Source organism: Mauremys mutica, chromosome 4, assembly GCF_020497125.1.
Source record: "Mauremys mutica isolate MM-2020 ecotype Southern chromosome 4, ASM2049712v1, whole genome shotgun sequence".
In the NCBI taxonomy this organism is placed as follows: Eukaryota; Metazoa; Chordata; order Testudines; family Geoemydidae; genus Mauremys; species Mauremys mutica.
Genome location: NC_059075.1, coordinates 21845579 through 21917667, shown reverse-complemented (window position 1 = coordinate 21917667; position 72089 = coordinate 21845579). Strand labels below are relative to the sequence as shown.

General features: G+C 45.9%; 1 long non-coding RNA gene across 3 annotated transcripts; it reads left to right on the top strand.

Moving 5' to 3' along the window:
• The first annotated feature begins 26201 nt into the window (after window positions 1–26201).
• LOC123370246 lies at window positions 26202–69476 on the top strand. Of its 3 annotated transcripts, none has more exons than XR_006579323.1 (5): window positions 26202–26334; window positions 62578–62660; window positions 65516–65601; window positions 67571–67702; window positions 68725–69476. It is a non-coding gene; the product is annotated as an uncharacterized LOC123370246 (long non-coding RNA). The 3 variants fall into 3 exon arrangements; XR_006579322.1 differs by lacking the exon at window positions 26202–26334 and adding an exon at window positions 29354–29488 and having other exon boundaries at window positions 65519–65601; XR_006579321.1 differs by lacking the exon at window positions 26202–26334 and adding an exon at window positions 29355–29488.
• The last annotated feature ends 2613 nt before the right edge of the window (window positions 69477–72089 follow it).

Below are 72089 nucleotides of genomic sequence, written 5' to 3'. Positions count from 1 at the left end.
TGAAGTCGAATTTGTGTATCCATACTAAATACACTAATTCGAATTTCTGAGTCCACATTCACGGGGCCAGCGTCGACTTTGGAAGCGGTGCACTGTGGGAAGCTATCCCACAGTTCCCGCACTCCCCGCTGCCCATTGGAATGCTGGGTAGAGCTCGCAATGCCTGCTGGGGGAAAAATGTGTCGAGGGTGGTTTTGGGTAACTGTCATCATTCAACCGTCACTCACAAACGCCCTCCCTCCCTGAAAGCGCCGGCGGGAAATCTGTTCGCGCACTTTTCTGGTCGGTTACAGCGCGGACGCCACAGCACTGCGAGCATGGAGCCCACTGCGATCATCGCTGCACTTATGGCCGTTGTCAACTCCTCGCACCTTATCGTCCACCTGTGCAACAGTCAGCTACTGAGAAATCGGGCGAGGAGGCTCCGGCAGCGCGGTGAGGAGAGTGGCGCAGACCTCTCAGAAAGCAGGGTACGCCGGGCAGTGGAGATCATGGTGGCAATGGGTCAAGTTCATGCTGTGGAACGGCGATTCTGGGCCCGGGAAACAAGCACGGACTGGTGGGACCGCATAGTGCTGCAGGTCTGGGATGACACAGAGTGGCTGCGAAACTTCAGGATGCGTAAGGGCACTTTCCTTGAACTCTGTGACTTGCTGGCCCCTGCCCTGAAGCGCCAGGACACCCGGATGCGAGCAGCCCTGAGTGTGCAGAAGCGAGTGGCCATAGCCCTCTGGAAACTTGCCACGCCAGACAGCTACCGGTCAGTAGCGAACCACTTTGGCGTGGGCAAATCTACCGTGGGGGTTGCTGTGATGCAAGTAGCCCACGCAATCGTTGAGCAACTGCTCTCAAAGGTAGTGAACCTGGGAAACGTTCAGGTCATCATAGACGGCTTCGCCGCGATGGGATTCCCAAACTGCGCTGGGGCTATAGATGGGACTCACATCCCTATCCTGGCACCGGCCCACCAGGCCAGCGAGTACATTAACCGAAAGGGCTACTTTTCCATGGTGCTGCAAGGACTAGTGGACCATAGGGGACGTTTTACCAACATCAACGTCGGGTGGGCGGGCAAGGTTCATGACGCGCGTGTGTTCAGGAGCTCTGGTCTCTTTAGACTCCTCCAGGCAGGTACTTTCTTCCCGGACCACAAAATAACGGTTGGGGATGTGCAGATGCCTACAGTGATCCTCGGGGACCCAGCCTACCCGCTAATGCCCTGGCTCATGAAGCCCTATACAGGCGCCCTGGACAGTGAGAAGGAACTCTTCAACTACCGGCTAAGCAAGTGCAGAATGGTGGTGGAGTGTGCTTTCGGACGTCTCAAGGGGAGATGGCGGAGCTTACTCACTCGCTCGGACATCAGCGAAAAGAATATCCCCGTAGTTATTGCTGCTTGCTGTGTGCTGCACAATCTGTGTGAGAGCAAGGGCGAGGCCTTTTTGTCCGGATGGGAGGTTGAGGCAAATCGCCTGGCTGCAGTTTACGCTCAGCCAGACACCCGTGCCGAGAGAATATCCCAGCGGGAAGCGCTCTGTATCCGGGAGGCTTTGAAAGCAAGTTTCCTCGGAGATCAGGGTAACCTATGACTCTCCACTTGCTTTCAAGAGAAACTGACCCTGGGCCTGTGTCAGTTTGTGTCGATTTGGATCTGCGGCTACATGCCTTGTTCTCCAAGTTTCCCCCACTTCCAAAGCACGTTTTTAAGCAAAGTAATTGTTACACTCATTATTAATAAATCTTTCTTTTACTTTGCATTTCTGTTCTGGTGTTGAGACATGGACGCATACTGTGCTGGGCACGGTGTGCACTGACGTACAGAGCGCTTCCTCCATAGAGGACTGACATCCTCCTGCTCCTACATAGGTCTCTGGGGTGGGGGACGGATGACAGTGGTTCTGCATGAAGGGGAGGGTTTGCAGGAAGGGGCGAGTGGTGCCTTCTTTGCATAGGGGTTTGGATGACGGCAGTGGGCTGCGGGTTTCTGCGTGGGAAGGGGTGATGGGTGTGGGAGAAGGGTGACTATCTGTCCATGGATGAGGGCTCTTGTTGGGGCTCAGGGCAGCGGATAGGCTCGTGGATCCGTTGCAAGTGCATCGTAAGGGCAGCCTGCCTTCACAGTAATGGCGTGACAGGCGCTAGGACCCTGGACAATTATACACATTACGAAATGAACAGGGGCAGCATACACAACACAGAATGACCCTGGTGCCTACTGACTGCAGTGTGTGTGTGCCCCGCAGTTGATCCTTTCCCCAAGTCTGTACCCTGGTACTGTAGGCTATACCGTGCAAGTATGAAACCCCTGTCCACCCCATACACCGAAAAATCCTCTGACAGGAAAGACATGACGGAAACAGTGATTAACAGCAAACAGCTTTTATTAATCTAATAAACAGTGGGGGGATGAACCTTGGATTTGGGACTGGCTGAGCCTATAAGGGAAGCACTTCTACAAATTTCTAACGTGAGAAGTGCGGGGTACACGGCCGCTCTGCTCTGGTTCAGTGACAGTTCTCACGTCCTCTACCACCCCTCCGTCTTGTACTTTTGGGTGAGGGGGGGCCAGGACTTCTTGGCTGGTGAGGGCGATTGCAGAGACACTGCAGGGGGGCCCTGTCCTCCAGCCTGCGGTCCTGCAGGACATCAACAAGGCGACGAAGCGTGTCCGTTTGTTCCTTCATGAGACCAAGTAGCGTTTGGGTGGTCTGCTGGTCTTCCTGCCGCCACCTATCCTCACGTTCCATGAGTGTGCGATGCTGCTCACATAGGGTCTCCCTCCAGTGTTTCTGCTCTGCAGCCTCTGCTCGGGAGCAGACCATCAGTTCAGCGAACATGTCATCCCTAGTCTTCTTCTTTCGCCGTCTAATCATTGCCAGTCTCTGCGAGGGGGATGCCGGGGCAGTCCGGGAAGGACCCGAAGCTGTGTGATGGGGAAAGTTAGTGATTTCCTTGTACAGATACATTTTCGCGAACAGTGAACACCGTCTAGTCAATTTCCATGAAGAAGACCGTACCGGACAACAAGTGTCACGTGGTCTCCAGAGAAGCACAACATTTTGGCCTACGCTCTGATTGGCTGCGCCATTGCACAGGAGAGCGGAGAAGTCGGGAGAGAGAGCAGAATCCCTCTAGCAGAGAGTCCTGGTAAGCCTTACAGTACATTATGCTTATCAGTTAACGGATAGCTGTGCCGTCGTGCTAACGGCAATCTGGAAATCAGATACTATGACCCTTTTGCAGCCACTCCCGACACTGCAGGGGAAAGATCAATGTATGCTTTTCCTGTGTGGCCTACAGCACGTGGCTGCTAAGCGCGGGGCTTTGTTATGCAAAGTATAAGTAAACCATTAAGAACAGTAACTATTCGCTAATTGCCCTAATTAGATGCAGCACTTCAGTAACGAGATTACCCTGAGGCGTGTCTCTCGAGTGCAGAAAGAAAGGATGTTAAGGGAAGCACTTCACCGACCGGGACCCTACGCGGCCATGCTGGTAGAGGCGATGGTTCCCCTGTATCTGAGGATGTCGTGGCGTGGAAGAGTGAGCTTCACCGGAGGACCAAATAGGGCACCTCTTCCTCGAAACCTCCTGCGGAGGGTATTTGAGGAACTGTTTGAAGCATTTGTGGAATTGTCCATGGAGGACTATTGTTCCATCCCAATCTGTGTAGACCTACTGTTCGTTTAGTTTCCCTTTAAAAACTTTTAGATATAGTATTTATAGATAGAATTTATATTTTTGGTATACATGTTTTCGAGCAAATAAATATTTTCTTGTTTATACGACTTACCGCCTGATCCTTCCCCTGACTCTGAGTCCGGGTTCACGGCCGGTGAGGGTTGGTAGGGGATCTCTGTGAGGGTGAGGAACAGATCCTGGCTGTCAGGGAAAGCGGCATTGTGTTCGCTGTCGCCTGCGCCTTCCTCCACGGACCCTTCGTCGTCTTGCCCATCGGCGAACATCGAGTAGGAACTGTCCTGGCTCACTATGCCATCCACTGAGTCCACGGTCAGTGGTGGGACAGTGGTGGCAGACCCACCGAGAATGGCATGCAGTGCCTCGTAGAAGCGGCATGTCTGGGGCTGTGCTCCGGAGCGTCCGTTTGCCGCTCTGACTTTTTGATAGCCTTGCCTCAGGTCCTTGACTTTCACGCGGCACTGCATCGCATCCCGGCTGTATCCTTTCTGTGTCATGGCTTGGGAGACCTTCTCGAAGGTCTTTGCATTACGCTTGTTGGAGCGCAGCTCCGACAGCACAGACTCCTCGCCCCACACAGCGATCAGATCCTGGACTTCCCGGTCTGTCCATGCTGGGGATCTCTTTCTATTCTTGCATTGGGCTGACTCCTCTGCTGGAGAGCTCTGCATCGTTGCAGGTGCCGCGGAGCTCGCCCCGATGTCAAAGCAAGAAATGAGATTCTAACTGTCCAGACAGGAAAAGGATTTCAAATTTTCCCGGGTCATTTCCTCTGTGGATGCCAGAACATCCAAGCTCGGACTGCTGTCCAGAGCGTCAACAGAGTGGTGCACTGTGGGATAGCTCCCGGAGCTACTAAGTTCGATTTGCATCCACACCTAGCCTAATTCGAGCTAGCAAGTGCGAATTTAGCGTTACTCCACCTGTCGGGGTGGAGTACCAAATTCGAACTAAGGAGCCCCCTAGTTCGAATTAAATGGCTTCCTGGTGTGGACGGTTGAGCGATTAGTTCGAATTAACGCTGCTAAATTCGATTTAAGATCCTAGTGTAGACCAGGCCTAAGTGAAATAAGGTTCTGTCAATATTTCAGAAGCTCTAACTTGGCACAAATAGAATGCATATAAAATTTGTCATTAGTAATAGTAAAAACCAGTATTTTGTGATTTTCACAGATAAAACACATTTAAAACCAAAAAGTCTTTCAAAATAGCTTCTTTTCTCAATTTATGAGGCTGGTAAATATCTTGATGATGATTATTACTAGTAAGGTTTTGGAAGGGACTACACTACACTTCGATAGTGCCTTTCATTTGATATCCAGGTGTTTCATGGACATACTAATAAAAGCTGTCATAACTGTTTTTTGAGGTAGGATATACAGTGGACTTTTCACTCCTCTCTGAAGTGCAGATAACTACCTCTTGGGTGGAGCATTGTTTCCTGTTAGTCATTTACCTTCTGCTTTCTTCCAAACTTAGATTTTCCCATATGACAACACACATACTGTTGCTAGACTCCTAGCCTTTCTACACAGACTCTTATTTTAATGAGCCATCTTTGCACCTATGACCTTTCATCTCAAGGTCTCAAAGCACTTAAAGGTGAATATTATATCCCTACCTTATAATTAGCAAAACTTTGGCACAGAGCAACGAAGTAAGTTATTTATTATTTGTATTATGGTAGTACCTAGTACCACTGTGCTTGATACTGCACAAACACGGAACAACTCCAGCCTCTGTGCCAAAGAGGTGACAATCTGGGTAATCTGCACAGTTAACTCTTGCCATTTTTTTATAGCGAATCTCACAATAAATACTTGGTGTTTTACTTAAAGCCTCAGCTCCTGGATTCATGTGAATATGTGAGACTCTCAGCTTTCATTTTTAAAACAAGTGTGTTTCTATTCTTCTGTCTGCAGAGAAAAGTTTGAAAATATGACCTGAGTGTACTCTAAAGTTTTAAAAAGACCCAAAAGGCACATAAAAATAACCCAAAATGTATTTTCAAGACAGTCTCGTGATTTTTGAACATTTGGGATTGACAATACTGTTAAATGTATGCTGCCATTTTTAGCTAAAATCGTGACTTTCATCTGAGACCACAGCTTCGTTCTTGATGCATCAATTAGCAATAATAGATCTGTGGCAGACTGAGATCATATTTCTAGGACTAGTGTTCCTGGATGTGCAGTTGTGGTAACTATAGTAGTACCCTACCCTGAATTCTAAAGAACATTCTGTTGGGGGGGTGTCAAAGTAACTCTGTAGGCATAATACAAAATGTGACCAGTTCATTGTTGTCTAGTGGGACTGCAGCTCCATTCTTTCCTATGGGGAGAAGGGAAAGAGACCAGGTGACAGATGTGTCCGTATCAGCAGAGATGCTGGAGAGAAGTAGAGATGGATCCTGAGTTCCAAAGCTCAGAGGGTTTGGCTCCAGGGGCTTGGCTCAGGTCCCATTTATAAAAAGGAAACAGACTAGCAACATGGGATCAGGTGACCAGGCTTTTTACAATAACTTACCCTCCTCTAGGTGATATAGCCAGAGGTACCAGTACTGAAGAGATCAAGGTGGACTGAGGATAGAACAATACCCAAATCAGCCAATCATTCTCTGGAAAGGAAAGGCAAGTGTGAAGTTAGTTCGTTAGTTTAGTTAGTTGGTACCCATTACATCTCTGGCATTTAGGGCAGTGACAAAGCTCCTCCATTCCTGTCTGTTTCTGGCAAATCTTTCAATGGTTCCCCAGCTGTGCCCCAGGTTTTTCAGCTCAGCTTCCACAGTTCTTCGCCATGTTGTTTTTGGGCGGCCTTGTTCTTGCTTGCCTTCAGGTGTCCATCTTATTGCTATTCTGGTGATGGAATCAGTTTCCATCCGAAGCACATGACCGATCCATCTCCAACACCTCCTGGCAATGATAGTGTTCATATCTTCTTGGCAAGAGTGAAGCTGATCAGTAAAGAGAAATGGCTGCAAGGTCTGTAATAAAACCCTGTTAGTTCTTGGAGGGTGTTTCTGTGCCTAAATGTTCCTTGCAAGCCTCTCTCTCTTCTGAGTGCTACATACTATCTATTGATCCAGTTATTGCAAATTTTACACTAGATGGAGCCTCAGTTTCCTAGAGATTTAGTTCTCTTCAAATTCTTTTCTGTTCTGAATAGGTTCTTGTATCACATTCATTGCCATAGTATCTGACCATCTTCCAACAGTGCATTGAGCAATGTGACTAGCATCCATCAAGTGGTGTTTGTTCTCTCATCCTCTCTGCAAGGAGAGAACTGTATGGAATGGAGTATCTTGTTTTGGTAGGGTGGATTGTTTGTCTTTTTAAAATATTCATGTTGCTATGTTTGTTAGAGAAGGCAAGGTAAAAGAAATGTGCCTTGCACTTGGAGTGGAAGGTGGCACGGTTTGTGATGATCCTCAGTTCCTGGGAGAAGTCATTCCACAGTCTCAGATCCTCCCCGGGGGAAAGCTCTGTCTCCTGCACAGAGGAGCTTTATCCTTGTTTGCAGAGAATTCCATTGTGCTAGAGGAGTGAAGTTGTCAACCACAGTCTTCATCCCAAAGCTTTAGATGGTCTCTTAGATATCCTGGGTCCAGGGCACCTTGAAGATAAGGACTGAGATATTGACGTTGGTTTGACATTCTATGGGAAGCCAGTGCAGAGTGGAGGATATGTATAATGTGCTTCCAGTAGCTTGTGTTGTTGAGGAGATGAGCTGCAGTGTTCTTTGCTGCAGCATCCCCTGCCAGGGTCATGCTAATTTCTGAAATCTTGCGGCGCGAGGGTTGTTCCTGCTATCTAGTCACTTCATTTATGTATTTTATTCACTCTTATGCCTCTTATTCCTTTAGTTTTGTCCATAACTTTTAGCTTCCTGCTTGTGTAAATCTGACCTTGTGGCCTGTGTTAGCGATTTGAACAGCTGAAGCCAGCATGCAGAGTCTTGTACCCTGCATGCTGTTTCCTGGATAGGGAGACAGTGAGCTCACACTATTGGAGCTTACTGTCCCCTACTACATCTGTGCCTAGTGACACATGCAAGTAACATAGAGAATGTGATGCCGTTGTAAGTTTCTCCACAGCAGGGAGGAGTGCTGGCAGCAATCTGTTTACAGTATGAACGTGCCAGCTGAGTATTTCAGTTTTGCATCAAAATTCTTTTGCTGACTCCAGATGAAATCTCCCTGTCCGTCAAAATGCATTGTGCTTGGCAAATTTTCAGTGTCCCCACAGAGCAAGAGTGAGGGGGAGTTTTCTGCAGCTACATAGTGTACTACTGTTTCCACAGAGAAGATAGTGCTCTCCTATAGGTGCAGATCAGGAGCAACTCGAATTAAGTCACTGGAATTACACCCCAGTGTGAGGCTTCATCTGCATTTCATCTTGGAGGTGTGATTCCCAGCTCACATAGATGTACCCACACTAGCTCAGCTCGAGCTAGCACCTGAACATAAGAACGGCCATGCTGCATCAGGCCAATGGTCCATCTAGCCCTGTATCCTGTCTTCTGACAGCCGCCAGTGCCAGATGCTTCAAAGGGAGTGAACAGAACAGGGCAATTTATGGAGTGATCTACCCCCTGTTGTACAGTCCCAGCTTCTGGCAGTCAGAGATATAGGGACACCCAGAGCATGGGGTTGCGTCCCTGACCATTTTGGCTAATAGCCATTGATGGACCTGTCCTCCATGAACTTTTCTAGTCCTTTTTTAACTCAATAATACTTTTGGTCTTCACAACGTCCCCTGGCGATGAGTTGTGTGAAGAAGTACTTCCTTAGGTGTGTTTTAAACGTGTTGCCTATTTATTTCATTGAGTGGTTCCTGGCTCGTGTGTTATGAGGAGGAGTAAATAGTGCTTCCTTATTCACATTCTCCACACCATTAAGGATTTTATAGACCTCTGTCATATCTCCTCTCAGTCACCTCTTTGCTAAGATTAACAGCCCCAGTCTTTCTAAACTCTCCTCATATGGAAGCTGTTCCATATCTCTAATCATTTTTGTTGCCTTTCTCTGTACTTTTTCCAATTTTAATATATCTTTTTTTGAGATGGGGTGACCAGAACAGCATGCAATATTGAAAGTGTGGGGGTACCCTGGATTGAATTTATGGGTGTACTTATGGTCTTATGTTCTTAGAGCTAGGGAATCACACTTCTCTGCTCAAAAGTAGATGTTGCTCCCTTCTGCAGACACTATCAGCTGTATGCATAGAATTAGAGGCTGGCTGAGAACGTGGCCTGGCCTATCATAGCTGCCGAGATTTGTTCTGCAACATGTGACATCTCATGCAAATTCTTCAATGAATGAATTTGCATCATTAACAACATTTGCATATAATCACAAATGTAAGCTTATCATCAACACACACTTCCCTGAGCAGTGTTGAAGGAGCTGCACAAAACTTGGCAACGCTGGCTGGGTGGGTAGGTGGATAAGTACTTGAGGGAGTCTGAGTGGGTAGCTACTGGGGCTGAGGGTGTTGCTGGAGAGTAGGTGGGGGGCTGGTGCTACTGTGGATTAATGGGCTGCTGTGGGGGTGGGTGGGTACTGGGTTGCTGCAGAGCAGGGTTCTCTTATGGGGGCAGGAAATGTTGGGGCTGCTACTGGTGGGTAGATGGATGGAGGTACAGTTGGACTCCTGAAGTCCAGGGGGCTGGGGGAAGCCTGGTGCAGCTGGCTGCAGGGGACGGGAACCAGGGCAGGTGTATTGGGCCCCTCCTCTTTGGCTGTGCCCCAGCCACCTTCTCCATCTGCCGCCGCCGCCTCCTCCTCCCAGTCGCTCATTCCTGGCCCTGGGTCAGTACCTTGCTTGCTCAGCAGGTGCCAAAGCAGTCTCTAGCCACCAAAAGCTAGAAGTGCAGACGATGCCTGCAGCTGTCCCTCAGCCCAGTCAGGCACGTGAGAATCCAGTTGGCTGTGGGAATGTGTGACAGGGCTGCCAAATGTGTGAGATATTCCAGGGCTGGCACATATGTAAAACTGACATGTGACTATGACAGGGAGACTTAGGAGAGGAGAATAAAGCAGGCGAGGAAGTGTGTATGTAAGCAGAAAAGAAGTTAAAACATCCAGGGTCAGAGTCTGATGGGAATGTTTGCCTGATCAACTGCAATACTTGACCCTCTGAGCGTGAGAAGACCATGAGGGCCAGCCCTGGACATTATAATTAGGGAAATTTGAGGAGAATCCCCTTTCCCACCCCTTCGCTCCACTTGACATTTGAGATGAGCTGGAGCTGTGTAGTTCATCTCTAGAACAGGGGCTGGTGGCAGGACAGAGGGAAATTGGAGGTGGTTTTCCTTTAATCCACCTCTCCAAACGAAACCCCAATTGTGGGGAAGGTTTTTGGCAGAGACTGAATGGGGACTGAATTCACTACATCAAAAGGCAGAGTTCTCATGTCCCACTGGGACAGCCAAAAAGCCATTGCTGCAGACAAGTGGGGGAAAGAAAGGAAGCACTGAGCAAAGCCTGCTGCAGCCTGGTGGCTGGTGGCTGGTTTCTGGTACATTGCGTGAGGGGAGAAGTGCTAGAGGAGTTAGAGTAAATGTCAGCAAGGAGTGGGAAGGCCCAGACTCTGCTTGACAGGCCCACTCCAGAGGGATGCGTGGATGCTTTTAGAAATACTTTGAAGTATTAAGACACAAATAGATCATATTTCAGAGATAAGAGACTGTTCTTCTGCTCCATAACATGGTGCAATGTGAAGTGTAAACTGCAGTCCACAATGACCCATTGGAATAAAAATATTCCAGTATCAATTGCTCATCTGGACACCACTTATTGCAAATGGCTTATATATAATGTACTCATATAGTTGAGGGGAGGATAGCTCAGTGGTTTGAGCATTGGCCTGCTAAATTCAGGGTTGTGAGTTCACTCCTTGAGGGGGCTGCTTCGGGATCTGGAGCAAAATCAATACTTGGTCATGCTAGTGAAGGCAGGGGGCTGGACTCAATGACCTGTTGGGGTCCCTTCGAGCTCTGAGAGATAGGTATATCTCCATATAAGAGTTAAGTGTTGGTTGAGCAAAGCCTGCTTAACCCCACAAGTCCAGGCAAACACTCTCTGGCTGCAGAATGCTTTAGGAGTTATAGTTACAGAGTTTTGAGAGGAAAGATTAGGACAAATGTACAAAACACAGCCTGCAGAACAAGCAAGTTGCTCAGGGGAAGAGGTTGGTTACTTCTCTTCTCTACAACTCTCATTGCACAGGCCTTTTATCTACTGGGCCTGGCCCAAGGCCTAAAAAAGAAAGTGCAATCACACCCCAGGGCAGTGACTTCCTTTTCTCCACCCCACTCCAGCTCAGAAATATTAATACACCAGCTGCTTTTGTTGCTGCTGCTGCCTAGAACCATCTCTGTTTTCTTCAACAGCAAGGGAACTGGAGAACTTTTTTAAGGCAGTGCTTTGAGCCAGGCTTACTACAGTGACTGACTCTACATCCCACTTGGTACTGGCAACAGTACCTCACCTCCAGGGCTGGAGGAGGAGGGATAGCTCAGTGGTTTGCGCATTAGCCTGCTAAACTCAGGGTTGTGAGTTCAATCCTTAAGGGGGCCACTTAGGGATCTGGGGCAAAAATCAGTAGTTGGTCCTGCTAGTAAAGGCAGGGGGCTGGACTCAATAACCTTCCAGCTCTATGAGATATAGGCATATTATCTCTAGGCTACAGTGAGGGGAAACTGAGGCAAAGGCAATTCCTACACTAGGAGCACTTCACCAGTATAGAAACCATACCAGCAAAGCGCTCCTAGCTGTATTGTCAAAACAGTGCTTCATATCAGTGCAGGAAAATCATCCCATGAGTGAAACAAGCTGTAGAAGTACAGTTTTGCCAGTATAACAGTGTCTGTACCAGGGGCTCCTGCTGGCACAACAGTGTCCATCAGGGATTGCACCTCTTCACACCCCTGACCAGCAGAGCCATGTAGGCCAAAGTCTGTGGTGTAATTTGCAGGCTTGGATTTTCAAAGATGCCCCAGGGAGTTAGGTGCTCAACTCCCATTGAATTTCAGTGGGATTTGGGCACCTACTTCACTTAAGCTGCTTTGTGTAATTTGCTAAACGTTTCATGGTTAGAACAGATTCCCTTTTCTAACCACTAGGCAGCAGTCCTGCTCTGCCACACCTGTATTACTTTGGCCTCTAACAAGTCTGACTCATATCAGCTGGCGCCTGAGAGAGCAGTATTTCATTAAAGTTGCTGCAATAGCAGCTGCATGGTGGAAACTAAGACCCTGTGTGCATTAGAAAGGCTTTGGCAGTATAGCTGTAGCGGCAAAGCTTCCTAGCAGAGGCGCAGCTTATATTGGCAAAGTGTTTTTGCCAGTACTGCTTATAGCAGTTCCCTGAGCAAAATCAAGCTGTACCAGCAAATGCACTTTTTATCTTATCAGAGCTCTAATGTAGACATAGTTGTCTTAGCATAAATGTTGCCCACACACACATACACACCCCGTAGCCCCTCGATATTACTATACTGGCAAAAGGTTCTAGCATAATCCTGGCCTAAAAGAGGTGGGTGAGCATTTAAAGGAGTAGATCACTCTCCTTCCCTGCTAGTGAGGGAATGGGGTGTGTATCTCTGCTGCCTGCAGCATGACAAGCCTGGGGCCTTGCAGTGATGGGATCCAGGCGGATCTTATGATACTAATATATGCCAGCGGCTCTCAGGCTGTAGTGACCTGTAAGACACATCCTCGTCTCTCTAGAACTTTACTAGTCATCAATCATTTCAGGGCCTGATTCTCCTCTCACTTGCACCAGTTTTTCACACGTGTCTATTGCAGGGAGTTCTGTGTAAATCCAAGGAGAGTCAGGCTCTTGTGTGTGCCGTTAGCCTGACTCTGGTGTGCTGAAGTGTCCAGATTTTTTTATTTTTGGCCTTTGTCACAATGAACGACATCTCATACTGAAACTTACTGACAAGATTCATGGGGATCTGGTTCTCATTTCTACTGAGGCTGCTTTCCGCCACTCTGGCAGTGCAAAGGGTCTTTTGAGTAGCCCCTCTGAATTCCCCTCCGTCCCTCACTGAAATGCAGTGGTTCAGAGCTGCTTTCCCAGAGATGTGCGATGGCTTCCATTTTTGTGATATTCCAGGAGTCCCCTTTCAAGCCCTTTACCAAGGTACTTAACAAATGACACTGAATATAAGCAAGATTCATTTTGTGAAGTTTCTGCTACAAAGGTGAGCCAATCATCACGTCTGTTGCACAATTCCTGGGGGAAAAGGAATATTTAAAGTTTCACTTTTGTTTAGGCCATGGTTCTCCAGACTATCCGGTCCGATTCTCTTTGAAAAGAGGCTCTGAGCCTGATCCTCCTGCTCTTTGATACCCAGGCAAATGTCATGAACCTTGTACAAGTGCCCACAGTATTTTGTACATGCGCACTTGCATTGCATTTATCTTTACAAGGTACACAATGCCCCGTATCTGAGAGCAAGGTGGAGCAGGCTCAGTGCCAGGACTCTGTGCTTGAATATCTTAGAATAATAGAAATGTAGGGACCCCTGGGCTGAGGCAGGTGAAACTAAATCATCTCTGACAGGTGTTTGTCTAACCTGTTCCTGCAATGATGGGGATTGTAGAACTTACCTTGGAAGCCTATTCCAGAATTTAACTGCCCTTATGGTTAGAAAACTTCTCCTAATATCTAATCTAATCTGTTTTGCTGCGGATTAAGCTCATTGCTATTTGTCCTACTTTCAATGGACATGGAGGTTAATTGATCACCATCCTCTTCATAACAACCCTTAACATATTTGAAGATAGTTATCACTCTCCCCCCCCCCAGCCTCAGTCTTCTTTTCTCAATACTAAACATGCCCAGTTTTTTTTAACCTTTCCTCATAGATCAGGTTTTCTAAATCTTATCTTTTTTTGTTGCTGTTCTCTGCATTCTCCAATCTGTCCACATCTTTCCTAAAGTGTGGTGCCCAAAACTGAACACAGTATTCCAGCTGAGGCCTCACCAGTGCTAAGTAGAGTGAGACAATTACCTCCCATGTCTTACATATGACACTCTTGTTAATACACCCCAGAATGATATTAGACTTTTTTGGTAACTGCATCACATTGTTGATTCATACTCAGTTTATGATCCACTAGATCCCACAGAGCCTTTTTAGCAGCATTACTGCCTAGCTGGTTATTTCCCATTTCATAGTTCTGCATTTGATTTTTTTTTCCGTCCTGAGAGTTTAAGCCCTGGTCTACACTACGAGGTTAGGTCAAATTTAGCCGCATTAGGTTGATTTTATAAGCAATGCATCTACACAACTAACACTGTTCCATCGACTTAAAGGGCTCTTAAAATCGACTGCTGTACTCCTCCCTGGCGAGGGCAGTAGTGCTAAAATCGACCTTGCTGGGTTGAATTTGGGGTAGTGCATACGCAATTTGACAGAATTGGCCTCTGGGAGCTATCCCAGAGTGCTCCAATATGACTGCTTTGGACAGCACTTTCAAATCCGATGCACTAGCCAGGTACACTGGAAAAGCCCCAGGAAATTTTGAATTTCATTTCCTGTTTGGTCAGTGTGGTGAGCTCAGCAGCACAGATGACCATGCAGTGCCCCCCAGAATCGCAAACGAGCTCCAGCATGGACTGAACAGGAGACACAGGGTCTGATTGCTGTATGGGGAGAAGAATCTGTGCAGGCCGAACTCCGATCAAAAAGAAGAAATGCTAATATATATGCCAAAATCACACAGGGCATGGTGGAGAGAGGCTACAACAGGGACACACAGCAGTGCCGTGTGAAAGTTAAGGAGCTCAGGCAAGCCTACCAAAAGACAAAGGAGGCAAACAGTCGCTCTGGATCAGAGCCCCATACATGCTGCTTCTATGATCAGCTGCATGGCATTCTGTTGTGGGGGGGGACCCTACCACTACCCTACCACTGTCCGTGGACACCTGCAAGGGGGGAGTCTCACGCAACAGGGAGGAGGATTTTGTGGATGAGAAAGAGGAGGAGAATGCGCAGCAGGCAAGCGGAGAATCTGTTCTTCCCGGCAGCCAGGACCTTTTTATCACCCTGGAGCCAGAACCCTCCCAAGGCGGGTTCCCAGACCCTGAAGCCGGAGAAGGCATCTCTGGTGAGAGCACATTTATAACTACACTACAGGGTTTAAGAGCAATTGTGTTTAATGTTTGATTTGCCCTGAAGAATTGGGATTCATTCCCAGCCAGTACAGCTACTGGAAAAGTCTGTTAACGTGTCTGGGGATGGAGCGGGAATCCTCCAGGGACATCTCCATGAAGCTTTCCTGGAGGTACTCTGAAAGCCTTTGCAGAAGGTGTCTGGGGAGAGCTGCCTTATTTCGTCCTCCATGGTGGAACACTTTACCACGCCAAGCCAGTAGCAAGTATTCTGGAATCACTGCAGCACAAAGCATGGCAGCGAATGGTCCTGGGTTTTGGTAGCATTCAAGCAACATTTGGTCTTTATCTTTCTGTGTTAGTCTCAGGAGAGTGATATCATTCATGGTCACCTGGTTGAAATAGGGGAATTTTTGTAAGGGAACAGTGAAAGGACCCTGTTCATGCTGGGCTGTTTGCGCTTGGCTAAAAGGGATCATCCCTGAGAATAGCCACGCGGTGGCGGGAGGGGTAAAGGGATCATCCCAGAGACAAGGGATTTCAGACCATTACTCTAATTTGGCAAGCTCATTGTGAATTCTAATCCTGTTCTCCAAAGTGTTTGCAACCCCTCCCGGCTCGCTGTCATCTGAAAATTTTATAAGCAGACTCTCCTCTCTATTAGCCAAGTCATTAGTGAAAATATTGACTAGTACCAAACCCAGGATTGACCCTGCTGGACCCCACTAGACATACCCTCCCATTGCTAACTACTCTTTGAGTACGGTCTTTCACCTAGTTGTGGTCCCACCTTATAATAACTTCATCTAGACCTCATTTCCCTAGTTTGCTTATGAGAAGGTCATGTGGGACTGCGCCAAGAGCCTTTTAAAATCAAGATGTACCACATCTACAGCTCCACCCCCCACCCTTGGCCTCTGAGGTATTTCAGTTAGTGTCAGATTTCACACATCCCACTGGCCCAATGTGCAGCTTCCCAAGATGCTTTGTCTTCTTTCAGGTGAGGCATGCTGACAACTTCTGGTCATAAAAGATTCCTTGGCTTTTTTCATAAGTGGAGACATTAATCCTGCTGTCTCAGTCAAATTCCAGCGTAGGAGGAATGTAATTAGCCAACTAAAACCCTCTGATACCAGCTGATATAACTGCTTCTTGTCCTCTCCTGTTATATGTTTTTGCACAGTTGCTGCATTCACCCCAGAAGCAGCTGCACTTCACAGGTGGATGACTATGCCAATCCATACCCATGAAATCAGTTTCCTACCCAAGGGAATAAGCATCTCTTAGGAGCAGAGGCTGGAGGAGTGCCTCCTGGATCATCAACTCCAGTCCCCTGCTGTCAGAGGCAACTCCATCACCTCTTAAAGGCATCTCTTTTGCTGCTGTTTATTCAAAGTGCCTCAGTCTGTAGACAAAGCAGAGTTTAGCCCTAAAGACAAAGGGGAACCAGCACTGTAAATTAATTGTGTTCACCAGATATCGAAAGGCTACTTTGCTTATTATGGAATAAGTAGCATTATCGAGTAAGCTGTTATCTATCTCCTTTCCTATTATAAACAGCCAGCCCATCACATTACACTCACATGGAGCCTCTATTTTACTTGTTAGCAGGCTGCGTGTCATATCAGCACCTCAGCAGCTTAAGCGATGAAATGCCAATAACTTATGGAGGTGGTGTTTCCTCTCCTTTCCTCCCCAGGAGTGGGGCTAGTGAATGGACTCTAGTTACATCCAAACTAACTCCTGCTTCTTTTGGGGGTAATACTCCCCTCTGTGGCTGGCATTTGGCTTTCCATTGCTAAGAAACTATTGAGCTGATGAAAGGATTTTTTTGTGTAGCTCTGCCATGATTCACTTCAGCTCACTTGTCTTAATGCTGTCAATGAATGCATGCTCGGGTCGTTCTCTGTCAGATCTTATTGGCCTCAGAGTGAAACTCCTCACGTGTGTGAGGTTTTATTTTCAACACCGCAGTGTTGTGGCCTACTTTGACATGCTTGTGTTTAGCACAGCAGCTCTAGCTGTCTTCCAAGCAATGCTGATGAGAGACTGCACATTCCAGGGGTTCGGTTTTCCCATTGTTACGCAGAGCGATGGCATTCCTGGATTTCTTTCAGCCTCTGTAATGTCAGGCTGTCATATTTGTCAAATCCACTAGAGGGCAATATGATCTGCCCTGGGAGTGAGAGTTAAATGCTAGTTCTTCTGGAGCATGTGGGGAAATGATTAAAACTAGAGAGAGACAAGGTGGGTGAGGTAATATCTTTTATTGGACCAACTTCGGTTAGTGGAAGAGACAAGCTTTCAAACTTCACAGAGCCCTTCTAGAGTCTAAGTTATTGAACTGGGGCCTTCCTTTTTCAAGGAGTGAAGTTGCTTCAGTGCATTCGCAGGATGAATAGGGAACGACAACAGAGTTTTGCACAAACTACAGTGTCGGGGGCGGAGGGGGTGGGCGGTAGGGAGTGGGAACTGTGTCAGTCAGCCCTACGTTGTCCCAGTGTATCAAATAACTTGCGTGATGAGAATTGCTGGTATAAGCAGGGATGTGAGCTAATTACTGACAGTAAAATGACACAAGAAATCTACTCTCAGTGACTACAGCTCACTTCACTGCAATGGCAAGGAAATGCAGGCGCAACAACTGTTTGTCCTTGCTCTGACTAAAAGCGCCCGCGTGGGAATAGATCAATACATCCAAGGTGGAACAGAGGTGGGGGCTCTTTCTAAAGGTTAAAAGGGCAGTCTAGTTTCACAATAAAATTGACAAGTGTGACCATAAACAGAGGTTACAGAAATCCCTGATTTCTCCCCCATTGTAGCCATGCACGCTACTGGCTGTCCTGTAAAGGAGGGGCTGCACTGCAATGGGAGCGCCCGGAGGCATTCTACCTGGGTGGGGTGGGGGATGGAAACATCTGCAGTCACTAAATATGTTTGGTCACCAAGCTGTGTCACCTGCATCTCTCCTAGCTACAACCAGCCTTCTGTTGTATTCACACGCCAGTTCCTCTATGTCCTCTGAGTGTGTGCACCCACACCCATCACACTGCCTAGCTGTGCTTGTATCAGTGCCTTCTGAGACAAACTGCACAACCCCAACCAGCTGGTGTATCAGCAGAGGCCAGTGTCCCAAGGATGCGCATGCAGAGCGGCACCAGCAACATGCAGGGCTGCCTTTATTACCTGGATTACGGCAGCTCCTAAAGGCCCAGGTCAGGACTGGGGACCACTTGTTCAAACACGCTGTAAGCTTTTTACGGCAGGGATCATCTGTCACTATCCACAAGCTGCAACAAGTAGATGGACCAGGCAGGCAGAAGGAATGGGGATGGAGGGGATAGAAATGGTAATAAGAGCCATACACACGGAGAAGTCCTAACACCCGGAGATCTGGGAGGCAGGGGGACTGGGTATCCTGGTTAGGGGTTGTATCAGCACAGAGCAGTGACAATCACAGTGACTTCGCTATAGGAACATGTTGCACTAGGGCTCCAGCAAGACCAAGCTCTGCCTGCTTCCATGGCTACTTACCAAGTAACCTTCCTGCACGGTCATCAACCATCTGAGAACCAGCTGGGCCATTAACGGGTTACAAATTGGATCAGCCAGCCACTTCTGCACCCGGAGGGAGTGCGCCTTGGAGTGGGGATGCCTCCACCCTGTGCTCCTTTTGCACCAGCTCATTCCCACTGCCTGGAGTGAGAGAGGGGCCATGGCTCCACCCCTGAGATGGGTGCTGCGGATGAGTTGTGATCCCCGGTCCTAGTTGACTAAGGCTACATCTACACTACCCGCCCGGGTCGACAGGTAGCGTTCGACTTCTCAGAGTTCGATATATCGCGTCTCATCTAGATGCGATATATCGAACTCTGAACGCGCTCCCGTCGACTCTGGAACTCCACCACCGCGAACGGCGGTGGCGGAGTCGACGGAGGAGCCGCGGACTTCGATCCCGCGGCGTCTGGACGGGTGAGTAGTTTGAACTAAGGTAGTTCGAGTTCAGCTACGCTATTCGCGTAGCTGAACTTGCGTACCTTAGTTCGACCCCTCCCCCCTAGTGTAGACCAGGCCTAAGAATTGGTTGACTAAGGACTGGTCTAGTTATTACTTAGTCCTGCCTGGAGTGAAGAGGATTGGACTAGATGACCTACTGAGGTCCCTTCCAATCCTACACGTCTATGATTCATTTCCTATTATTTTTTGTTACTCTGTCAGGTCCAATCCCCACCCTGAGCTGTTTGTTTGTCTCCTCCACCTGTTACGTGTCACTTCTTAGACTGTTAGCCATTTGGGGCCAGGCCTGTCATTTATTAGATGTCTGTACAGTGTCCAGTCCAACTGTGCCCTCTAGACTGGTGTCTCTAAGCCAAAGGTTCTCACAACAAAATTTTTGGTGGCCTCAGAGTGCAGCCACCAACTCTCGCTGGTGGCCACTCTGACCATTTTCCCCAAAATAATTAACTTTAGGAAAAACAAATATGCACATATACATGTCCAAATCATTGTAATTTATTTAGGTAGGATTTTTTGTGTGTGCAGATTTAATAATAAAAATAACATACAGTTGTCTCTATTCTTTACTGAACCTAAGCAGAACAGAAACACAAATAAGGTGCTTTGCATATTCTTGTCTTTTTTTTCCTGTTTCTTTTGCTTTTTTGTTCTTGTTTTTTTAAGACTCGCTAGCTACTAAGTCTGTGAAAAGGGTTAGTAACAAACATACAAATATCACTTTTCACAGCAGACTTACTCAGCCCTGGGGACAAATTAAGCCCTGGATGGGGGAGGTGGGCTTGGAGGCAGTGGGGGCCAGGGACAATGGGCCACTGGGGGAGTCGGTAGAGGCCAGGATGATGGGGGGGATGGTGAGCTTGGGGCCAGAGCCTACCACCGCACAGCCTGGGAAAGGAGCTCAAAGCCCTGTGGCTGGAGCCTGCCACCAGCTGTCCCAGAGCTGAAGCCCACCCCCAGGAAGGTGGGGAACTCACTGACTGCCTGCTTCTCCAGCTTGCGTGTCTCCAGAGGGAAGCAGGGCCCGACTACTGCTCGCAGCCATGGGGGGAGGGGCCGCTTCACCTCCCCCGCCATCACCGCCCAGGAGGGTATGGTCACAAGAAAAGCCCCTGGTGGCCGCATTTAAGAAACGCTGCTCTAGGCACCACTGCTCACCCTTCTGCATGCGTGCTTCCCTTCCTGTCACAACCTAGCCCATAAGAACTACTGGTGCTAGGCAGGCTGGGTCTGGTGACCCATGGTGGGATTGGAATGTTGTTGGTTTAAGAGGAAAGTTTTGTGTCAGTGTCAACTGAGACTCTACACAGAGAGACGTGTTCACATTGGCTTTTCTGCACCACTGAGGGGAGCTAATTTGCTCAGTACTGCCTTTTTTTCTCATGCTGAACCATTCCTGAAATGTGCTGCTTCTTCAACAGATTGACTAGCCAAAATGTTCCAGAATGTTTTGTTGCTATTGTCTGAATGGCTCCTCCCTCTCTGTTTGTCTGTCCATGCACGGAAGTCTGGAAGAACGCATCTGAGTGAGCAGATCTTCATCTGTCTCTTGTGCATTGTCTCAAATGCGGAAGGCAGTAGGTTTTGGAAGTGATCCCAGAGTTTGTGCTCATCCACATGTCAGAGTTTCTGTAGGACTTGCTGCCGCGTTTCACTCATTGTTTCTGGAGCCTACTCTGGTACTGACTTGCCATTCTGCTCCTCCGCCCCTGACTCATCCAAAGAAGTGAGCTGTAGCCCACGAAAGCATATGCTGAAATACATTTGTTAGTCTCTAAGGTGCCACGAGTACTCCTGTTCTTTTTGCGGATACGGATTAACACGTCTGCTACTCTGAAACCTTACTATATTGTCCTTGCTCATTGTGATGCCGTGTTAAACAGTGTGGTGATTAAAAACTAGCTGGAAGACATAGGGGCTCAATCCTGATCTGCCAAAGCCAGTGGCAAAACTCCCATTGACTTCAATGGGATAATGACTGGGCCCATAAATTCCATGATGAGGCCTGTGACCAAGACATGACTCTTGTATGTTGCAGACATGCCTCACCTAACTGCTCCCCGGAGGTGGTGTGCCGTGCCATGATGACTAGTGCCCTGCCTGAAAATTACACCTGTTAAATTTCACGTGGACCCTGCTGTTCAATGGCACATAAATAAAAGATGTGAATTGCTGACTTTGACATTCTCTCCACCAAAAACTCTGACCTTGAGAAAACAACAAAGAGAAGCTGTTCTGAGAAGTTTTCCAGTGAAGGCTGACTTCATTTGTTCCATTTTTTTAATTTTTAACTTTTTGGGTGATCATCTTAATTTTATTAGAACAATGTGCCTGAAGTCCATCCCTCCTGCCCCCCTCCTTTGGGTATAAGTATGTGTGAGATTCAGTTAACACTTCCTGGATTTTAGCAAGAGGGCAAAATTTAATTGCAGATCAACATTTTACAATATCTTATTTTTTTCCTGTGTTTTCTCTTAAGTGAGTTCCACCTGCCCAGAATTTTTCTGTATCCAAAATTCCAGCTAGAACTAATCTCTATATAATCTGTGTATCTTTTAATGGGCATACGAATGCCAGCTATGCAACTAAAAGGAGGACATTTTTCTGAATCCACAATTGCTTACTCAAAAATTACCAATTTTCACCCGAATCCAATTTTATTATCCCCAGTTTGGCCTAGCAGATAGCAGTGCATTGACCTGACTGCTAGTGATTGAAATGAAGCAACAGAACAAGTACTTCTCACTGGCTAGAAGTATGCAAAAGGGAAAAAGTAAAATAAAAAGCCAGATCTCTGTCCCTTCACAACTCAACAGCTCAGGTTTTTAGGAGTATCTGTATTACAATAGCACATAGAAGCATCAGCTGAGACTGGGGCCCCATTGTGCTAGGTGTTGTATTAATGCATAGTTAGAAACAGTCCTTGCCCCAAAATGCTGACAGTTGAAACAGGCAGGGGGGAGGGGCAGGGGAACAAAGGTACAGAGAGATGAAGTGACTTGCCCAAGGTCAAATAGCAGATCATGCTGTAGAGATGATATGTTTGATATGATATGGGATATTTAGAGATGCTCCCTCATAAGAGACGGTATTATGAATATAGGAATTTAGAGATGTGCCCTAGAAGCTTGTGTTGCGAACACTGTAGCTGTGTACAGCAGTTCACCACAGAAGCTCTCTAGTTTGTTTTATTAAAAGTTTTATTCCTTTCTCATCCACTGGTTAATGAACCCCAAGATCATTACAATGCAATCTTTGGGGTTTTCCTTGAAGCCCCAGTTGGCAACACTGGTTAGGGATTTCACAAGGGCCTGTGTAAGCCAGATTGGGGTCAGGTCATATGGGTGATACGAACTGAAACCGACACTGCTGGTTATGAACCTGACCCATAAGGTGTCTATTCTAAATCCCCAAGAAAAATCCCATCTCCTCTCTCTTCCCCCATGTCCTTTCACTCCAGGCCTTGACACTCCTTTTCTGTTTTGGGGTGTCCATGCTCCTGTCCCCCAGGGCTTCCAAGGTCAGGTGACCTCCTCTAGATCAGTGGCTCTCAATCTTTCCAGATTACTGTACCCCTTTCAGGAGTCTGATTTGTCTTGTGTACCCCTAGTTTCACTTCACTTTAAAACTACTTGCTTACAAAATCAGACAAAAATACAAAAGTGTCACAGCACGCTATTACTGAAAAAAATGCGGTGTGTCTAATTTTTACCGTATAATTATACAATAAATCAACTGGGGGTATAAATTGTATACTTACATTTCAGTGCATAGTATATAGAGCAATGTAAACAAGTCATTGTATGAAATTTTAGTTTGTACTGACCCCGCTGGTACTTTTCATGTAGCCTGTTTTAAAATTAGTCAAATATTTAGATGAGTTGCTGTACCCCTTGGAAGACCTCCGCGAACCCCCTGGGGGATACATACCACCTCGCTGAGAACCACAGGTCTAGATCTTCAGGAAGTGCCAGGCAACTGTTTCTCCAGCAGTTCTCTGGTGTGGGACTTGCTAAGGGCAGCTGCTTTTCCCAGTTAATACCAGAACGCACAAGCGGGTCTGAGTCCATCCAGCAGAGGGAGCAATATATCCTAGTCACTACAATAGAATGTTGACTCACAACAAAAAAGCCAGCCAGCACAGTGATTGGGTGCAGTTATAAATGTAACTAACTCAGCCACAAAGACTCATACAGTTCAGAACTCACCACTCAGCCCCTTGGCTTTATTTAAACTAGCCTCCTACAGTTACCCTCTCGTACTGACTCAGTGAGAACGCACCCACTTCCTCTAGACCTGCCTTTATAACCTGGGCTGCAATTTGCTGGTTAAAAATCATATTTCACCACTTTTAGCAATAGCATTTCAATAGGAACCTGTCTTTTTCACTAGTTAACTGTGATAAAGGGTCAAGTATCAGAGGGGTAGCCGTGTTAGTCTGGTTCTGTAGAAGCAGCAAAGAATCCTGTGGCACCTTATAGACTAACAGGAGTACTTGTGGCACCTTAAAGACTAACAAAAAGACTAACAGACGTTTTGCAGCATGAGCTTTCGTGGGTGAATACCCACTTCTTCAGATGCATGTGATAAAGGGATGATTGCATGCCCCAGGTTTCAGAAGCACAGACAGTATGTTGTAAAGCAAAATAAAGGGAGCACTCCTCTCATCTGAAATGTCAGCGTTCTACATTCTTTTCTGTGTTGCAGCAAAGAAAGCAAAATAAATAAATCTGTTTGTCTAGAATGATAAGTTCATACAGTACTTTTATTGTAAGACTGTGTAATATATGTAAGTACCTGAGCATCAATGAATGAGCTGTCTGTTGTCTACTGGGTCGTCTTAGGTACAGTTTATAGTGTCTTTATCTATCTATATATTCTGTCCCACTACTTTGTTGCTTTCTGATTCCAGCCAACCTCTTCCCCTTCCCTGCTTCCCACTGCCCCTGGTAGCTGAGAGAGCAAACTGCTCCTTGTACTGCCTCATTATGGCATATTGTTAATAGTGATGAAAGAGGTGCAGCTTGCACAGCTCCTGGAGACAGAGCAGTCCACAAAATGCCTTTTCTTTGTCCACCTGCCTGATCTATAGGAGTTGGGCCTATCTATTCAGGTTCTTATACTGCACTCATCTCTGTGGTACCTCAGTGATCACCTTGTACTTTGCGTTGTTCATCCCGATGGAGATCTGTAAATGCCCACCCCTCCCCTATTTTCATTATTTTATCCTCCTATGCTCAAGCCCCTGTCAGGACTGTAATTCACAGCAGCCAAGAACAGGTAAAAGTGTTCCTTCATTTGCTATAGAGGTGAGGTGGCTATTCAGTGGCATGAGGCTCTCTCGCCATTCCCCAGTGCAACTCCTCCGCAGCAATTTCAGTACCTACCAGCCTTCCGAGTAAGACCCCACGAGCAATCCAGCTGCACTGCCACTCAGCTACTGGTCTTTGAGTCTTATTTCCCTTCAGTATAGGTATTAATTACAGTTAGCAGGAAAGGTGAGGTTCACTCAGTCCTATGCTGAGCACACCTGAGAAGTGATTTCAAGTGCAAGCTGCAGGTTGAAGGCTCCATGTAGGGACAGAGCCTGTGAAAATAATAACCACACTGAGCACTAACATAGCAGATCTCAAAGTGCTTTACAAAGGAGATCAGTATCCCCATTTTACAGCCGGGGAAGCTGAGGCTCAAGACCAGGAAGTGATTTGCCCAAGGTCACCCAGCAGGCATTGTTTCCCATTCCAGTGCGCTAGTCACTAGGCACCACTGCCTAGTGCAGTTGGTTGGAAATTTTGTGTCAAACCCCAAATGTCTGTCAAAAAGGTTTTTTGATGCAAAAAAATTTTCACAGAGTGTGTCAGCTTTCCTCAAGCTGTCTGATTTTTTCATCAGCAAACTGAATGTTGATCTAAAAAAATCAGCATTAGAGATTTAGGTCTTTCAACAGAAAGTCAAAATTTTCCACTGAAAATTTTGTGAAAAAAGAATTTTGTTTCCAACAAAATGTTCTGTGGGAACAACCCTCCATTTTCCAGCAAGCTCTGCCTGAGAGCAATGATTGCAAAAGGGTCTGTAAGGAGTTCGTGCAGCTGGCCTTCTCCCCCAGCCTCAGATGGTCCCAGCATTTCCATAACACATTCTATTGACCCCGTTCCTGGCATCCAGATCCCTTTCCAGAACTCTGCCTTCTTGGCTGGCAGCACCCACGGCTGCAGTTTATCTACCTGCTCACTTAGCATGGGCTGTTTTTCTTTAGAATTGTTTCATGCTGGAACACTGTGTATTTTAATTGTCAGTAATCAGGCAGGCTCTGGGATGCTGGTTCCCTCTCCCTCCTTAGCTCTAACTTTAGAGCATATGGTGGAATCGCTCTCTGGTGGCCACATTTTTGTTTGCTTGGGTTTTTTTTGGACCTTAGTAAAACTGAGTCTGAACCTGCAAAGGGCTGCAATGGTGCTTTCAACTCCTCCTGAAGTCAATGACAGTGCTCAGCACAAGATCGGGTCCTCCTGTATTCCTGCCACACACAGACTCAGCTGAAGCAAAGATTTTCTGTATTTCATCACTGCACCCAAGAGAAAGTGCCTCCTTGAGGGAGCAAGAGGAAAAGCAAAGAGCAATTTAAAGAAGCCTCATGGTATTCCTTCTCCCACACCTGCTGTTAGATTAATGACTAGGCTGACTCTTCTATTGGGAATCTTGCAGCAACATTGCTGCATTGTAGTATTTACATGATGTAACCTTTTAAATCAGTGCAGAAGAAACAAAGAAGGGTCCAAGAAATAACATGCTGAATCCCAGGGAGAGAATCAATATTAGCAATATGCTGATAAAGTTGTTTCCAGTAACACGAGGTAGGGGTGGGAACCGAAACGAAATCAAACAGCTGAACTCACTGTTGGCTCAGATTCCAGTCAGCTGGTGACAGGTGTGGTGTTGGGGAAGAAGTGGGTTGGAAACCTAATAGCAGTCAGATAACTAGTGTGGTGTAACTTGTTAAAGGACAACTGCCGTGAGTAGGGGCAATAATTTCACTTTTTTTAAGTACACCTATGAGCATATTAAAAACTCTGAGTCTGATCTGGCAAATCCTCCCTCATGTGGGTTGTTCTATTGGGCAAGATTCTCAGGATCAGCTGAGCTGCACTAGGAGCAGTACCAGGGTGGTAATGATCATTCTAAGCCACTTTGGTGGCCCCTGGATCCATTGGCTAGTGCAGCCCAGTCCCATCCCCAACATGAGTTAATGCATGCTGAAGGATGTTCTTACATACACCCACCTGTGCACAGCCCCAAGCGTTCGTTCTTCCAGCCAGGGACAGAGAGAGCCAGAGCATATTGTTGTATTAATTTTGAGGGAAGGGTCAAAAGGTGTTAATGTGACCCTCTTGTTGTCTAACATTAAACAGGGTTAAACAAGGTTTGGTATACAGAGACACCATTAAAAATCTTTTTAATCTTTTCTTAAAGAGACAGAGGAAAAAAAGGAAAAACAGGTAAAGCATTTGAAATTTAAAATATTAAGTAGGGTTTTATTTCTTGTTTTCTTTCCCTCTAGCTGAGGAGAGTTTTAAAAGGAACCTCCTCTCCCATTTGACCGTTTTTTAGCTGGAATTAACTATAGTAATAATTGTCCTTTTTAGGGAAAAGAGAAGCCAGTTGAGATGGGTTGGAGCTGTTATTGCTGCAATCTGATTCCCTTCCCTAAAAGACAAAACAAAACAAACACACATGAGGTGAGAGAAAAGAAGAGCAGAGATAGAAACTTCTGTTTCCGGTTGTAGTCACTGCCTCACAGCCAGGCTCAGGCCTGGCACATAGTATTATTACTTCTCTGACTCCTGGAAACTTGTACAAACACCGGGCTGTTTAGGGCATTGCTGTTAGCTGTCTTTTTCTGGTTTCACTCTTAAAGCAGCTTTGCAAAATATAGTCTTGGCCAGCTAAAAGGAGAGAGGTAGGTCAAAAAAGAAATAAGTGAGAAAAGGACACAAAAAGGGAGAGTAACAAAGTCTCACATTCCAGGTGGTGGTTGGGATTTATCTGGAGCTGGTTGAGCTGGCAATGCTGAGTCCCTTTCTTTAGCCTAGTCTGGTCAGGACACATTTTAGGATTAGGACACTGAAGGCCCAAAAGTCTCATGGTAGATTTTGGGGTGCCAGGAGACAGTGGGGGTGGCAGCCAGGATGGTAAAGCTTGCTGCAGCAGTTGTTGGCAGACAGTTGCTGCGTCTGCTAATTTTTCTCTGAAAGTCTTAAAAAAAACCCCAACAACCTCAAAAGGGAATGATGGGTGGAATAGCCCATCCCTAGTTATTTTGTTTACCAATAAGACCTAATATCCAGCACACCAATTTTGGTTTATTAATTTTTAGTCCCATATTCTTCTTGTTTACCAGGCATGATTTTAACAAAATCTTTGAATTAGATTCTTAGGCCTTTTTGTTTGTATTAATTCAGGTTTTTTGTTTTCCTTTTGCACCTTTTCCAATTAACATTTATTGTTATAGGTTATTGTGAGAGTTTATGAACTTCTGCTCGCTTGAGTTTTACAATTAGGGTAAATTTCTAACCCCAGTTGTTACAACGTAATCCCTTTCTTTCACAAACCAATTCACCATAGGACATTGGTCCATAAAATTACAGTTCCTAAAATAAAAACCATATTTTAATTTAAGCACATAGACACAAAGAAAAAGAAAATGGCATTTGGTTATATTTTAAGGTTTGCAAAATTTTTATTCTTAAATTGGGATTTACAAATTGTATGTGATTAGATGTTACAAAAATTGCAGTTAAACCTTCTAGATGTTAACAAGCGAAGGACTTACAACCGACTCTATTTGCTGCTAAAACTAACCCTGAGCTGCTGCTGTTATAAGTTTGTAAGATTTAAAAACAAACCAGCTTTTATTACTTCTTTGGCTGTATGCCCAGAATGGGTAAAACTGGAAAAAACCTTTACCCTTCTTTTTGCCATTCATACATTTAACGCAGTACCTTTGCACAAACTGTGACAATTTTACACACTAGTGGTTAAACTTGCTTACTTGGAGAATTTTTTAGCCCGCATGGCATTTTTACCTCACCATATTGCCCCCCCCTTTTTTTTTAAACAAAGAAGCAATAAGATGATGTTCCTTTGGAAGCACTTTTGCATTGATGAGCCATTTTCAATCCCCAAAGGCAGTAAAAATTTGCAGGTATTTTTAGTCTCTGACAGACCCTACCCAACTGTTTCACCACTGACATTTGTGTGGACAACATGGCCATTGTGGCAACTTAGCCCCCCATGGGGATTTAACCTGCAACACTAGCATCAGGCTGTTTTATGTGCACAAGGACAATGATAACAAAAATTGCTGACATCAAAAACAAAACGGAAAAAAATTGTAAAACAACAACATAATTGCAAAAACAAGAAGGAAAGAAAACATTGCAGAAACAAAACAGTCACCAAAAGTACAAAAAAGTTTGCAACAGCTTTTGGTTCAGGTGGTTTGAAACTTAATTTACAGTTAATGCAGGAGCAGCCCTGAATGAAGCTGGCATGTTGTTAACAAGGTTGGGAAGAAGGTTTACCCATGACATTATTTTAGTAAATGTCTGCTTTAGCAACTTAACCTTTAGGAACTTAAGTCTGCTTTAGCAACAATTTAAAACATTTTATTTTTACCATTTTTGCTTTTTCTTAAAAATACTTTTTTCTTAAACCTCTCAAAATTATTACCAGTTACAGAAATGACAAACCTTAAAACAAAGCAAAAGGAAGTTGTTACAAAAATAATAACTTTAAAACAATTGTTCAACTTATTTTTAAAGCAAAAAACAGTTTGCTTTGCATGCTTGTTCCAAACAAGCTTGACACATTTCAGGATTTTAAAACAAACGCTTGTTTTAAACCAACTTTGAAAATGATTGTTTGCTAAGATACCAACTCCTGCATATGTATTAACCCTTTAGACCCAGCCTGGGATGTCAGAAATGTTGTATTAATTTTGATGAGATATATTGGCCTAAACAGTCAAAGGTGTTAACATGATTCTCTGACTGTCCAGTATTAAACAGTGTTAAACAAGATTTAGGGTTAGGCATACAGAGATCTCAGCCTGCTTAGTACCATGGCAAATACACCATTAAAAATCTTTAAAACCTTTTTTTAAAGATACAGGAAAAAAGAAAACAGATAAAGCATTTGAAGTGTAAAGTATTAAGTCAGGCTTTTGTTTTAACAACATTCCTTATTTACTTTCCCCCATCTGGAGAGCTATCAAAAGGAAACCCTGTTATTTGACAGTCTTTTAGATGATATTAAGGATAATAATTGTCCTTTTTGGGGCTGTGACAGAGTGCTAACTGTAGCACCCTGGTCACTTAGGTAATTGCCTAACAGAGAAGATTACAGATTTAACTGGTGGCAATTAACCAGTTCTGGAGGAGATTGTTGATGATTGGGCTAATGAGCTTAATAAGGGAAGATACAGAATTGGTAGGAACAGGTGGTGAGAGGGGGCTTTAGAGAGTGAGCTGGGTGTGGTAGAACAGGTTGGGTAGAAGATGTCCCCTGACCCATGTCTATGTTATGTTATGTTATGTTCGGCTATGCTAGGAATAGCAGACCATGAGGAAAAGAAATGGATTTGTGTGGACTGTGAGTAAGAGACCACCCAAATGGGCTATGCAGTGTGGCACAGTGTGTAGCTGAGGGAACATTCTGGGCTAGAGGAAAAATGAAGTTAGCTGAAAGGGGCTGAAGCTGCTATTGCAGTCTGTGTGTGTTTCCTAAAAGATAAAGCAAGACAAATGTGCACAAGAGGGGAGAGAGAGATTTTTAAAAATGCAGCTTCTGCATTTTATTTGTAACCTCAGTGTGGGAGAACCATGTGTGTGGTACACAGTCTTGTTAGTCATTCTGAGCTCTAGCAACTTGTACCATTACTGAGCTGGTTGGGGCATTGCTGAGGGCTGCCTCTTTCTGTTTGTGCATTTTGCAAAGTTATGTTCTTGGCCAGCTGGGCCACTATTTTTAAACAAAAGGCAAAAAGACAGAGAGGTAGGAAGGAAAGAAATAAAGGGATTGAGACATACAAAGAGGTAAATGACAGGCTCACAGGTAGTGGTTGGAATTAAGCTGGTGGAGGTGGTGGTGGTATTTGGGTTCCTTTTTTTTTTTTTTTTTTGTGGCTTGGCCTGGTGAGACCATCTCTCAGAACTAGCACAATGAAGGCCCAGCGGTGTTGTGGTAGCTTCTGGGGTTGCAGGAGATGGGGGTGTGGCAGCCATGAGGGTAAAGCTTGTTGCACTCGTTGTTGGCAGATAGCTGCTTCTGTTGTTAATTTTCCTCCAAAAGTCTCTGGTTCTTATGAACTCCAAAAGGGAGTGGAATAGCCCATCACCTCATTATTTTCTTTACCAGTAAGACCTCATATCTGACACCATTTTTGCAGTATTGATTTTTCTGTCCCACACATTTCTTGTCTATTCAGCATGATTTTAACACAGTCCTTGAATTATAGTAGTAGGCCTTTTTGTTAATACAGTTTTTGTCCCTCTTCTGCGCCTTTTCCCATGAACATTTATTGTTGTAGGTCAGGGATCGGCAACCTTTGGCACGTGGCTCGCCAGGGTAAGCACCCTGGCGGGCTGGCTTGTTTACCTGCCGCGTCCGCAGGTTTGGCCGATCGTGGCTTCCACTGGCTGTGGCCCACCGCTCCAGGCTAATGGGGGCGGCGGGAAGCAGTGCTGGCCGAGGGATGTGCAGGCCACCGCTTCCCGCCGCCCCCATTGGCCTAGGACGGCGAACTGCGGCCAGTGGGAGCCATGATCGGCCAAACCTGTGATGCGGCAGGTAAACAAGCCAGCCCGCCAGGGTGCTTACCCTGGCGAGCCACGTGCCAAAGGCTGCCGATACATGTTATAGGTCATTGTGAGATTTTATGAACTTTTACTTACTTTTCACAGATGAGCTTACAATTAGGGTAAACTTATAGACCCAGTTACTATAATATGTACTAGCCATGTGTCATTTCACCCAGAAATACCTTCTTTGTCAGGTTTTGTGAATGAGGGGGTGGAGTGAAGCCTCTATACCAGCTCCAACCTCCCACAGGGTTTATATTGCTGACTTGCATTAATTGATATAGCAGCTTATGGTTAATACTCACCACTGGCAAGTGGGCACCCCAGTGCAAAGGGGCCTTTTCCCTTCAGCATCTCAAAAATACTCTCCCTGTGGCTAGACTGCCAGGGAGCTTCTGCGTGCTGTGTTCCATTTCTGCATGCACAGCTAGTTCTGGGTGAGAAAATAGACATGCAACTGTCTTGCATAGGCAAAAGCTGCCAGGTCAGCTCAGGTGGGGGGGGTGTGAGGGGGGGGGGAAGAGTATGTGATTTATGCTCACAAGTGGCTGGGCACAAAAAGGCTGCGTTCCTATTTTGGGGAGCAAAAATGGTTACACCTACAAAACTAGAGGGCAGGTCTGAAAACTTGGCCCTGTATATGGTGTCTGTAACTCTAGCCCTTCTCTCCCCTTCATTTCTCACCTCTCTTCTGAGGGGCTTTCTTTTAAATTTAATAGATGATACATTTTTCTACAGGCATTCTGGAACATCCTTTGGCTTGAAATAGAAAATTATATCCCTGCTACGGAATTCTGGGGTAGTTCAAAAAACCTAAAGGAAGGTTAAGCATTTTTTCCCCCCTTGGCTTCCATGGGTATTTAGTTTCATGTTGATGGCACCCTGTTGGTTTTACTCCCTATTAAATTCATTCAGCTGCTGCTTTGTACCCATTCATTTCCCAGAACAGCTATGTGTGGGGTTCCCCCCCATTGGTAAACCATCCCTAAATCAGACTAGAAGCTCCCCTAATCCTTCAGACATACAAATATCTGTCTAATCTTTTCCCTGCAGAGGAAAGCCTCAGTCATTAGCAAATGAGCTCTTGAGCCTTCCCAGGTATCTTAGAAAAAAATCACAAAAGAGGGGACAACCCATCTTTTCATTCTAGTTCCCCCCCACTAAGCCTCAGCCTCCTCACAGTGTTTGTGCCCTGGCTCCTCCCTGCGTATCTGTTGCTAAAATCCACTGTGACGGTACAGATGTATTGTGTGGTGCTGCCTGCCTTTTCCTTGGAGACTTGAGATTGCTGTGGCATAGGTAGCTACAACATTTCAGATGCCTTCATTTACTATTGCTCTGTGCCAGAAGTGTGTAAGAACTCTGCTGGTGTATGGATGGGGCAGCCATTTTGTTCTCACAGTCACTGCTTGTAGTGGAGGAAAGGGGCAGCCTGCCTGCTCTAGGAAGGAGACTTTACCTTCGTTTGTTCTTGACTTTCCTTATACTAAAATAAGTCATTTTAGATTGCTCCTTATTTGTGGGGGAAACCCTAACCAATGGCTATCTCTGCACTCTCCTATCACCCAATGAGTGAGAGAGTGAGCATGCCTGGGGTGTGGTGGGATGGCTCAGAGTGGGGAGGAATTACATATTTACTTGCTCTGTAACATTCTGTATCTCAACTGACGGCACAAAATGGCTGCCTCAAGACTGCCCCTGTGAGAAGCATGGAGAGGAGCTGGATGGGAATTTTCCAACTCAATATTGTTTCTGTCAAAAGATGCTGATTTGTAGAAACTGTTCCCAGGAAAGATCAGTTTTGATTAATATTTCAACTGGATTTTCATTTTTTTTGAAAAAAAAAAATGGCTTTGAAATTCTCAATGTCTTGTTTTGACATTTTTGAAATGGAAAAAATCAGTTTTTCCATTTCAGAATAACTTTTGTTTCAAAATTTAAGCTAAATGTTTTAAAAAAAAAACAACAACAACAAAAAAACCTTGTTCATTTAAAAGCCATTCACATTTAAACAAAACATCTCTAAACTATCAAAATGTTTTGTTTGACTCAAACAATTTTTTTTGGATTTTTTCACTTCACAAACACTTTTTATCCTGATTCACCATGGGGAAATTTTTTGATATCTCAATTATTCATGAGATGGGGAAACTCACTTCCTCCCCAGTTCTAGTGGAGCCTCTTCTGTGTGGAAAAACAGCACAGAGAACAGAATAACATCTGTTACACAACTCCAGATACCAAAAATCTCTTCCCCCCGCCCCTCCCAATGGGAGTCACTAAATTCCTAAGGGTCATATAGCCTCTTCTTTCTCCAGTTTTAACTAGAACTAACGAAAACCATATTTATATTATTAACATAAATAAAGCTGTTAGTGCTTTAATTAATATTAAGTCTTAGTGAATTCATTCCAGGATGTATAAATACAACTCTGCTCCTAGGTCAGGCTATCTCTGGGCCTGAAGCTGGATGCCAGCCATAACAAGGACAGGAGGGTGAGCTGAGAAGAGAGCAGCAGCCTTAACTCTGGAAATTCTTGCTATTGTTTCTTTCCCCTTACTGAGACTTCAGTAATATTGGCTGGGGTGTCTTCAGACTCTCCCCCTTGTGGATACTGAGCATGGCTGGTCCTTCCTGGGCATATGGAGAGTGTTTGACTTGGGATTGAAGGGGTCCCAGGAGTCCAACTGTGGAGTCCACCTAGGGCTGGCAAGTGAAAAAAGCCCTGTGCTCTGAGCAGGGAGGAGGAGAAGAACACTAGTGGGAGAGATCTGTCCTGCTGTTAATTACCTGACCTCTTTCTCTTAATTGGGGGGCCCCCACACTGGAGGTGCTCTTCATTGTCATGGCTGCACTCTGTCTGCATGTATGCTCTGTGGAGTGACACACATGCACACAGCAGAGCGGGGTTAGCTTCTTGAGCTGAGAGGGGATTCAGTTCTACTGACAGTAGTGCATTCAGCAGAATGCTCTGAACGCTCCCCAGCCCCCTTAGATATAGTGAGAGGGGACAGGAGGGGAAAATGCCAGGGGAAAAGAATGGGGGAGGGGGAACAGAGAGAGGAAAAGGCTTTGGACTGAGAGAGAGCACAAAAATGAGGGAAGAGCAAATAGATAAAAGAGCTAGGGGGCATCAGGGCTGGCTCCAGGGGTTTTGCTGTCCCAAGCAGCCAAAAAAAAAAAATGTAAAAAAAAAAAAGTCGTGATCACGATCTGCGGCAATTCAGTGGGAGGTCCTTCGCTCCGAGCGGGAGTGAGGGACCCTCCGTTGAATTGCTGCTGAATACCTGAAAGTACCGCCCGCTCCACAGTTGCTGCCCTAAGCACCTGCTTGATAAGCTGGTGCCTGGAGCCGGCCCTGGGGGGCATGGAAGGAGGGGGGAGAGAGAGGGTGTGTGTATGAAGAGCCAAGGAGAATGGTTTCTTTACCTTCACCTAGGGCTTGGCTACACTTGCAGATGTGCAGCGCTGGGAGTTACAGCTGTGTTCGTACAGCTGTGTAGGGAAGGCGCTGGTGTGTGGCCACACTCACAGCTACCAGTGCTGCAGTGTGGCCACATTTGCAGCGCTGTTGGGAGTGGTGCATTATGGGCAGCTATCCCAGCATTCAAGTGGCAGCAACGTGCTTTTCAAAAGAGAGGGGTGGGGTGGAGTGTGACAGGGAGCGGGGGAGAGAGAGAGAGAGTGGATTTTTGGAGCCGACACTGTGTGTCATCTCCCTGCCTTGCAAAATCTGAAAATTTCCTCGACCCCTTAGTCTTAACTGCAAACAGCCTGCAGACCAGATAAGCAGCTGCTCCAACGGACTCCCTTTCTCCCCCTCCCCTCTGCTGTTTCTCTCCTCAAGCAAACACTCATCCCCCCTGCCTGCCTCATTCACAACAAGGTAGTGGGTTATCTCAACTGATTGTTCACAGTCAGTTACAGATTGATCACAGCAAACAAGACCTGTGTTTGTTTGTTTTTCAGATAAGCAGCTCCTGGAGCCCCGAGTTCACAACAAAACAAAGAGAGGCATCATAACAAAACAAAGAGAGTAATTTAGTTAAAAGCATTCTGGGATATCTCCTAATACCCTGGAGGCCAATAACATCGCTGGTGTGTGGCCACACTTGACGAGCAGCGCTGCATCACAAGCACTGCACTCGTTATACCCCAAGCAGACCAGGTGTACAGCCAGTGCTGCAGCCAGGGAGTTGCAGTGCTGGATGTGCCTTGCAGGTGTGGACAGTTACTTAGGGTAGGTCCATACTTACCCGACGGGTGGCATTCGACTTCTCAGAGTTCGAACTATCGCGTCTAATCTAGACACGATAGTTCGAACTCCGGATGCGCTCCCGTCGACTCCAGAACTCCACCACCGCGAACGGCGGTGGCGGAGTCGACGGGGGAGCCGTGGAGTTCGATCCCGCGGTGTCAGGATGGGTAAGTCAGTCGAATTAAGGTAGTTTGACTTCAGCTACGCTATTCACGTAGCTGAAGTCACGTACCTTAGTTCGACCTGCCCCCCCCCAGTGTAGGCCTAAGTTGCAGCGCTGTAAAGCCTCCACCAGCGCTGCAACTCTCCAGTGTAGCCAAGCCCCTAGTCTTTCCTCACTCCCAAATATTCCCCCAGAGGTAGGGGGGCTGGGTGGAAATGGAAGGTCAAAGATGGGCAAAATGGGGATGAGAGGGGGAAGAGAAGGTGGAAGTGAGAGAGAATGAGTTGATTGTGAGACAGAGGGAGAAATTTTTAAAGAAGAAATTAAGGGGGGAAATGAGTGGTCAAAACAGAAATATGTGAAAAGTTTGGGTGTTGGGGGAGGAGAGAGCAATTGGGAAAGAGGCTGAATGTGAGAATACAGGTAGGGAGAAAAGAGCAAATGTCTTGAAAGAGGAGAGCAGGTTTTTAAGGAAGATAAAACTGCCAACTCATGAACATGGAAAACATCTGGAAGATGGTTCTGAGGGTGAAACATGGCCAGTGAAAAGCAGAATCAAGGTCCTATAAAGGAGGAAGGGAAGAGCAAAGAGACAGAACCCAAATCCGCAGACACTTAAGGTATGTCTACAGTACCCACCGGATAGGCAGGCAGCGATATATCGACCCCTGAGCACTCTCCCGTCAACTCCTGTACTCCAGCGCCGCGAGAGGCGCAGGTGGAGTCAACAGGGGAGCGGCAGCAGTCGACTCACCGCGGTAAAGACACCATGGTAAGTCGATCTAAGTAGGTCGACTTCAGCTACTGAAGTTGCATAACTTAGATCGATTTCCACCCCCCACTCTAGCAGGGCTGGCTCTACTGTTTTTGCTGCACCAAGCAGGGCACTGAATTGCCGCTGCAGACGGCGGGGGCAGTCCATGTGCCGTTAGGGTAGCACGCATGTTCTGTGGCGGCGGCAATTCGGCGGCAGCTTCTGTCTTCAGCAAAGACAGAAGCCGCCGAATCGCCGCTGCGAGCAGCTGAACATAGAAGCTGCTGCCGAATTGCCGCCACTGTGGAAATGCCCGTGCCAGCGTAAGGGCACACGGACTGCCCCCGCCGTCCGTGGCAGCAATTTGGCGCACTGCTTGGGGTAGCAGAAACACACGGACTGCCGTCCCTTGCAGATTGCCGCCCTAAGCACCTGCTTGGAATGCTGGTGTCTGGAGCCGGCCCTGCCCCCCGGTGTAGACCAGGGCTATGTGAAGGAGCTTGTAGCTGGGTTTTCTTTAATAATCATGGACTCAGGGATCCAAATCCTGATCTCACACTAGAGCAAACCCAGGGTAATGCCATTGATGTTACACTTATGTATGGTGTCAATGGGACCAGGGCTTAGCGGCACAGAGAGAACCACATTTCTCATTGAATGCTGGTCCTTTGTATCAATAGTGAGCATTGGCTGACTGAGGCTTGCTCCTGAAATCCTTATGTAGGTGACCTTCCTAGTGGAGGGACACTAACACTGCATGTACTCTTATGTCCAACACCAAAAAGCAAAAGCTCTGCATTTACACCTGCTGTGATAACCTTTGCTCCCTAACCCACCTCAGGTGTACAAGGTATAAAAAGACCCTCCCGGCCTGCTATATCTGACTTTGCCCAGGGCCCCATATAACCTATTATCACCTCAGGGTGATCCTGCTATTTTAACTTGGCTTTGCATAGTAATATTTTAACTAGGCATTGACAGAACAGATCCACTGGCGTATGCCACTGATGTGTACTAGCATTTGTGCTGACTGCAGAACAGTAGGGCTTTGCATAATATTCTTATGACACATCGAGCATTATACCATATGACAGCCCCTCTGGAGCCAACCCCCTGCCTGCATACAAGTTTATCTACTTAGTTGTAAATCTCTCAAAACAGGGGTTTCTGCAAAGGAGCAGGTTGCACACCTTTAGCAGTTGTGCTACCAGTTCTTCTATAGGGACAAAACTGCAGTTCCATTGATAAAAGAACAGAGTTTTTCTAGCCCTCAACTGTCTCCTGTTTTTTCTCTAGCTTTTGGCTGCTGTCTTCCAGCTAGGGTGACGAGATGTCCCGATTTTGTAGGGACAGTCCTGATATATGGGGCTTTTTCTTATATAGGCTCCTATTACCCCACACCCCCTGTTCTGATTTTTCACACTTCCTGTCTGGTCACCCTACTTCCAGCACTATTCCCCAGCTGACAGGTGGGTGCATGAGTGAACATCCTTGAGGTAACTCTCTCTGTGCCAGCCTTCCGTAATCACAGTTACACAAGTCTCATGTATAAAGGGATGAGGGACTTGGTCTGCTGGGTAACTACTGAGGCTATTGACATTACATGGTCCTGACTGGCTGTAAATGGAACTAACTCAGATGTGATTTAAGGAAAGTACAGCAGTATCTCACAGTTATGAACAACCTTAGGAATGAAGGTTGTTCATAACTCTGAAATGTTCGTATCTCTGAACAAAACATTATGGTTCTTTCAAAAGTTTACAGTTGCACGTTGACGTAATACAGCTTTGAAACTTTACTATGCAGAACAAAAATGCTGCTTTTAACCATCTTAATTTAAATGAAAGAATCACAGAAACCAGGGCCAGCTCCAGGCACCAGCACAGCAATTGCGTGCCTGGGGCGGCAAGCCGGGGGAGGGGGTGGCGTGACGGTCGTCGTGAGGGCGGCAGTCAGGGAGCCTTCAGTGGCATTTCTGCGGGAGGTCTGCTGGTCCCGTGGTTTCGGCGGTAATTCGGCGGCGGGTACGCTGAATCCGTGTGACCGTTGGACCTTCCGCAGAAACGCTGCCGAATCCGCGTGACCGGCGGACCTCCCACAGAAATGCCGCCAAAGGCTCCATGACTGCCATGCTTGGGGCGGCAAAAAACATAGAGCGACCCCTGACAGAAAGTTTCCTTATCTTGTGAAATCATTTTTTAAACGTTCCCTTTGTTTTTTTAGTAGTTTACGTCTAACATAGTACTGAACTGTATTTGCTTCTCTCCCCACCCCACCCCCCGGCTGCTGCCTGATTGCGTACGTCCGGTTCCGAATGAGATGCGTGTTTGACTGGTCAGTTTGTAATTCTGGTGCTCATAACTCTGAGGTTCTACTGTAAGTGTATGAGTTATTGGCTGGGTAGTGTTGCCTTCATCAATATGCGTGGGCATAGACAACTGGGGTTTTTGGGGGGTGGAGGGTTGAAGACAACGGAAATACTGAAGTTGAAACAGAAGTTATCTCATTTTATTAGAAGTGGACAAGTTTAATCATGGTGCAAAATTACTCATTAAAGCCTTTCTTTTTTAAACATAGCAAAATAATGCCTTGCATATCTAAAAAAGTTTCAAACAAATATCTTCATCCTGAATTACTTTAAATGGCTGCTTCTGCAATATCTGTAAGTTATCAGTTTTATCCTTGTGTATAAGTAAAAATCTTATAGCAGTAGATCTGTGATTGTTCCATTGTGGATTAAAGACATATTTTAATGAGACATACAGCACTGAAACTGTGCTCACTTTACAGCATTGGGTGCTAGTACCACCAAAATTATTTTTATCAACTTCATTACTTTGGAAAAGTTTGGCTTGACTGAGCAAACAGATATTTCAACAATTTTTCTCTAAGCTGACAGTTGTTGATCTCAAATTTCAATGCAATAATGTTTTTAATTACTGATACAATTGCCTCCACTGATGTAATGATTGTATTTACATGATCTCTTCACGAACATTCATGTTATAGTCCACGTGAAGTGGTATAAGGTTTCATCTCCCTTCTTTGTATACCACACTCCAGAAATGTTCTCAGAAATATCCCTCATGATATTAAGCCATGATTTCCATCATCTCACTTTTGAATAATTGGACTTGTCTTTTTGTCTCAGAACTTATAATTTCTCTCTTGATCAGTCCACAGGCTAGGTGGGTGGATTCTAATTTTCATGTCGCTTGTTGTTGGCTAGAGGTGTTGGATTGAGTCATATGGGTTGAGGGGGAGGAGAGGGAAGAGATGTTGCTTTATACATCAAGAATATATACGTGTGTTCTGAGGTCCAGAAGGAGAGGCGAGGCAGACCAGTTGAAAGTCTCTGGGTGAAGATAAAAGGTGGGGGTGGGTGGGGAGGGAAACAGGAGTGATGTGGAGGAGACATTTCTATATCAAATAACACAAATATCCTAAACATGGGACCTGGGAGTAATGGGGGACTTTACTTTTCCTGCAGATATCTGGGTAGTTAATATGGCAAAACACAAAATGTTCAATACGTTCTTACAATGTACTGGAGACAACTTTTTATTTCAGAAGGCAGAAGTAACCAGGGGGACAGTCATTTTAAGACTTGATTCTGACCAACAAGGAGGATATGGTTGCAAATCTGAAGGTTGAAAGCAATTTGGGTGAAAATGTTCGTGAATTGATAGATTTCATGATTCAAAGGAAAAAGAGTGAGAGTAGTGTAATAAGGATAATCACAGAAATGGAAGGGAGCTAGAGAGGTCATCTAGTCTAGTCCCCTGCACTCAAGGCAGGACTAAGTATTATGGACTTTTAAAAAAGCAGACTTTACCTACAAGTTCTCTGAGTTTAAGGCCCCACGGGAAGACAATCTAAGGGAAAAGGAGTTCAGGAAAGCTGGTAGTTTATCAAAGAGACAATATTAATGGAGCAACAGCAAACTGTATGAAGGAAAGATAGGAGGAACAGTAAGAGGCCAACATGGCTCCATCAGGTCATTTAATGTCCTGAAAATGAAAAAGGAATCTACAAAAGTGGAAACATGGACAGATTGCTAAGGATGAGTACAAAAGAACAGCACAAGCATGTAGGGATAAAATCAGAACGGCTAAGGCACACAATGAGTTACAGCTAGTAAGGGACATGAGCATAGGCAGCATGTGAGTCTTTCCTTTGGGAAGGTTACAGAGCACTGGAAGCTCCCTAGAAGGCTCCCCTGAGGCCTGTTCCCCTGAGGCCCCACCCCCACTCCACCCTTCCCCATCCTTACACTGCTGTCCAGCCCCAGCCTTATGTTCTGCTGCGGGGCTCCTCACTGCCCCCCACCTCCTTGGCTCCTCACTGCTCCCTGGGTACCTTACTGTCCCCTCCTAACCCCCAGGGGCTCCTCGCTGCACCCCCCCTCAGATTCCTTACTGTCCTCTTCCCACCTCCCTGCTCATTACTGCCCCCTCCTCAGGGCTTGTTGCCCCTATCATGTCCCCCAGGACACAGTCCCGTCCTTTCCCCTTTGAGGCCCTGGGGAAGGGGAGAGGCCTGGGCTGCTGCCGGGGGAGGCAGAGCAGCTTGGGGTGCAGCTGCCTGGGGAGCTTGTTTTATGCCGGTGTCAACCTCGGGAGGCAGGAGCTCCACAGCCAGTGCCGCTTCCCATTGGAGGGTGGAGGGCAGCGCAGCTCATTCACTTCCCACCGCGGAGGGGTGCTGGGCTCCAACCAAGCCAGGGAAGCACCACCTCTCTGGGTCAGCACGGAGGGGAGCTGTGCATGGGTGTCCTGGTGTCCTGGCCTGGGCTTCCTGCCTGGCTGAGCACAGTGTTGCAGACAGCCTGGAGATGTGCCTGCTGGTGGGCAGAGCTGGAGCCCCACGCTGGGGGCAGGCAGGTGGGAAGAGATGGAGTGGGGGCTGGGCCTCAGGAGAAGAGGCTGAGCAGGAGCAGTTGGGGCGGAGCGTGGGCAGGGTCCCAGTCTAGGGAGCTTCTGGCACTCCTGGCTGGTGCAAAGGGGGTGGGCCTCCAAAGAGTGGTGACCTGTGCCACATCTGGCATTTGCTCCCTGTGTAGCCAGGCTTTTTTATTGTAGGGAGGCTTAGCCTCCCCAAGCCTCTTATACGCACCACCTATGGACACATAAGGCAATAAGAAGAGGTTCTTTAAATACGTTAGAAGCAAGAGAAAGATGAAGGAAAATGTAGGTCCCCTACTTCGTGTGGAAGGAGAGCTAATAGTGGATTACACAAAGAAGGCTGAGGTGTTTAAATGCCTATTTTGCTTCAGTCTTCACTAAAAAGGTAAACTAGAAAGAACAGATACTTAACACAGTATTATCAACAAAGGGGAAGGAATGTGAGCCAAATTAGAGAAATAATAGGTAAAAGAATATTTAGATAAGTTAGATGTATTCAAGTTGGCAGGGCCTGATGAAATGCACCCTAGGGCTATGTCTGTCCAGCGATAAAAACCTGAGGCACTGAGTTTCAGAACCTGGGTCAGCTGACTTGGGCTCACAGGGCTCAGGCTGCTGGCCTATAAAATTGCAGTCTAGGCATTTGGGGTCTCAGAGCCTGGGTTCCAGCCCTGAGCCCAAACATCTACACGGCAATTTTATAGTCCTGCAGCCAAGCCCTGTGAGCCTGAGGCAGCTGGCCCAGGCCAGCTATGGCTGTGCTGCTAGTCTTTTACTGCGGTAGATGTACCCTCTGATACTACAGGAACTAGCTGAAACAATCCCAGAACTGTGAGTGGTTATCTTTGAGGACTCATGGAGGATGGGTGAGGTCCCAGAGGGCCAAAGAAGGCCAAACACAATACTGATCTTTAGAAAGAGGTCCTGGGGAATTCTAGACCAGTCACTTCCATACTTGGAAGGATACTGGAACAAAATATTAAACAATCAATTTGTAAGCACCTAGAGGATAATAGGATGATAAGTAATAGCCAATATGGATTTTTCAAGAACAAATCATGCCAAACCAACCTTATTTCCTCCTTTGACAGGTTTACTGGCCTAGTGTTTAGGGGGGAAGCAGTAGACATGATATATCTTGATATTTTGTAAGCCTATTGACACAGTCTCACATGACATTCTCAGAAGCCGGGGTTCTCACACTGGGGGTCGGGACCCCTCAGGGGGTCATGAGGCTATTACAGGGGGGGTCACAAGCTGTCAGCCTCTACTCCAAATCCCACTTTGTCTCCAACATTTATAATGGTGTTAAATATATAAAAAACATGTCTCCAACATTTATAACGGGGGGTACACTCAGGCAGGGCCGGCTCCAGACCCCAGCGCGCCAAGCGCGCGCGTGGGGTGGTGTTTTAACGGGAGGGCAGCAGGCGGGTCCGGCGGACCTTCCGCAGTCATGCCTGTGGGAGGTCCAACGGAGCCGCGGGACGACCGGACCTCCCGCAGGTATGACTGCGGCGGGTGCACTGGTCCTGCGGCTCGTGTGGACCTCCCGCAGGCATGACTGCGGAAGCTCCACCGTAGGTGCGGGACCAGCGGCACGTCTGCGGGAGGTCCCGCGAAGGCGCGGGACTGGCGCCCGGCAGCGTGAGCGGCGCAGCGCGCCGCCCTGCTTGGGGCAGCGGAATTCGTAGAGCCGCCCCTGCACTCAGGCCTGGTCTACACTAGGGTGGGGGGTCGAGCTAAGGTACGCGACTTCAGCTACGCGAATAGCGTAGCTGAAGTCGAACTACCTTAGTTCGAACTTCTTACCTGTCCGGACGCCGCGGGATCGAAGTTTGTGGCTCCCCCGTTGACTCCGCCACCGCCGTTCGCGGTGGTGGAGTTCCGGAGTCGACGGGAGCGCGTTCGGAGTTTGAACTATCGCGTCTAGATTAGACGCGATAGTTCGAACTCCGAGAAGTCGAACGCTACCCGTCGACCCGGCCGTAAGTAAGGACGTACCCTCAGACGCTTGCTATGTGAAAGGGGCCACCAGTAAAAAAAAAAAAAAGTTTGAGAACCACTGTCATAAGCAAACTAGGAAAATGTGGTCTCTAGATGAAATTACTATAAGGTGGGAACACAACTGATTGAAAGACTGTACTTAGAAAGTAGTTATCAATGGTTTGCTGTCAAGCAGGAAGGGCATATCTAGGGGGCCCAGCAAGGGTCAGTCCTGGGCTTGGTACTAGTCAATATTTTCATTGACTTGAAAATGGAGTGGAGAGTCTGCTTATGAAATTCGAGAGTGATTCTGATATGGGAGGCATTCAAAATTATCTTGACAAATTAGAGAATTGGTCTGAAAACAGTAAGAAGAAATTAAATAAAGACAAGTGCAAAGTACGTCACTTAGGAAGGAAAAATCAAATGCAGAACTACAAAAGAGGGAATAACTTGCCAGGCAGTAATGCCACAGAAAATGATGTGGGGTTATAGTGGATCACAAACTGAATAAGTCTACAATGTGATGCAGCTGCAAAAAAGTTTAATCTCATTCTGGGGTATATTAACTGGAGTCCTATGTAAGAGATGGGATGTAATTGTCCCATTTGGCTTGGTATCGCTGCAGCTGAAGGGCCGTGTCCAGTTCTAGATACCACTCTTTAAGAAAGATGTGGACAAATTGTAGAAAGTCCAGAGGAGAGCAACAAAAATGATAAAAGGTTTAGAAAACCTAACCTATGAGGAACAGTTATTGAACAAGGCCAGTTTTTATCTTGAGAAAAGAATCCTGAGGGGGAGCCTGATAACAGTCTGCAAATATTTTAAGGGCTGTTATAAAGATGATGATGACTCGGTTATTCTCCATGTCTGCCAAAGGTAGGACAAGAAGCAATGGGCTTAATCTGCAGCAAGGGAGATTTAGGTAGATATTAGGAAAATCTTTCTAACTAGAATGGTAGTTGAGCTCATGGGTGGCAGGTGAAGCTTCCCCTTGGGGAGGCTAGCCCCCTGCCCTGCCTCTTCCAGCTGAGGCCCCACCCCCACTCACTGCTCTCAGCCCCACCCCCCTATGGCCCTGCCCACAGTGTTAGGAGGGGCCTGAGAGCTCAGCCCCTCCCCACCACGACCCTGGGCAAGGCGTGGGGGCTGAAAGCTCGGTCCAGGCCATGAAGGGAGCTGAGAGCTTGGCCCCAGCTGGGACCATGGAGGATGAATAGAGCTGTCTCAGCTCTGGCTGGAGCTCTGAGCCTGGAGCTCCTCCCCTGTTTGGCCCCTTCTGCCTGTAGCCCCACCCCTTCCCCAATACCTCATCCCCATTCTGTCCCAACTCCATCTCTTTTCCCCCCGAGGCATGAGGTCTAGAGAGGCTCAGCCTCCATTACGCACTGCCCCAGTGGAGCTCTGGAATAGGCTTCCAAGGGAGGTTGTGGAATTCCCATCACTGGAGGTTTATAAGAACAGGTTAGACAAACATATGTCAGGGATGGTTTAGATTTACTTGGTCCTGCCTCAGTGCAGGGGCTTAACTAGATGAGATCTTGAGGTCCCTCGCATCCCTACATTTCTGAGACTCTATAATTTTATGCTCAACTTTAAAGTTGACATGGTTTTCAGTTTTGGATAATTTCGCCAGCTATTTCTGTTCTAAATCAAATGTGAATGACTGCTTTGCACACCACAAAGAATTGTAGACATCTCTTTTGGAAACATTTGCAGCCAAAAGAACAGCATAGCCACACACTGGATGAACAGGCTCTGTCTCCAATTTCAGAAAAAAGGTCTAGTTTAAATTTCCAGGATTGCCAAACCCAAATGTTCAGAAATGATGAATCAGCCCCTCCTCCCATTAAATCATGAGGGAGTTTTTTTTAAATCTCATGATTTTAAAGCCAAATTCAGGTGGGGTTCTTTTTCATTGCCTTTGGGGTTCTGGGCTTGTGCGTTAAACTCAAGGAGCATTTTCAAGCTTTTTTTCCTGCACCATGAGGACTAGAAACTTTTTTTTGTTTGTTTTAAATGCAAGCTGACATTCTCATCCAATCAAACCCCCAAATGTTGCCAGGCTCATGATCAAAATCAAAGAAGTTGGCAACACTGAATCTCCTGACCCTAAGGCATCATATCAGTGCTAGAATTCAGTCTTGAGCATTTGGACAAAATATTCTGCACCACCCTGCATTACAGTCTTGTCAGATTAGGAAATAGATTTCTTATCCATTTTAAGAGACAAGGTGAGTGAGGTAATATCTTTTACTTTTAACCAGGGCTGACGAGAGGTGTGGGGAAGCCAGTACAAATTACTGGGGTCTGGTGGTCCGGAAGGGGGCCTGGGGCCTGGCTTCCCTGGCACGGTCCAGTCCGCCCCGACCTGCCCTTGCTGCGGGGCCTGAAAAAAATTTTTTCACCAGGGTCTGAACCTGCTCTCGGCGGCCCTGCTTTTAACTTCTGTTAGTGAGAAAGACAAGTTAATATCACTAATATCTCTCTAATACCCTGGGACCAACATGGCTACAACTACACTGCATACAGCAATGGACACTATTTTACAGTTAGATATCAAAAGGATACATTTGCCTATTCAGTTTCCTCTTTCTACTCTTCCACCCCTGTGCCTTTAATGTTGATCCAGGCTGTGACATTACCCTGGCATGTAATCTGGACCGGTGATCTGCTAGGTCACTCCAATCCTTGACTCTAGAAGCCAGCCTTACTGTGGTCTGCTGTAAGAACCCCCATTCCTGGGCTGTTCACGTACAGCCTCTGGCATGTAATGCTCCTTGGATTGTGCAATTGAATGACACTAGCCAATATCTCCTGTCCCTTGGAACCTCTGTCTTTCAGAGTCCAGTTATGTCTGCTGGATGCTGCAAGCTTATATGAGTTTGTCTATTTAACAAAGAAATTGATATGTACCAGGCTTTGACATGCTCTAAACCAAATACACTGCTTCAGGTAGAATAAACAAACAGGTTTATTAACTACAAAGATAGATTATAAGTCAAAGCACAACAAGTCGGATTTGATCAAATGAAATAAAAGCAAAACACATTCTCAACTGATTTTAACATTTTCAGTGCCCTTACAAACTTAGATGCTTCTCACCACAGGCTGGCTGGTTACCCTTCAGCCAGGCTCTCCCCTTTGATCAGCACTTCAGTTGCTGGTGGTGATGTCTATAGATGGAGGTGGAAGTGAGAAGAGGAGCATGGCAAATGTCTCTCCCTTTTATCATGTCCTTTCTTCCCTCTTGGCTTTGCCCCGCCCCCTTCAGAGTTAGGTGAATATTACCTCATCGCAGTCCTAAACTGACCAAAGGAAGGGGGGTGATTCACTCAAGAGTCCAAGGGATCCTTTGTTGTTGTCTAGGCCAGTGTCCTTTGTTCCTGTGAGGCTGGGCTGGGTTTGTCCCATACATGCCCTGATGAGGTGTGAACTGCCCCTCTGCTCCTGGAGAGTTTTTGTCTGGGCTTGATTTAAGCCATGAGGACACATTTTCAGCCTCATAACCATATACATGAAATTACAACCTATAATATTACAATAACAATGATTACCATGACAACAGTGCCCAGTACATCATGAGCCTTCTGAAGACACCCGACATGACAAACTTTGCATTAGATACCTCACAATCATATTATAAGGATGAACATGGGGGTGCTGGGTGTTCCCCCAAGGTACAGAAGTCACACAGGTTAAAGATATTTATCGGGGCTCATCTATGCATACAGCCCACTCTATACCTAAACTGCTATAGGATCTTATTGATACAGTCACTCCTGATTCTTTACTACTTCTTCTGAGTTTGGTGTGCAATGAACTGTTCCCCTGAAGTTCTGTTTGTTTTATGCAAGTTGAAATCCCACTGAAGTACCAGACCTGGTAGACTGGGCAGCAGTGAAAATGTGTGTTGCCCATCAGGCCTGTCCACACAAGCCTGCCGTAAATTGATTATTATACAATGATGTGTGTGTGGAAAGGGGTGGGGGGCATTACAGTGTATACCTGACCTGCAGTGTCTCTTGGTTTAAGGAATAGCTGCTGAAGTTGGCAGGCCTCTAAGTTTTCCTTTATTTTCCTTTAAATGAGCCGTACCCTGTTCTAAAACAGTCAGATGGAATCTTTCACCCTTTTGATCTAAACTATTTCTATAGAAGAAAAATTGACATCAAATACTGATTTTTTTTTATACTGATTCAGCTTCAAACATTCTTTTGTCATTGCAATGGTGATTTCCTCTTAAATGGCAATATATAAAGAATTGAAGAGGATTTACTGATGTATGTGTGTGCCTTTAAGAAGCTACTCTGGGTCTTTGAAGCAGTATGATGTCCATGTGGTGATGCAGGATTTCTTAACTGACACATAAAATACTGTCTTCTAGTCTCTCACACACATGCTTGTGCTGTGGTTCAGTGATATGAATTAAATTCACTGCTGCTCATGGCTTCAGTATCCCACTAGTACGGCTTCTGGAAGAGAATTTTAATGGTGCCTGTTGAAGTGCAGAAAACATTGTGGCATTCTGGATTTATCTATGCTGGATGCAGCAAGCTTCTTAGTTAGGAAACTAACACCTTTCATTACGCTGAAAAGAAATGAATGAGTGAACTGTGGAAAATGATGGGTGCAGGGATAGACCTACCCAGGGCTTGGCTACACTTGCAAGTTAGAGCACATTAAATCAGCCCTGGGCATCCTAACTCCTGAGGTGTCCACACTAGCAAGGCACGTAGAGCACCTGGACTCTGCAGCTGGAGTGCTCATGGGTAATCCACCTCCACAAGAAGCATAAAGCTTGCTGCACCCCAGCTGAAATGCCTGGGTCTCAGTGTGGATGACATGTTGCATAACTGCGCTGTGATTGGCCTCCAGAAACGTCCCATAATCCCCTGAAGTCAAGTGGCCACTCTTGTCATTGTTTTGAACTTGGCTGAAGGCATGCGGATATCCCCTTTCAAAGCTCCATTTCTGACAGCCGGCATGCTTAGCTGCTCCGGGACAAAGCAAAGCATTACTGTGGAATGCTGCTGCTGTGAGTGTGTGTGAGAGAGAGAGGTGATGGGAGGGGGATCTGCTGCTGTCTGAACTTACAAGACAGCATGCTGACACACTCTCTGCCCCCAAAAACACACTCCCCCCACATACACACAACACATTCCATCACCACCCCCATTTGAAAAGCACGCTGCAGCCACTTGCACACCGGGATAGCTACCACAATGCACTGCTCTTTGTGGCATTGCAAGAGCTGCTAATGTGGCCACGCTTGCAGCTGACAGTGTAAACACATGGCAGCGTTTTCCCTGCTGCAGTCTCCGAAGGCTGGTTTACCTTCCAGCCTCTACACCTGCAAGTGTAGCCAAGCCCCTAGTCTTCAGATACCTGTTTAACTTGTATCACATCAGACAGCCTCCATGTATTGCAGACATGGAAAGGAAATAATCAATTACAGAAAAGTACAGCAATTTGAGCAAGGCACTGGAAATCTTTGGCCTACAGTGGCTGTTACTTGATATTCTGTATTAATCGCTCCCATCCTTCTAACCAGACAAGCAGTATAGATATTCCCCCTCCCCTCAAATCTCGCTGTGTCAGTTCCTGATGGATTGTTTTGCTTCCTGACAAACTGATCTTTCACTCTCCTTTGACTCGGAGGCAGCAGTGGTTCTTCCATATACTAGACTGGCAATAAGAGGATGGTGAAAGAGCAGAGGTGCTCTCCTGCATACCTAATATACAGAACCAGGTAAAATTTATAAGGCATCTGACTAAGGCCTGGTCTACCCTGGGGGTGGGGGTGGGGGGATCGATCTAAGATACGCAACTTCAGCTATGAGAATAGCGTAGCTGAAGTCGACATATCTTAGATCCACTTACCTCCCGTCCTCACAGCGCGGGATCGATGGCCGCGGCTCCTCCATCGACTCCGCTTCCGCCTCTCGCCCTGGTGGAGTTCCGGAGTCGACGGGAGTGCGTTTAGGGATCAATTTATCGCATCTAGACGAGATGCGATAAATTGATCCCCGATAGATCGATTGCTACCCGCCGATCCGGCAGGTAGTGTGGACATACTCTCAGATATGGAGGTAGGCAGTGCCATTGGGATAATAGATTTGAGCTGGAATAGACAATACTAATGCATATTGATTTTGAGAAACCTTCACTGGCGATAATACTACTTCACTGGTCAGTCTATACCCCAATCTGAGTTCTAGTAGAGCATTAAGATCTGTGGCTGTTTGATTGTTGTCCCTAAAATACACTGGCAATCCTTCTAGGAGGCAAACAAAAGTTGTAGAAAACATCCCTTGTTCCCCTGTGTTCTTGGAAAGCCATCAAACTGTTCAACATGCAGGGCTGAGAAATTTCATTTCAGATCTTGGCCAAATTTGGATGCCAAGTATCATCTTGGCAAAGACAATTCTTTCATCCTGTGATTAGACTGAACCCAAACCCGATCCTTTTGTCTGCATCATTTCTGGAGCCATGCATCATTCAAGATACAGCTCTGATGTGGTGTGATGCACCATTAGAGGTAAGCACTACTGTTATAGCCTCATCCAAAGGGTAGGGCTTCAGGGTAAGAGTAACTTCCTGGGCACATTATGATTCATAGATTTTTAAGGCCAGCAAGGATCATCCTCCTGCATAACAAAGGCCACAAAAGGCTGAAAATCAGCTAACACGTACTGGTTTCTGGAAGCAGCTTTGTTGGCATAGGGTATGAATGCTAGACTGGTACTAAATAGCTTTTCTTGGCAGTGTTTTAGAAAGATTCTCACTGGGGGCACAATCCTGCCAGGCACTAAGTACTCCCAACTCATGAGATGCTCCCTTTGGGGGAGAATGGGAGGGCTAGGCAGCCCCCTTTAATCTGCCTTTTTAGAGGACTCAGATTAAATAGACATGGGTTCCCCTTGCAATCACCAGTCCTGTACAAGTTAAAAGCTGTGAACCTGGACTTTAAAGTATTTATCAGCAAAACTGAATAGAGCCACTAGGGTGACCAAATGTCCTGATTTTATAGGGACAGTCCCGATATTTGGGGCTTTTTCCTATATAGGCACCTATTACTCCCCACCCCCATCCTGATTTTTCACATTTGCTGTCTAGTCACCCTAAAAGCCACTGTGATGCTGATAAACCTGAATGAGGGTGAAAAAAAAATCACTATTTCAGGCCCTGGAGCAGAAGTTTGTTTACCTGTTTCTGTGCACAGCTCCCAGCTGGGCTGAGTCTATGCTAGCCCTTTCTCCCGACATGGACATCACATTCTCTTGACGTTTGATGACTGGCCATTTATCACCCCCATCCAAAGTAAATTTACCGTGAAGGCAGCTTTGCATGACTTTGAGTGGAATTGAATTTTTTGGCCCATTCCTTTTTTCACTCTGTTCGTTTTAAACTTTACCCAGGTCCAAATTTTCCCCATGTGACATTAGCAGCTCTCACTGGAGATGTCTTAATAATGAAATAGAATAGGGGATGCGTGGGGGGCATGCAGGGTAACCCCCACTCCCTGGGATGGCTCCAGGCACCAGCACAGCAAGCGCGTGCCTGGAGTGGCAAGCCGCGGGGGGCAGCCTGCGGTCGCTGAGAGGGCAGCAGTCAGGCAGCCTTCAGTGGCATGCCTGCGGGAGGTCCGCCGGTCCCGCGGCTTCGGTGGCAATTCGGTGGCAGGCACGCCGAAGGCGCGGGACCGGTGGACCTCCCACAGAAACGCTGCCGAATCCACATTAGCAGCGGACTGCCTGCAGGTGCGCCACCGAAGGCCGCCTGACTGCCATGCTTGGCGCAGCAAAAAACAGAGAGCTGCCCCTCCCCCCAGATTTGCTGCTTGGCTTGTAAGAGCATGCTCACACGGACTGAGCATGCTCAGTAACACTGCTGAAGCTGGCTGCCCTCACTCCGCCCTCCCGCCCCCCCCCCCCATCGGCAGGCACTGGTCCCTGGGCACTGCGTCAAGAGCATGAGCTTCTGCTAGAACAAAGGCGTTATCTTGAGTATCTGCTGAAAATAAAGTTCTACACAAGGCTGAAAGCCAGGAGCCTTTTCTTAGAAAACGGGCACAGTCAACAAGGGTACTTAAGCTCTAGCCCACAGGCAGTTTTTGTAGAGGCATAGCTATTTGGTTAGTGGTGGGATTTTTTACCAAAATAATTATACCGGTACAACCCCTAGTGTGAGCACAGTTGTACTGGTATAAAGGTGCCTTATATACTTTAGCTGATTCCCCTTTCCATATGGGAACAAGCTCGACCAGCATAATCATATTTACACTGGTGGAACTGCAGCCACACTGCGGGCTTTGTAGCCCTTTAAAGATCTACTGTTTTAACTATATCAGTATAATTAATGTGTAGATTAGCCCCAAGGCCCTGGTGATTCTATGAGGTGGTTTATAGTCTTCTTTGTCTAGCGTGGGTTAAAAAATTAAAATCAAATATAAAGGGGAAATAAGCAAACATTGTCCATACTCTTGTGCTAGTGACATATAATGGGGCCTTATCCTACCAAGGCTGGCTACTGAGTGTGACTCTGACTACACAGTGTTGCCAGCTCTTGCAATTTTATTGCAGGTATTGTGATATTTGGTATTTTTTCTTAAAGTCCCAGCTCCTGGAATTATGGAGTTGTGTGAGAATCTCAGCTTTCATTTGAAAAAATTAAACAAGTGTAAAGTGCTGGCTCATCACTAGCCCATGAAGTACCCACTGCCACACCCAGAGTCTCTTTCCAGGCCCAGTTTTATTTCCCAAATGTAAGCAAAGCACAAAAATAGTTCCTCAGCCCACCCTGGGCAACAGCTTCAGTGGACTTTCCCCTTTGCCTTCCTGCAGGATTCGTTCTTGCTTTTTCACTGAGGTGGCCACTCACATGTTCACAGAATATCAGACATTCTGGTACTTCTGAACACGCCCCTGCCAGAGTTACCCGCCCCCCACCAGCATGATGCTGTGTGCGAGGTCAGGCCGCAAGGGAGGGGACCATCTTTAAAAGCGCCCCACCCCCACTGGCATGACCTCCTACACAGCATGGGGGGGTGCCATTTTTAAGAGTTGGAGGAGGCAGAGCACGTTTTCCCTGTCCAATACCGGACAAACCATGTCCAGTACCAGAGGGGGGACAACCATCTCAAAAGAGGACCATCAGTTGGACAGGTCAGTGGCCTCCCTATTGAGTGCCACCTCCCAGGGCTTTCTCCCTGGAGATTCTCTTCCACTGCCTCCCCTCCCAGGGAACTCTGGCAGCCTCTCCCAGGGAACTTCCTGCTGCTCCTGTACCCCTTCCTTACTGGGAGCCTGGCTCTTTATAGCCCCAGATGATGACACGCCCCATTCATTGGCCAATCTGGGATCACCTGTTCTAGCACAGCGAAGCTGGACCTGCTTCATTTTGCCAGCCACTCTTTGACAGCAAGTTTCTAGTGCTCCTGGTTATGGAGAAAAGATGGACTATATGGCTCTAAAAAGGCAAATACCCAACCCCCAAAACTATTTATCTCCTAGTTGCTAAGACAATCTCATGGTTTTGCGGGGCCTGACTCATGATTTTTGAATTCTTGTGATTGGCAATACTGCTACTGTGAGTAATTTCCATAAAGTCAATGTAATAAGCCTGTGCTGATTTCCCGATCCAGGGCTGGTCATTGCCGGCCCTGGCCTAGTGCAGGGAAATCATCCTAGGTGCTATTCTAACCTATGCCAGGAAGTCCCCAAAAAGTCCACTCACCAACAGGGAGGCTAGATAGAATGTAGCACTTCCAGTATTGCCTACCCCAAGAATTCAAAAATCTGAGTCCCCCCCTCCCCCGCCCCAATCATGATATTGGCTTAGCAATCACGAGAGTTTTTTTTTCTTTTTTTAAAAAGCACAATACATTTTGGGTTATTTTTAATTTCTTTCTGTTTTTTTTTGTTTTGTTTTTGTTTTGTTTTGTTTTTAAACCTACAGACAGCACTCGGGTCCTGTTTTCAAGCTTTTCTCCATAACCATGAAGACTTTTGACAAATGAAAGCTGCAATACTTTCCTATGCACATGACTCCATGAGTTGGTGCTTGAAGAAAAACATCCAGTATCATGAGACTTGCAATAAAACAGCAAGCATTGGCAACAGTGCGGTGGTTTTCTAGACCCACCCCTCCCTGTCTAATGGGCTTTCCCCTAGGGCTGGGGGGTGAGGCACTCTGGCTCTGGGCCAGCTGAGATTTCTCTAGCACTGCAGGAATTCTCAGCCATCCAGATCTAGCTGCTTCCTGGCCACTTTGTGCTACCAAAAAGATACAAAGGGGCTGCCACACACCAGATAATCTATTCCGTTTTTCTAAAGTTCTTAGTGCAACCAGGGAGAAATTATTTAAATGTTTTGTTCATAATTTTTTTCATAATCTGATCTGAAGAAAAGCTTTTGCTTTTGTTGGTCATGAGGGTGGCGCAGCACAAAGAGATTAAAAAGAGAGGATGTTTATTCAGCAAGCAGTAACATGCAGGTTAAAAAGTTGAGCGGAGGAGCTCTCTCCTGTAGCTTTCATTTTAATTTTTGTTTTTAAATGATTGATCTTAGCTTTTCTGAAGGTACTTGGAGGCAAGCCAGGCTGCATGTGTGTCTTTTTATTAATGTGGTGCTATGGCTCGTTATCCACATCCAAATCCCTCCTCTAAACTCTCCTTTGCTGTGATGCCTGCAAAAAACTTGACAACAACCTCTGGTGTGCAGAGACCACCATGCTGACCAATTTCTCCTTGTACTCCCCATCTATCTGGCTAGTCATCTGTTGTCTTTTGGTATGCTCTTAGGGACCATCTTTTTATTGTTTCTTTGTGCAGGGCCTAGCACAATGCGGTCTTAGACCATGGCTAAGGCTCCTAGGCACTACAGGAATACACGTATGTCAATAACATAAATAAGTAACAGAGGGGTAGCCGTGTTAGTCTGGATCTGTAAAAGCAGCAAAGAATCCTGTGGCACCTTATAGACTAACAGATGTTTTGCAGCATGAGCTTTCGTGGGTGAATACCCACTTCGTCGTATTCACCCACGAAAGCTCATGCTGCAAAATGTCTGTTAGTCTATAAGGTGCCACAGGGATCTTTGCTGCTTTTATAAATAAGTAAATACATAATTTTAATAATAAAATGACACATTCAGTGCTATTCTAATTTGAAGGTGCCAGGGCTTGAAATTCCTAATATGCTCTCGGATAGGTCATTCTTGAGCAGGGCACCGGTCTTCAAAAAGCACCTGGCCACTGGTGTGCCTAGTGCCATTTAACAGCATGTGGCACTTTCCACCCATAGTTCTTGCACCTGTCCCCAAAAGCAGATCGTATCTTTGTGTTCTATGTACAGGTAGGAAAACAGGCACAGAGATTCCAGGTGTTTTGCCTTAGGTCACTCAGGAAATCAGTGGCAGAGCCTGGGATAGAACTTGTGTGCCATTATGGGCATTTTTTTTTTTTTGTCTTCAAACACAAGGCCAAATTCTATCGGGCACTGCACATATTCATCCACCAATAAATTCATGCCTGAGGGCAGGACCATGGGGACGAAGGGGCCTGTACTTTAACTTCACCACTTCCGCCTCCCCAAAGCTGCAGGGAGGTTGTTCTATGGGCCTTCTGCAGCAGGCATTGTAGAGGGAGCCAGGGCTCTTTGAATAAACCCCTAATCAATGCTTCCTGACTTGGTTGGGACGGGAGGGAGGTTGTGTGTAGAACTGTGCACTGGAAGAGTCGTCCTCCTGATGTTTGAGGTACTGGAATGGGGTTGGGAATACTGATAAGCATTTCAAGGGTTGTTTGTTTTCAGCTAGGATTATCAGCTGGTATTATGAAGGGGTTAGCAATTGGATGTTTGACACAATGGCCTGAATTCAGAGCTGATCTGCAGTCCGTGCAATCCCAAGGACTTTCATAGGATTGCAGTGGGTGTGAGTCAGCACTGAATTTGGTTCAATACACGGTCTCCAGTGGTTACACTGTACTATATGGTGTGTGGAGCTTGCTATGTTAGTATGAAAGTGATCAGAATTGCATATAAAAGTCACTGTATGCAAACAAGTGTCAGTTTCCCATTGTTCATTACTCGTTAACAAATTTATTTCAGCATAAGCTTTTGTGGGCTACAGCCCACTTCATTGGATGCATAGAATGGAACACACATACAGGAGATATTTATACATACAGAGAACATGAAAAGGTGGAAGTATGCATACCAACAGGATGAGTCTAATCAATTGAGATGAGCTATCATCAGCAGGAGAAAAAAAACTTTTGAAGTGATAATTGAGATGACCCATAGAAGGTGTGAGGAGAACTTAACATTGGGAAATAGATTCAATTAGTGTAATGACCCAACCATTCCCAGTCTCTGTTTAAACCTAAGTTAATTGTATCTAATTTGCATATGAATTCGAGTTCAGCAGTCTCTCTTTGGAGTCTGTATTTGAAGTTTTTTTGTTGCAAAATTGCCACCTTCAAGTCTGTCACTGACTGGTTAGAGAGGTTGAAGTGTTCTCCCACTGATTTTTGAATGTTATGATTCCTGATGTCAGATTTGTGTCCATTTATTCTTTTGCGTAGAGACTGTCCGGTTTGGCCAATGTACATGACAGAGGGGCATTGCTGGCACATGATGGCATATATCACGTTGGTAGATGTGCAGGTGAACGAGCCCCTGATGGCGTGGCTGATGTGATTAGGTCCTATGATGGTGTCACTTGAATAGATATGTGGACAGAGCTGGCATCGGGCTTTGTTGTAAGGATAGGTTCCTGGGTTAGTGTTTATGTTGTATGGTGTGCGGTTGCTGGTGAGTATTTGCTTCAGGTTGGGAGGCTGTCTATAAGCGAGGACTGGCCTTATTCTAATGTTCCTTTAAAGAAACACCAACAGGAGCCTGTTTGGAGTGTCTAGAGGGGACCCTGCATTTGGCTCTGCTTGTTTGTTTTCAGCTGCCTTTACTCATACTGAAGTCTTGTCTTGCTGTGATATGCAAAACTCAATAAAAACAAACAGCATGCAAAGAGGAAAGGCCTGCCCCTGCTGCCCTTCCTCGCCTGAGAAGTCCCATGGATCCTACACGGGAAAGGGCTGTGAGTTCAAACTCAAAATAAGGTCCCTGGGCCAAATCTTGCAGAAGACAGGTATGATTTGAGGCAAGCTGAGCACTCTAGGAAATGTGCACAGAAATCACAAAGTTGAAGGACTAAGTTCTGCAGTCCCTGGTGTACAGCCAGGTCAAAGCCCACCACCACTGCAGAATAGGGAGAGAAGATGTTCAGACAAAGCCTGCTGCTTTCCCCAAAGAGTTTTGTCTTTGTACATCTGTGCTGCATGCACCCCTCTGACCATGCCCCAATATACCCATATCTCCCTCCTTCTCCAGTGGTGCATGAGCATGCAGACCGCCCATAGGTGGCAGGTGAAGCTTCTCCTAGGGAAAGCTAGCTCCCTGTCCCCCCTCTTCCACCTGCGGCCCTATCCACACTCCACCCCTGCTCCACTCCAGGCCCTGCCCCTGGCCCTCCGCCTCCTCGCTGCTGCTCACTGCATCCCTCCTCTCCCCCCCGCCCTGAGGCCACCACATCCCTCCTCTCCTCCACCCCTTCCCCTGTGAGGCCCTCACCACTCGTGCGCTCCATGTTCCTCCCCTGCAAGGCCCCCACTGCTCACACTCTCTGCATCTCTCCTCTCCTCCACCCTCCTCCCCCACCGGAGTGGGGGCAGGTAAGGAGGGATTCAGTGAACAGCGGGCAGGAGGGTTTCAAGAGGGAGAGTGTGGAGGACAGGAGGGAGGCTGTGGATGGAGGGGTCTCATGGGGTGATGGAGGGGGGCGGTCGCCAAAGACACTTCTTGCCATTTGGTCTAGGGCCGGCCTTGCCAGTGCACTATGTGGCTTTGTTGTCTCTTTACTGCATTTTTTAAATGTTTAAGCCCACTATTCCTATACAGACACAGCAGCCATTTTGTTCTCAGAATTGCAGCATACTGTATGGAGGAAGCACACACACTATACTTCTCTCTCTCATGAAAACTCTGCTTTTGTTCTCTTCTGTTTTCCTTAATTTGAAACAAAACTCATTTTAGACTTATATGATTTCACCTATGCATTTAGGGAACCCCCCCAAAACAAAACAACAACAAATAAACCTAAGAACTTGACCTCCTCTACAAAGAAAGGCAGTTGAGTGAATGTTCATTACAATTTACAGAATACATGTGTCCAAATTTAGGCTACAGCATACATTTAAAAGTAATTTATAGACTCCTATAAAGGGGTTTATAATAAAAATGCCAGTATTATTTAATTATGCGGCACAAATTATGCCATTATGATAATTTTCTGTGTTTTAGATGGAAAAATCATCATCAAGGATTCCTGGATATAAGAATCAGTACTAATGTAGGCAATATATGTACAGTGCATTTGTTCGGGCTGGTACCTTTAGGTTATTCATCCTTTCCATGTCTCTGTGGTGCTCACATAGTTTTATTGCAAATTTTCATTTATTAAGAGATTACCTGACTGCAGTTTGTTTTATTATACCGCAGATGATGATTGAACTCTAAATGAGCTGTAAGACCTCTAGAAATGGCTGAATAGGACTTCTTCATAGGAAGCCAAATACTAAACAATGGCTTCTAGTCAATCAAGAGTGAAATTCACTCATGTATGGGGTGTGTGTAAGGTCCTCCAACAATGTTAGCCATTTGTGTGTGGATGGTGGTGTGGTTTGGGATTATTAGGATGTATACCAGTACTGGAGAACTCTAAAAAGCAGGTCTTTATGCCAGTCTTAAATAGGCCACCTCATTGGGCCTTGGCTGGAAAATGAACAGATGCTGCTGAATCTACACTTTTGTAGACACAGTGACCCAAAAACCAGGCAGAAGAACAATGTCCACTGTACCAGCCCAGATGCTGGACTGGAGGCTGCAGAGGAGCTGTGACGGAGCGTGCCTATGATTCAGGCATAAATTAGAACTGATCAGAAAATAGATTATTTGTTGTGGTGAATTCTGACTTTTTGGCAAAATATTGAAAACCAGTGCTTATTTTGAACTGAAATATGTTTGTTTTTGGCAAAAACAAAAAAAATCAGTTTTTGAGTGTTTGGTTTTTCAACTACGTATTAATATTTTCCAGGGAACACAGACACTTTCTGTGAAAATGTTTTTTTAATCAAAGCCCAAACTTTCCATGAAAACAGTTTTGATGGAAAATATTTGAACAGCCCTAGCTCAAATCCACTGTGCTCTGTCTCTGCCATAGAGTTCCCCCTCACTAATGTTGTGTAGTTGGGCTTTGTTGGGGGGTGTGTGTGGGGCGGGTGTGGATGTGTGTGCAGTGCAGGGGGGATTACAGCCCAAATCAATATGAAGATTGAAGAAGACAAAGCAGTTGTGGAAAAAATATTTCATCAAAGCATTGAAGATGTCACTCTGTTGTAAATTCATAGCATGTCTATTGCAATTATTTCATCACTATCAATGGAGAAGTATATTATAATATACTAAATATATACTAAAAATAGATGAAAAATCAGAACCCTATTGTTTTGATCCCAATTTCATATATAAAGGAAGTAATCATTGACAAAATTATCTTCCCAACAGTGCTGTGATGTTCGCTTTGGTTAACAGAAACATTTTTTGTGTATCAAATACATGAAGATGAATGTATAAATTAATATCCCGAGCTGGGCAAATAATTCACAGTGAATAATTTACTTGACAAAAATCCTAACTTGTTCTATCACAGATTGTTGGCAAGCAAATTCTAATAATCTTGAATGTATTTATTCATAACTATTCCCTAAATTTCTGCAATTAATACTTTGCAATTTGTGTGTTATCAAGTAGTTAGCTGTATTTAACATTAGAGCTGTTTTGATTGGTCATACAAGTCACATGGTATGAGTCGGTCCCCTGATGGGATGAATTTAGCTGCTAAAATCAGGACTCTGGTGTTGTGATTTATTGTGCCTATTAATTCAAAAATTGCTTTCTGGAAATATTGTACAGCATTCATTTTAAAATTCTGTGTTTCTGAGAACATTCCTGCCAGTAAGCTTATTAACTGGAACTTTCACGCAATGCAAGTACACCTCTACCTCCATATAACGCTGTCCTTGGGAGCCAAAAAATCTTACCGCGTTATAGGTGAAACCGTGTTATATTGAACTTGCTTTGATCCACCGGAGTGCGCAGCCCTGCCCCGCCCCGGAGCGCTGCTATACCGCGTTATATCCAAATCTGTGTTATATCCGGTGGCGTTATATCGAGGTAGTGGTGTACAAGTCCACAAGAATTCATTTTAAAATTCAAACAAGTACTCATGGACAATGTTTTGCAGCATTTCTCCAGCTTTACTAACATCAAGAGCCATGTGACCAGAGCTGGCTGGAAAAATTCAGATGAAAAGGTTTTTTTCATCATAATTTGCCCATTTATTTAAATAAAAATATTGAATAGAAATGGTTCAATTTCAACTAATTTCTAATGGAACCAGGCAGGGTTTTGAAACCTGCTTGGTTTCCTTCCAGCTCACTCCCTGGCTCCTCTGTAGCATAGGCTTCCAGGGTCCATGTCAGCCCTACAATGCAAACTTCCCTGGAGCTTGGGATCCCTGACCTTCCAGGGTCTGTGGCTCTGGGGCAGCCTGCCATGCTGAGTGCCTTGGAGCCAGAACCTCAAAGCTTCCTGACTCCCAGGCCAGCTGGGTTGCCCGACTCCTGGCCGGGGGGGCTGAAGGAGAACCAGGAGCCTGGATGTCCCAGCTGAGTTGGAAGCCTCAGAACTTGGGAACCAGCACTTTGGGGTGCTTTTTTTGGAATGCCACTGGACCTAGAACAATGCTATTCTTTGTCTACACTACACAGTGAATATGAAGCGAATTTTAATCTCATCCCTACTCTGTATTTTTTCCAAGGGAAAAACAAGCATATCCTTTCTGTGAACTCAAACTCAGTTTGGCCCCATTCCTGTGATCAACTCTTCATAAACTTACTCTCCCTTCCACACTTGAGAGAAATGATGGTGCTATATTTCACTGCAAACACTGACACAACATTTAAATCTGCACAGAACATAGGCTTAGGAAGGATTTCTTTGCTGGTTAACTTTTGAAAGCTCCCATAGGTGAGATTTACCATAAGTAAGAATGGTGAGTTAGTTTGAGAATAAAACAAGATTGAAGCTAATCCTTTGAATGTATTAACCATTTTAGGATTTAAATAAATTTGCTTCTGGTCTTGGGGCCTCTAAGGGAACCTCTCCCCCAGTGCATTGTTGGAGGAAGTGTGGTTTAGTTGTCGGATAGGGCCTTGGGAGTCAGTTCTGTTCTTAAGTATCAGAGGGGTAGCTGTGTTAGTCTGGATCTGTAAAAGCAGCAAAGAGTCCTGTGGCACCTTATAGACTAACAGACGTATTGGAGCATGAGCTTTCGTGGGCGAATACCCACTTCGTCGTTCTGTTCTTGACTCTGTCACTCACTTGTGGTGTAGCTGAGTGAGTCACATACCTCTGCTCTGTACATGTTTTACAGATAATCGATATGTGAAGCAGAAACATGTACCTATTTCATATAGTATCAGCTTTCGTTATTGCTTGTAAAACACGTTGAGATCTCTGGATGACAGGTTTTCTACAAGGGTCTGTCTATATTACACACTTATCAAGTTCAACAAAATTGTGATGCATGGAGTTAGCTGACACAATGCTGACTGACTGGTCACAATTTGGCCTGCCTACACCGGTGATGGTGTCCGCTAACTTCACTTTTCACAACCATATTTGACCAAGTTCACATTTTCTAATGTAGCAAAGCCATAAGAGCAATGTATTGTTATAATCAGTAAAGATGTTTAACTCCTGAAAAGAGGGCTTTACAATGGGAATGCCTGACACAATTTTGTGTATAGTGGTGGTATAATATATACTTTTGTGGCATATGTTTAAGTAAATTCAAAGTACTGTAAGTGGCACCTGAACTAACAATAACCATTTTATGTGTATTTACATCATTTGCATTCTGGTGAAAGTCTTGAAAAGAACGTGGAGGAGAGACACTGGGCAGAGTAAATGTTATTAGCAGAGTAAATGTGGCAGAGGGTTTCTGAGAGGGTATCGGGGACAATGTAAACACAATGGAGAGGAAACAACATCTTAAAGCTTTAATTGTGTGTTTGGGCAATAGTAAAGTCAACTGTGCCATTTCCAGTATAAAATCCCTGTATCCAGTACTAAATAGCATTAGAGTCTAAATAAGGATTTGAATACAAATGCCTTCAGCTCCAGAGACTAAAGGATCTGTTTCATGAAACACAATATGTGCAGCCAATGTGAAGGGGAATCCCAGATCTGCTCTTTTTTAAGCTTAAATCTTGATTCAGGATGCAAAAATTGCACAAGTCCCTACAGAACTCTAATTCTGGGCTTTGGCAAAGACTCACTGCTCATCCCCACTTGACTATGACTGAGCTGGAGGTCTCACCATTTGCCACACCTCTATATGGAAAGCTGCCCACAGTGATGTCAATGATGCAAGAGTGATTCAGCTGAGAATGCTGAGGGAAAACACTGAAATGAGGACAGGAGGGAGGGCTCACAAGCTAGCTGACACAAGGTGTTCTTAAAGGAAAATGCACAGAGTTTGGGCTTATAGCTGCCCTCACTCTGCCAAAAGGCACTGAATGTTGTGGATTATGTGGGTTTTATCCAATAGGGAAACTCTTTCTCTGCATAGCACATGACAGCCCAAGAGACAATGTCCTATCTTACATGTATTTTTTCTAGTGGTCTGTGCTTCATTCAGACAAAACTGCTTCTTTAGCAGAACAAACACACACAGGGCTACCACTTTTATGAATCAAGAAAACCATATCGTTTTGTCTGACCACTTTTACACATGTATCTGAATTCATTTGCTTTGCATGCACAAATGTGCACCATTTGTAGTTTAAATCAGTCAGCAGGAGGCCTAGCTTACTCATTTGGGAGATGTCTAGACTAGCAAAAAGGTGTTTTTAAAAAGATAGTAGCTAGCCTATTTGAACAAACGTACTTTAAACGCCTAGTGTAGGCAGGACACGCTGTATTTTGACCTGTGTCGGCTGATTGAGATAAAACCTAGGCCTTCAGCTGGCTAATACACATGAAAATCCGTGTTCTGCCTATGCTAGGCATTTAAAATGTGTTGGTTAAAACACATTTTAACTTTTTTCTTAGTTGAGACTTACGCTAGTGTAACCCATTGGTCAGTGTGTGGTACCGATCCATCTCTGTGCCCAATCTGCAGACCATATGAGTAGAGTCGGACCTTGCAGGGATTATAGAGTCTCTGGCTCTGGGTCAGCTTCCCAGACAGGCTGCCTTGGAGTGAGGGTCCCCAGGGCTCCCCAGCTCCTTAGCAGCTCACTAGGTGGGCTGTCATGGTTCCAGGGCTCCCTAGGACCCAGAGGACTCAGGGACACCAGCTCCCCAGCAAGATGGTGACCAGTTCTCCATCTGGCTGGCTACTCGGGGAGTCAGATGGCTGGTTCCCCACCTGCCTGGCTTCTTGGGCTGCCCTCCTGGAGTGGAGGTGGGTAACTCAGCTCCTTGGCTGCTGGCCAGGAAGCCAAGCAGCTGTTCTGTGAAAAATCTGAGATTATTGTTTTTCATTCCACTACAGAACTAATTTTTCCCCCCAAATCTTGGAAATTTTTGCAGAACGAAAAATCTCATTCCAGCTCAGCTCTATGTGTAAATCTGTTATAGCGCCAGCAAGCTAAGATGAGTTGTCTCTTTATCTCAAACTGTAACAGCTCCTGCTTTTAGCTGTGGACTTCCCCAGTTTAATCCCCAGTGTGTCAGCCAAGATGGCAGCTGTTACACTGTCATTCACAAGGTAGGTGCAATGTCACTCTTGTGTAATCCATGTTGAGTAAGTGAATGTTCTTTGGCCACAATTCCTCTTCATTCTTCAGTTTGTTGCGTAACTGGTGGTTTGTGTCTAGGAGATAAGATAGTATATATGATGCCCCGCTGGGAGGTATATCACGTTGCAGGGCATCATGGCTAAAAACGGGATTGTCCTAGCCATTGTGCAGGTTATAACTCTAAGTCTTTCTGTAAGAACGCACAACTTGTTTTTGGGCAAGAGGAGTTCAACTCCTGGTTTTTCAGTTATATTGATTTTTTGGGACAATAGGGAAAACCAACAACCTCAATTTTGGATCTTTCTGTTGGGGGCTGTCAGGACAAAGCACCATTTCCCATAAAGCCTGCAGGAAAGCTGCACATAACTTAATAATGACCGTTGGTACACCTCTACCTCGATATAACGCTGTCCTTGGGAGCCAAAAAATCTTACCGTGTTATAGGTGAAACCGCGTTATATCAAACTTGCTTTGATCCACCGGAGTGCGCAGCCCCGCCCCCCCGGAGCACTGCTTTACCATGTTCTATCCGAATTCGTGTTATATCGGGTCATGTTATATTGAGGTAGAGGTGTATTAGCTTTGCATGCAGCCCCTTCCAACTGATGAACCTCAGAGAGGGGTGGAGGCCCCGGGGCTGCCACAGGCAAGGTGAGAGGCTGGCAGTTCAGGTCTTGTGCTGTCAGAATATGCTGAGGGGTAGTGCAGAGGCATTGGGCTCCAGTGGCTGCCCTAACAGCCATGCATTTTGCAGAATGATCCTTCTATAAACTTTTCACTCAGAGCATACAATCCCAGTGGGAATTCTGTCAGGGGAATCTCTATCTAGTTATTTCTATGGCCACCATTGCCATACTATCTAACACCTCCAAAACATTAATGCATATAGCCTCATGACACCCCTGAGGACTGGGGAAGTAGTACCCCCATTTCACAGATAGGGAATTGAGCACAGAAAGATTAAATGACCTGACCAAGGCCACACAGGAAGTCTGTGGTACAGCTGAAAGTTGACCTTGGACCTGCTGAGTGCCATTCTAGTGCCTTAACACCAGATCATCCTCCCTCTCCTCACTGGGTTTGCAGACTCCTATATGGTTACACCATGGGAGGGGATGATATGGGCTTTAATCAAATCTGTGCTGGGATCCTGTATGCTACTGCTGCTTGCTTCCTATTTATTTGCACATGCTTTGACCCTCAATGAATCTAAAGTTGCTCTCAGACACCAGTGTCATGCTCCAGGATTTTGATTACCCCATCTATCAGTGTGGTTTGTCACACTAAAAGGAACAGGAAGTAGACAGACAGCTGTTGTATCAGGGCTGCAGACAGAGCTGAGACCCTGAGTTTGTCATTAGAGGGAACAAGGCTCGAGGGGGATGAGAAGTTAGCTGGATACAGCTTCTTGTAGTAAAAATTTCAAAAGCACCTAAATGACTTAGGCCTTGTCTACACAGGAAGGTTTTACCAGGTACATTGTTTGCACCAGGCATTAACTGCCCTCTGCACACCCTGCCTGAAGAAGGTGTCCTGTTGAGGTAGAAGAGTGAGTTTAGACCTCCAAGAACTGCCTACAGAGCCCACCCAGGATCAGCTGCTGGCAGACCCAACAAGATTTGCTCCTCCAGTGGCTAGAAGGGCTGGGAGCAGGGAAGATAAAAAGGACTGGCTGCTTCTTCTAGGGACAGTTCTAGGTGAAGCTAATATTGGGGAGGAAGGATCTCCCCTGTTGGAACCCAAGAGATTAAGGAGAGCTGGACCTCTTTGACTGAGTCAGCAGAAGACTGATTTTGGTTTACTTTGTAGAATTTAAAGTCCAATTGGCCATTCTGAGTTGGTCATCAATTGACTTGAAGGGAGCTCACCTCATGAAATGGTCCATTGGTTCAGGTGAACCTGTGACATGCTGATATAGATGTACTGGTATAACCCCTGTGTGGGCACTCTTATTCTGGTATGAAAGTATTGGTGGCAGGGGTGCCATTTAGGGAGGGCAGGGGGAGTTTCGTACTAGAGGTCTGCTTGTGGCACATGCCCCAGCCACCCTGGGCCAATAAGGAGCAACAGAGCCTTTAACCCACAGGAGGAGGGGGATGGCTCCTCCAATGAGGAGCTGAGGAGGCATGTCCTAGCCGTGATCCCTCCAATTGGGCACTAGGGTCATGGGGGCTCTCCTCCAGTGAGAAGCGAGGGTGGTGATTCAAACTGAGTCTGACAGCTCTGAAGAAGGGGGCTCGCACAGCCTAGCCTGCTGGGGTCTAGCAGCAGCATGGTCGATGCTGGCCCAGGACAAAGAGGAGGGGCTGTGTGTAGGGCCTCTGAGGGTAGGGCAGGGAAGGAAGGGGTCAGTCAGGATGTGAGCAGAGAGCATAGGGTCCCCAGTGGTGGTGATGGGGGAGCACAGGGTATCCTGTGCTGGGGGTGGGAGGGAGAAGCAGAAAGTCCCCATTGGTAGTGGTGGGAAGCAGAGGGGGAGCACAGGGCCCCCACTAGTGGTGGTGGGAGTAGTGGAGTGGGAAAGGGGAGTCAATCTCCAGGGGTGAGTCCTGAGGGAGCGGGCAGTGAGTGTGGGAAGAGCAGCTGATGGGAAACAGTCCCTGGGGCAAGGATCCTGAGGGAATGGGAACTGAAGATTGGTGGGGGGCTAGGAGCAGCTCAGTGGGTCTTGGGGTCTGTTTGCCCTCAGAGAAGCAGGGAGCACCCTCATGTCTCTCTGGGAAGAGAATGGGGACAGACCTTCTCATCCAGAGACATCATGTCCACTAGCAGCTGCACCTTCAAGGGAAGGCGTATGTCTATGCTGTGCTGCAAATTCTGCCAGCAGGTGCTGAGCTCTTGGGGGATGAAGGATGTGCTGCTGGCCAACACAGAGATCAACCTGTATGCCACCAACATCCCAACCGCCTGGTAAGTCCTGTTCAGCTGTCACCAGGCAGCATCTCAACAGCTGACTAATGTTACAGCAGCACCTAAAGACCTTAATCAGTAGGAATCCCTCATTGTGCTCAGTAGCATACAAACCAATAAGGCGGCCCAGTTCCTGCCCCACAGATCTCAATATAATCCTTATAATTCCATATCGCAGGCAGGCAAGTAGTATTATTCCCAGTTTACAGCAACGGGAACTGAGGCACGTCATCCAAACACAGAATGGTACTTTAAAAATACATATATACAAATGCTAAATAATAAACAAGATTCAATTTTTTTTCTCAACTTTAAAATGTGGAATTTTCTTGGTGTTTGGTTTTAAATATTTTCCTGTGAGAACTGCAACTCAATCACTGTAGCGTTGTGTTTATGAGCCTTCTGGAAAGTAACTGGCCTTTAAACAGAAGTGAAAGTGACTTGAAAGTGTCAGTTTGACTCCTGTTTAAAGTCAGTTTCTAGTCTATTATTATTTGTAGTAGGTAACACCCTTAGAGCTCCAGTCAGGTGCAATATAAACTCATGGGGCCTTGCACTAGTACTGGGGTTCTCAAACTGGGGGTCGGGACCCCTGAGGGGGTCACAAGGTCATTACATGGGGGGTTGCAAGCTGTCAACCTCCACCCCCAAACCCTGCTCGCCTCCAGCATTTATAATGGTGTTAAATATATTAAAAAGTATGTTTAATTTATTGTGGGTGTCGCACTCAGAGGCTTGCGATGTGAAAGGGGTCATCAAGAAAAAAGTTTGAGACCCACTGCACTAGTAGGAAGTTTCCAAATGTTAAATGATCTATTCCAAGCTTGGTGAACTGCAAAAAGTAAGTAGCCTAAAGGATAGAAAGTAATCTAGATTTTTCTGCAATTGTTTCAATTGTTGTATTCAAGAGTTAGTAACAAAGTAATAATATACATTAAAATTGTAAACCGAACCAGTGTCCCTTAAGTGACTTTGCCACAAGATGTCAGAACATGTTAGTATTAGAACTGGAAATGTATCTGTAGCAGGGTGGACCCGGCTCCTGCCCGGAGGGGCTTGAAATGCTGCCTGCCAGGGCTTGAGAGGGGTGGCTCTGGAAGCTGGGCCGAGTAGGGAAGTGGCCACAGCTGGGGCCACGCCCCAAACTGAAGCCCTGGGGCTTATAAGAGGGCAGGGAAGCCAGAGCCCAGACAGTCTCTCTCTGCCTTCAGAGAGGGATGGGCCTGGCTGCTTAGCTTGAGGATAGGTACCTGAGTGAAGCAGGGCTGGGGGACAGGCTGAGGAGCTAGGGAAGCTCCAGCCTGGAAAGCCCCAGGCTGCGGCCTAGTAAAGAGCAAAGAGGTACTGGGGGTTGCAAGGGACAACCCAGGGGTAGGACAAAGCAGCAGGTCCAAACCCCTTTGCCTGTGATGAGTGGGCTGATACTGCAGTCTGCCCCAGGGTGTGGGGCTAGACCATGACTGTCAGTGGCCACTACTGAGGGAAAGTGGGGATAGTAGGGTGGGGGTTCCCCTGGGAGGGGGAGACCCAATTATAGTTAAAGGGGCACCGGGTCCTGGGAGGGACACGGGGCCGATAGGAAAAAGGGGGATCACCGGCCTGCAGAGGGCGCCCCGGGCTGAAAGAGAGCTAATCCCCCGGAGTCACCAGCAGGAGGCGCCGCAGGGGTGAGTCTGACCGGTTACAGTATCTCTGCCCGGATTCCCGTTCTGCTACTCTACCCTCAAGACTGCACACTCTCTTAGCTAATGGCTCAGAATTAGATGATGGATAATAAGAATATTCGTTGGCATATCTTGTATGTCCAGCCTGACAAAAATAAATGTGGGTTTTTCTTTAAAGTTCAGTTGTGATCAGAAAAGTGACTCTGTGGTGATATTTTTACAATGAAATACATCTACTTTCTCTGTTTCAAGTAAAATCTGTTCATTTTATGGATACAAACATGTTTTTACTCTTATTGGTGCAGGAACTAACGTCAGTCAAGGAAAGCAAACTGTATTCTGTTTAGCCTCATACATCAACAGAACTGTTGAATGCATTGCTGGTGAAGATGAAAGAAGCAGAAAGAACCCAATTTGAATCTCAGAGTTAAGCAAGGGTAGGAATTAAAAAAAAATTCTTGTTAACGGATCAAATTTAATCTGGAGTCAGAGAATGAGTAACTATGTGTTAAATCTCCAAAACAGATACCTCAAATCTTGGGATTGGGAATATCTTGCTGTATTATCCCAATTGTTCTAAATTTACATATAAATTTAAAATATGGCTTTGTTTGTGTATATATTTTTTTCTTTCTTTATATAGGAATTAGATACAGTGCTCCTGTCAACTCATTTCTAAGTTATCTGGAGGGGGGAAAAACCCAAACCAAACCAAACAAAACAAAAACAACCCTAGAGTTTTCAGGTGCCTAAGTAATCCCTGGAATCATGGGTAAAGTCGCCTCCCTCCATTACCAAAGTCTGAAATGGTGCCCCAGTTGTAAGTTGTTTGGGGGGGGGGGAGGGTAGGTTCAGTTTATCTTATGTGGCTTGGGAATGGTCTTAAACTAAGCTGAAAAAAGCCACTTTTATGCTGGAATAAGAGTGTCCAAATGGAGGAGTTATATGAGTTTAATCATACTGGTATATTTATACTGGTATAACTGATAAAGCTTTATTGGGCGGACAAACTCTCAGTCTCTCCAGAATATGGGGAATTAAGCTCCTAGAAGCACTCAACTGACTTGAACATTACCCTTTGTCTTGTTCAATATATATTTTTTTAAAGAATTCACTTCATTTTCTGTTCCCCTAAGCTCCCACCCTTCCCCAGCCCCAAAGGCATAACTTTAAATGTAATCATGAGTTGGAACAACTGAAACCTTTAATCTGGTGCAGATGCCTAAAAAGGTTTAAATGTATAGATTTCCCTGGTATAGATAGCCTAAAATTGCCTTGAAGGGCTACGCAGTTGCTTGAAGTAAGTAAAAACTGAAGAACCGCAGGTGATTTCCAAATCCGTATCTGTTATTTCTCCATAAGGAATGTTAAAGCAACCTTAAACAGTTAAATAACTTACAAAGTTGAGTGGGTTTTTTCCTTTTCCTTCCTTCCTTTTTTTTTAAATATCCAATTGCAGATGACCAGAACTCCATGATGCTGAGAGATCAGTCCTGTCCTTTCCTTGGTGCAATTACATGACCACTTTAGGCTCTCAGGCGTGTGAGGAGGGAGAAGAAAAACAAGATGTGCAAGGATGTAAGTCAGGCTATAACCATGAACACCTAGTCAATGCCATCAAACAGCTGTCAAAGGAGATGCTACCATCTTCCTTGCTGTTGAAAGGCAACCCAAGAGCCCCTGAAGACACAGTGTCTGGGACATGTAGGTGAGAATTCTTCAATCTGTTCTTCAAATCTCAATCATCTAGATGTTTGCCTACAGAAAGGGCAACAGCAATTCATTGTATTAAATATAAATGAATACAGTAGAAATTCTTCCCTGGATATTCTAGATACATCACTGTTATTGCCCATCTCAGAAGGCTCATTGGGTGATGACTTGCCATCTCCTCTTTTATTGTCCAGTTCATGAGTTAATCCTTCTGGCTGCTGTATGAAGCTGTAGGCAATTAATAATAATTCATCACTGTTTGCTGAAAGCATATTGTGTTGTGTGAAAGAGATGTAATCTCAAAATATATGAGGTGAAGCAAGGAGTGGAATTTGAGTGTTATTGCACTGGGGTTTTATTAATAGGTTAGTGACTGTAGAAATAACAACAACAAAATCTATGTGTATAATTTGAAGGCAAACTCTCCCCTCTACTAATCCAGCCTTTCAGACCTGCCGTAAACAATTGCATTTCAAGGGAAAGTTGCTGAGAAAAACAAAGTCCATTTTAAAAAAATAAACATGATAGAAATGTCTGTCTAAAACCTCTAAGCCCTGAGTTGTTAGGGGAAGATAACAATTTTATTAATTAGATGATCAATTATTACAATATTAGGATACACTTCTTGGGCTGGTCCACTGCAGCTTGTGTTTGTTTGGGATAATAAAAGTATCCAATTTGACCATCAATAATGAAATTGTTCCAGTGAGTTATTTAATGTAATTGCTATAATTCTCTAATCTGAATATTTACATCATCGTTGTGGGCTGATTACAAATACATTCATCGTATTTTATCTATGTTGATTTTCAACATCTATACCGATTGTGTTCAGAAATAAACTGCTGCGCGTGAGCAGTGAGAGTTTGCTCGTATTTCAAACTTTGTTTCCAATGGTTCCCTTAAAGAGACTAAACTGAGTAAAATAGATTGGCATACCTGAGCTAGTTCTCAGTGAACGCAATGCCCAGCACAGAGCAGAATGGAAAGGGGAAGCAATGAATAAAGCAATTATAGGAGCTGATAGGGAGATCCTGGGCCTGATCCAGCTCCCACTAACACTGAGGCCCAGATTGGTAGGTACCTAATGATCTTGGAGCATCTAGGCCAGTGGTTCTCAACCAATTTGCCATTGTGGGTTGCACCCAATACTACCTGTGTGCAGGGGCGGCTCTAGGAATTTGGCCGCCCCAAGCACGCTGGTCCCGTGGCTCCGGGGGACCTCTTGCAGACGTGCCTGCGGAGGGTCCGCTGGTTCCGCGGCTCCGGTGGAGCATCCGCAGGCATGTCTGCGGGAGCTCCACCGGAGCCGCGGAACCAGCGGACCCTCCGCAGTCATGCCTGCGGCAGGTCCACCGGTCCCGCAGCTCTAGTAGACCTCCTGCAGGCATGACTGCGGAAGGTCCGCCGGAGCTGCCTGCCGCTCTGCCGGTAAAATGCCGCCCCAAGCGCGCGCTTGGCACGCTGGGGTCTGGAGCCGGCCCTGCCTGTGTGTTCCTGAGGATGTCACATGGGCTGCAGCTCTGTGCTGATTGGGCTGCAGGTTGAGAACCACTGATAGGCCTAAGAGTATTGCAAAGGGGTGGAGTATCAAATGCACCTTTCCTTTTATGGCTATAAATCAGACCCTTAATTCTACACTGTAAACTGTCTCTAAGTTTCCTGTGTAATACCACCACTTTCACATACATCTTCCAAACCTGTAATAAACATGTTTATCCACGTATGGAATATGCACCAATTGCTGTCACTCATTAATGAGTGCACAGTTGACTTGCACAACCTTGAACCACACTGTGTGCGTGAAGTATGAATGAGAAGTAAACAAGTGTATTTCTCTCTTTGTTCTTTTGTACAGAGCAACCTGTTAATGTGTTATAAATAAAATGTTCCTGTGATAGTGACTTTAAAGAGCCATTTTAGGGTGCATGCCACCTCTTTGCTTACATGACATATAGGACTCCAGACTTGAAAACTGTCTAGTGCCTCAACTGGAATCTGCTATTCCCACCAGCCTCCTTGCCCCAGCCCACCTTTGCTCTCTGAATTAGACAGCTGAATGTGAAACAGATTTACTTAAAAATGCATACAAAAGGGCAGGGGGCGTATTAAACTTGAGAGGGATGACAGTGCCAGTCTGACTCATGGTTTGCCAGTCATAAAATAGTGTCACTGCACTGGTAACTCATGTAGCTGCTTGTTTGCTCAGCCACAAACCAATGTGTTATGTATGCCGTATGTGCATTGCACTCAAACAGCTAGAAAGCCCAGTTAGCATAAAATTGTGCGTGTTCTTACATATAACATCACATTGGTATTCTTGCTGTTGAGCTCATATTTGCTTGCTGTAAGGAGCCATCTAGTGAGGGTTTACTGTACATAAAAGTGAAGAAACTTCTTTTAGCATTTTCATCTAGGCATGGAACTCTCTAGGTAAAAGTGACCAAACATTTTATTTTTATGTGCTAATTCTGTAGTCTTAACTATGGCAAACACTAACATTGCCATGTAGGAGTGGTGTGTTGTACTTAGTGATCATGTGGTGACCTTTCCTCTTTTTAAGAAATACTAGATCATAAACTATATATTGGTCTGATTCAGACTTGGCATTACTCCACTGACTTCACTGGAACTGCAACAGGTTTGAATTTGGCCTACTGCCTTTAATTTCCTTGCCTGAGCATTTTAGTAAACACGTGTGGAGCTCCAGCTACACCATGTGCCTGCCCACTTGAATTTCCCTGACAGACCTTGAAATTATTATTTGCATTACAGCAACACCTAGAGACCCCCACTGTACTACACGCTGTACAAACATATAGGCCAAGACAGTCTCAGATTGCTTACAATCTAACTAAACAAGACAGATAATGTTGGGGAGAAGGAGGCGAAAGGCTATATTATCATCTTATTTCACCAATGGGGAACAGAGAGATTCAGTGATGTGCCCTAGATCACACAAGAAGTGTATGGCATAGCTGGAAATTTACCTCAGTCTCCTGAGTTGTGATCCAAGGCCTTAGCTAGTTAAGACCATCCTTTCTCTCTTACATAAACACAGGCAACATAATATACAGTCATTTGAACAGTGATCACTCTTGTTTAATTTTT